At 38.7% G+C, this 71,490-nt stretch overlaps 5 protein-coding genes across 5 annotated transcripts; 4 read left to right on the forward strand and 1 right to left on the reverse strand.

The window, feature by feature from the left end:
* The first annotated feature begins 2,877 nt into the window (after nt 1–2,877).
* On the forward strand, nt 2,878–21,314 carry prkcda (protein kinase C, delta a). Its single transcript, XM_084733313.1, has 18 exons — nt 2,878–3,029; nt 7,040–7,169; nt 7,306–7,505; nt 7,589–7,655; nt 8,052–8,208; nt 8,716–8,747; nt 8,955–9,040; nt 9,630–9,759; nt 9,844–9,944; nt 12,212–12,308; nt 12,461–12,591; nt 13,701–13,874; nt 13,969–14,060; nt 17,937–17,999; nt 18,895–19,033; nt 19,148–19,336; nt 20,074–20,202; nt 20,309–21,314. The coding sequence occupies exons 2-18, from the start codon at nt 7,061–7,063 to the stop codon at nt 20,465–20,467; spliced, it is 2,055 nt and encodes a 684-aa protein (XP_084589439.1). The 5' UTR covers nt 2,878–3,029; nt 7,040–7,060; the 3' UTR covers nt 20,468–21,314.
* A 1,566-nt stretch (nt 21,315–22,880) lies between these two features.
* rft1 (RFT1 homolog) lies at nt 22,881–28,738 on the forward strand. Its single transcript, XM_084733326.1, is given in 11 exon segments — nt 22,881–23,169; nt 23,272–23,357; nt 23,523–23,645; nt 24,450–24,741; nt 24,827–24,961; nt 25,468–25,728; nt 25,812–25,956; nt 26,060–26,165; nt 26,825–27,074; nt 28,247–28,391; nt 28,394–28,738. Coding segments are annotated over 11 exon segments (1,629 nt in total). The 5' UTR covers nt 22,881–23,106; the 3' UTR covers nt 28,417–28,738.
* Nucleotides 28,739–30,045: 1,307 nt separating this feature from the next.
* On the forward strand, nt 30,046–31,053 carry mustn1a (musculoskeletal, embryonic nuclear protein 1a). Its single transcript, XM_084744824.1, has 3 exons — nt 30,046–30,374; nt 30,477–30,606; nt 30,934–31,053. Exons 1-3 carry the CDS (start codon nt 30,366–30,368, stop codon nt 31,029–31,031), a joined length of 237 nt encoding a protein of 78 aa, XP_084600950.1. The 5' UTR covers nt 30,046–30,365; the 3' UTR covers nt 31,032–31,053.
* A 1,073-nt stretch (nt 31,054–32,126) lies between these two features.
* Nucleotides 32,127–39,121, reverse strand: ruvbl1 (RuvB-like AAA ATPase 1). The gene is made up of 11 exons (XM_084733351.1): nt 38,981–39,121; nt 37,986–38,072; nt 37,758–37,890; nt 36,741–36,892; nt 36,253–36,342; nt 34,948–35,097; nt 33,908–33,971; nt 33,593–33,791; nt 33,374–33,476; nt 33,196–33,287; nt 32,127–32,538 (listed from the first exon to the last, which is right to left on the reverse strand). Exons 1-11 carry the CDS (start codon nt 39,119–39,121, stop codon nt 32,379–32,381), a joined length of 1,371 nt encoding a protein of 456 aa, XP_084589477.1. The 3' UTR covers nt 32,127–32,378.
* Nucleotides 39,122–39,925: 804 nt separating this feature from the next.
* On the forward strand, nt 39,926–57,146 carry eefsec (eukaryotic elongation factor, selenocysteine-tRNA-specific). The gene is made up of 7 exons (XM_084733339.1): nt 39,926–40,229; nt 43,282–43,489; nt 43,747–43,843; nt 45,783–45,947; nt 47,736–48,380; nt 51,988–52,144; nt 56,337–57,146. Exons 1-7 carry the CDS (start codon nt 39,926–39,928, stop codon nt 56,516–56,518), a joined length of 1,758 nt encoding a protein of 585 aa, XP_084589465.1. The 3' UTR covers nt 56,519–57,146.
* Nucleotides 57,147–71,490: the final 14,344 nt, after the last annotated feature.

Consider the following 71,490-nt stretch of genomic DNA (forward strand, 5'->3'; position numbering starts at 1 on the left):
GTTGTGAACGGAGCATTGAGAACTCAGAGATAACAAAAAATGTCCAGTTCACAAAGCTGTGAACACAATCTGAGGAAGCCCTTCAAATAGGCTTATCTTGTAAATACAGTAAACCTGACCGCATTTGAAAGCACCAAGACCTTCATATGCTGTAACTGACCAATCAGAACTGAGTATGAAAGTCTTATAATATCCAATCACAATCCTCATGCCTAAACCTACCCATAACCCACCCAAACCAACAAAGGCAACAAATTACTAGCCAATCAGTTAGAGCAGGGCAAACACCTGTGTTTACACTGCAGTGAAAAGGGGTTATTTAACCAATGACTGATTTTTCCTTCTCAGATTTTTTGTTTAAATTATTTTTAGGGCCCCTCAAGATATAAACATATCCAGTATTCATAAGAAATCATCTTAATAAATTTCTGTCAACTGAGGTTCACCTCTTGGAGGGGTACTGACCCAAATAAAATCAAAACCTATATTTATATATATTAAAACACATGACTATACCCCAGCAGAGCCATAAAAGTATATGTGTCAGTTCAACGCAAAGGGGATTTCTATATGGATTTGGCTCTCTTTCAGCTCTGTATGATAAATTTAACATCCGCCTGTTTACAGCCTATACATCCCACGGGTAGATTACAACAGTGGGTATGTGTGGATGTGTGTGCGTTTGCTTGAAGAAGAACAGAAGGAGAGGGTTCCTCTAGCTTTGAATGTGCATCTGTCAGAGTCAGATAAGAGCAGCTGAGCAATGTAGTCTTTAGTGCACACACCTTGTCTCCACCGTAGACTTCCCGAGTCTACCATGAGTCACAATCTGTCTGTTATGTAAGTACTCAGAGGAGTGAGGGGAACACTGACACACCTGTGCCCTGTCAGCCTGTTCCTGGCAGGTTTCTCTTTACATTCACATACTCTACAGCAGCAGCACTGTCAGTCTCATACTTGTAAACTGCACCTAAACATTTAATTATGACTCACTCTGCAGGAATTTATCTGCTGCATTTCCTCATTTAGGTCTTCACTTCAGCCAATACTTCATTAGTGTCATCATATGAGAATAGCTGCCCTTGCTCATTTGCGCACACATATACTTAGATATATGTGCAAGTGTATGTGTGTGTGTGTGTGTGTGTGTGTGTGTGTGTGTGTGTGTGTGTGTGTGTGTGTGTGAGGGGGTGAAGGCAGGCATGAAATAAATAAGCCTACAAGATGTGGATAATTTGGTGTGCTTGTGTTAGTTTAGGACAAGAAAAGATCCTTTGGTTGCAGGAGCCAAATCTGCCACCTCCTCACCAGCAAAACCTCGCTCAAACCTCAAAACTACCCCCGCAGCCTACAGTATACCAGCCACGTGACCCCATCCCCTGCCACACAAACACTTTAAGTAGAAAAAAACCCAAACAAAAACAACCCCTCTCTACCCCCACACTCTAGGCTATGCTACAGTAATCTAGGGTACACTCACCAGCAATGCAGATCTTTATCAACAGTTTTAGTTGCCTGGACAGGTTTTTTTTCAGCTCAGATAATCAACAGGTCTGCAGTGATGAACCCATACCATCACCCACTGGGTGGACTTAAATGGAAAATTTAAGCCCATTGCTTAAATTTTGTGGCTGATACATATTTATGTGTGTTTAGGGCAAGTCAATAGGGGAAACAGGGAGCAACTGCAACTATTTCATTCATAACTCATCGACTGCTTGAAATACATTAGTCATCTTTTGATATCAGAAACATGTATGCATGCGCTTTTTAATAATGCAACTGATATATTTCACTAATAAGGACAAGACTATATTATTACATTTAAGGCAAGGAGTTAGAGTGTTAAAATTGCCCTTGTGGTGGGGGCAGTTGTAACAGTGAAAAAATAAGTCAAATTTTCTCACTGTATCTTGTATAAAAGCACACCTCAAAGTAATCACACTACTGCTGCAGTTTAGGATTTTTTGCAGGCATTTGTGATATGTGATACAATTAGTGGAAATGAGCAGTTTTGCATTACAACTTTCATGTTCACTGAAAAAAATAAATAAAATTGTGATGATGTTATATTTATTGAGGTCTGAACCAAACAAAGATGTTTTCTTTCACCTGAAGAACAAGATTTTTAAGCCGGTTATCTACTCAGCATTGCAGTATTTCATTATAATGCTGTTTTCTCATACATTTTTCCTTTTTCAAAAAAAATTGTGATTTGGTTCTGGTTCTGCTATTTAGATACCGCATTTCCCTGTATTACAATTTTATTGCGATTGTGACTAATTGCGCAGCCCTATAAACAAGGTGCTTACATATGGTCATGTGACTTTCAGTGTTACAGCTATACCTGAATAATATATAGTTTTAGCATAGCACGGAACGGCATCGTTTTCATGCTACTTTTTAATCAATAACCTATAGATAAAACTGACATGAGTTTAAATTCACAGGCATCCAAACTTTGGACAGCAGCAGAAAAATTCTACACATTCAAAAAGTAACTTTCATACCTCAAAATAAATTTTCTGTTGTCAGTTTTGGCCAGTAAAGTGATAAATGAAATGATGAAATGAGGTGGAATGATCCTGCTCCTTTTCCAGGCAGAGAGAATCCTAATGAGCATGTGCAGCGAAAGTGTCATCAATCTAGCCTGTTTCTGATTGGAAGAATTGAGTGTGCTAGAATTGTCCCTGGTTACAATTGCCCCAGTCTCCCCTAACCCTACTCATGTGTAAAAAATGCACTATAATAACTTTCAGGATCTTTATTCAAAATAGGGCAACTGGGTGCTTTGAAACTACTGGGGCACAGACCGCTCAGTGTGTGTGTGTGTGTTTTTGTGTGTGTGAGAGAGTGCGCGCGTGTGTGTACAGCAGGTAAACGTCACAGCCTGCCGAGAAAGCCTCTGCGAGCGCGCGCCACACTTCCTCAATCGACGGAATCACAGAGCGAAAAAACCAGGGGAAGAGAAAGAACAACTTTCGTCGTGCTGCGGTGAAAAAGACACAGCAACGAGTTTGCTGGGCGAGGTGAGGCTGCTTTTTTTAAGTATTTGTTGTCGTGTTTTTTCACAGAGTTCGGGTCTAAAACGTTTGGACTTTTTAGAAAAGTTTCTCAAAGACCAAGAAAACGTACGTTACCTTCCTCTTCGTATGTCTTCTTTCATCTATGGGGAAACAAACTGTAACGTTTCAACCGTGACCGTTGGCGCTAACCTCCGATAATTCTGTACAGTTTGACTGACTGTAAACGAACAGTCCTGTTGTTACTGTCTACGCCTTTTCTACGGCCATTATAAACATCATATTCACTGCAAACTTGCGGTTCTGATTGAAATCATCCCGACCAACTTTTTCGGTTAGTGTCGCCTTGTTTTACAGGCATTTTAACTGAAATGGTGCGACGGCATCTGTGACCTGTCAGATTTTATGGCTTAACGAGGTCAAACTATGTGGAAAAAGAGTGGTTGTTTGATCAAACATTGACAGATGATGTGCCCTGCCTCCACCACTTTATGCCGTGACAGCTTTCAACTTGCATGCTCCCATCTAAATTCAATGGGGTCAGCTATTGAAGCAACATTTGTGTGGCTGTGGTGGCAATATGGAATTCCAGTTCAGGTTGCAGAATCTCACGGGTCACAGAATACGTTGTAACACCGGGCGAAAGTGAGGAGGAATGCGGACAGGTCTGGACAGAGAAGAAAGACAAGTCTTCTTTTAAATAAACCGCTACGTGCATTGCCTTAAAGACAATCTGGTTGCAAACTGAGTCACACGGAAGGTGACATCTGCGTTCAGCTAACTGACAGTCAACCACATCCTTCGGAGACAAAAATATTGCAGAAAGAAAATCAAATGCATTGACTCGGTCGATGCTGATTCTCTCCAGATGACTGCATGTTCACACAGTTGGATAGTAAATCACTGAAACAGCTGCCCTGTAATGTGGCTGTCATATTGTTTTGTTCTGCGTTTAAGTCTTTGAATATCAAGTTCAGGATTTAAAATTAGTTACAATTACATTTTCACCTCGTGCAGTATAACCAAATAATATATGGGGGGAAGTAATATCCAGTTCGCAGGCGCTGCAATTTTTTGATAAAGGAATAATGTTTGACAACAGCAACAACATTATAATTAAGTACTGTAGTGCTGCAGAGATGCCCTGCCAACAAATCTTGTTCTCCAGAAGAAAAGCGTGTTTGTTTTGTACAGAGCCAAACAAATGTCACATTATCATGTTTTAAATATTTTTTTTCAGTGAAAAAAACAGTGATACAAAAATGGTCATTCCCATTAAACCTGGATCACAATATCTGTCAAAATATTACAATATGTTTTTGTTTTTTTTTACCATATCATGCATCCCTTCTTTCACCGTGTGTGTATGTGTGTGACTCAGAGAGGTACATATGAGGACATGTTTCCATCACCAGCTCTAAGAGTGAAGTTAAATGCAGACAGGCTGCTAATTTGGTGCTTGCATTGATAGGCACTGCAGAATCTGCTTCATATTACAAATATGTGTACACATGCAAGGAATTTGACAAGGTGACCAGTCAAAAGCTTCAGAAACTAATTGTGAACAATTCAAGTAGCGCAAAGAAATAAATTCATAAATAGTAAAGTTAGCATGTGGTTCAGTGTCTAGCACTCCGACTTGACCTAGAGAAGCTACTAATGCTACAACTGACACTATTGCTCCAAACTTGTATCAGAGTTGACTATTTTATATTTTATTATATGGTGCACAAGCATGCATGCACAATTTTTTTGTTTGTGGGTAATCATGTATTCTCTAGGCCCAGATTCTAGGTATAATGATAACATAATGTAGCCTTTGTACTAGTTTCTCCTGTCGACAAACACACTTTTGCATTGGTCATTAATAGAAGTATCAGGAAGTACCCTAAATTATGAACTACACATAGAAGTTAGATGGAAGTTTACAAGTTACAGTATGCTGGTGCATGGGACATAACTCCTGAATTTAACAGATGGGGCAAATCGAAACTGCACATGAACGGTTTGCTAGGTAATCAATCACCACCGCCCTCAATCACACAGTGTGCTTGGTATTGATTAACTCCCAAAACCCTGACATCACAGCTCACAGCAGCAGTGACTGAGCAACTGAGTGAACATAATCGTTCATCACCCTCCTCTCATAGTGCATAGTTTTTCTTTCTGTGTCTTACTTTTCTGGTCTCAATGTGGGCGGTTATGAGTTTAGGATTGTGAATACCAGCTAGGCCTACTGTGGTGCACTGCATGCTTGTATTTGGATTAGTGGCATGTTGAGGCTTGCTCTGCCTTTGTAGTAAAGGCAAAAACCTCCACTGTTGCTGCAACATTTCAGGAAATGTAAAGTCAAGAAAACACAGTGACACAGGGAACCAAACAAGTGGCAGACGCACCAATGATGCTGGCACATTTGACATTGTGGTTGTATTTTATATGAACACAAAGGTGTGGAGTTGACAGATTAAAAATGTAGGACGGCATGGGTGTGACAGAAGTGCTTGTGGCCAACACATTAGATTGATGGGCGTCACCTTTTGCTTTACATATACAGAAACTGGTGGTGTATAGGCTGTTATAGAAGAAGAAGCTCCATCTGTAGAATGTATGTGCTACTAGTTTTAATCTTCTTTATTGTATTTATTTTTCAAATTATCTGATTATAAAGTCTATAAAATCCTCTATTAAATATTGACAAATACTTAACACAAGAGACAAAAATTATGCTTTTGAATGGTTTATTTTTCTAAATCTTAAATTATTCATTTTACTAGCAATGGCCTTTTCCCCACCAGATATAGAAAGGCAGATATATAAATTGTCATAATAGAAAATATGAAATATAAAATCCATTTGAAATCATGGTTTGCAAGGATTCTTACAAAGCCTCAAGGTGATCTGATCTGAATTTTAGGTCTTCAGATGTCTTAAATACAATTTTGACAATCTAAAAAATTGATTGGATGATTGGAAGTCAGAAAAATTGAAGTCATTGTTACTTCATTAAAACTGCGTTAACTTGAGTCTCACTCTTAAATGTGTTTTTGGGGAAAAAAAATCTATTGATGTCACTGAAACAACAACTAAAACATGAAAACGAAACCAACACAGCACCAGTAACCACTAAAATGCAAACAGTGCTGCCTGGTCAGAATTTATCGCAGCACTCCCAGCTAGTGTGTTGTGATGTGGTGTGTGAGCCAACGTGGCCTCTCCTCTCTCAAAAAAATATCTACCTCTAGAAGTAATATATTAGAGTTGTTCCTGTTAATGTTACATCTGATATGAGTAAGTGCAACTTTGGGATTTGCAAGTAATAGGTATTAAATTGCATTCATAATGGTCTTAAAAAGGTCTTAAAAAGACATACATTTAACTTGTTGAAACCTGCATAAACCCTGTAAACTACAAAATACCTGTCACATAATCATTGTTTTTAGTCAATGTTTTTTTTTTTTTTTTTTTTTACTTTTATCACCAATAGAAATTAGAAACAAAAAACCTGCAATAAATGGTCCTTCTCACAAAAAAGTTGTTGTGTCCCTCCTCCATGTGGGTGTGACTACACCGATATGTCTCAAAGTGAGAAGGAAGCACAGGAGTAAATGCAAAGTGGTGGTGCAGCCCGAGTCAATTTTTTTCCTGTTTCTGTGAATCTCACTGTGGTTCGACAGAAGCAGCACTGTCCTCACTGACACAAACATCTTTTGTTCTTGTGTGCGCATGCTGGTGTCTGACAAGGTGTTGGGTATATTTTTTTAAATGTATATCTCAGACGTCAATTGAAGGAGCACTATATTACTTTCGTCCTCTGACACTGTAATCTGCATTGAGATAATACAGTTTAACAGTGACCTGCAGCACTTATCTCAATGCTTAAATGTGATATGCATCTCTATGTATGTATATAATATAATAAGTGGATATAATGTTGAACTGTAGCTGTGTGTATAACGAACATGTCATTAGATAAATGTCACCACGGTAACGTTGTGTTTGCCCATCTCTGAGAGCAGGTGACCTTGGTACTCGTCACCATGGCTCCTTTCTTGAGGATTGCCTTTAATTCATACGACTTGGGTGTCCTGCCCCCTCTTCCTGACCCGCCCTTCTGTGCAATCAAGATGAAGGAGGCCTTGACGACTGGTGAGAAGCTCTTTGATGGTCTAGTCCACCCTGTCTTTTACAGAAGTTCTCACCTCTGCAAAAAGCTATGACTTCCTTCTCATTTCCTGCGCTTGAGAACACCTCTTTTTTTCTCTGTCTATCTTCCTTTTCCTAGAAAGAGGTAAGACCCTGGTTCAGCGAAAACCCACCATGTACCCGGCTTGGAAGGCCAGTTTTGATGCACACATCTATGAGGGTCGTGTGCTAGAGGTACTGCTGATGAAGACAGCGGAGGAGCCCCTTGCTGAGGTCACTGTTGGAGTGTCTGTCCTTGCTGAGCGCTGCAAGAAAGCAAATGGGCGTGCTGAGTTCTGGGTAGGACATTATAGACTGTCCCTGTAGATCTGTATCTCAGGCTGTCAGTGTGTAACGGTCTGTATGTCTTACTGTGTGTTCAGGTGGATCTTCATCCTTCTGGAAAAGTGATGATGGCAGTACAGTATTTTCTGGAGGGAGGGGATACAGGTAAAGGAAATAAAGTGAAATCATACTCAAATGTGCTCTGTTCTCAGCCCTCTCTGAATTTGTGTAATTAATTCTTTGTGAATAATAATTTATGTAATTTTGTGTAATAGTCTGGTTGCTTTGTTTTCCCTGGTATAACATTTGCCATGTTGCCACTTAAGCTCCTGTAAACTTGGTTTCAAAAATCCCCCACAGTCACATACACACAGACTGTCCAGCCACTCGTCAGTGTTTTTCCCTGCCAATTTAATCTTATCATTCGCAGGCATTCACATGAGCAATTCCGGTAGTCCCCAGTGATTATCATTAAGGCTGTCAGTTTGTCAAAATGACCAGTGTTTTTCCATCACAGTATTGTGGGATGACTGTTCTGTGTTTTTCTTTTCTATTTGGAAGAGAGTAAGCAGGCTGTGAAGGAGGAGGAGGCTCCCACCCTGAACCGTAGACGAGGGGCCATCAAGCAGGCCAAGATCCACTTCATAAAGAACCACGAGTTCATCGCCACGTTCTTCAGACAGCCCACTTTCTGCTCTGTGTGCAGAGAATTTGTCTGGTTAGTCCAGCCTACGCTTCAGACCTATAAACAAACCTTCAAGACAGCTAAAGGGGAACTCAAAAAACAGTGATGAGATATACAAACTAAAACACCAGACATCAGTAGATTAAAAACATAGCACTTGGGGACTTTCTGATATTTGGCAGCATTTAACTCTCTCTGAATTGGCTGATTTCTGTCAGAGTGAGTTACAAAACCTGTTTGCTAGTGAATTTATTGATAAAACCAAAAGGGTCCACCTTCTTTTTTAAGTTGCCAATGTTTGTCAGCCTTTGATAACTACAGATCTCCACTGATTTGCTTTGAAGCCAATTTTAGTCTCACTGGAGAGGAAGTTTGTAGAAAAAGGAAACCCTGATAAACAAATCAGCATGGTGTATGTAGCTGTGCATTATGACTAACAACTTGTTCATCAGCAGCAACTATTATCAACTATCATCAACTATTCAGATGATAAAAGGAGGATACAAACTGACTCATTTTTGTCATTTTTTTTTCCCACAGGGGACTCAACAAGCAAGGCTATAAATGCAGACGTAAGTGCACTATAAACTCTAAACTCCTGTCCTTCCTGCAACTTGAAATAGAAGCCCAGTGCACACATGGTATACTGTATATTAAAAATGCATACTCGACCATGAATAAAAAAAACTTTTGTAAGCATTACTTTGTGGCCTGTGTACAAGATATTTTCAGATACTGGGTGAAAATAAAAAATCTATTTTATCTTTGCTTTTTATCAGAATGCAATGCAGCTATCCACAAGAAATGCATAGACAAAATCATCGGCAGATGTACCGGTACTGCAGCCAACAGTCGGGATACTGTGGTACGTATCACATATTTGTGCAGTACACCATGTACTGTGAGTGTTCTCCGTATGTCTGGAAATTTCAGTTTAGTGTGGGCTTTTCTCACTCTGTCTTTCGCTGTTGTACTAAAGTGTTCCTCCTTAACAGTATGAACAATGATAGTAATGTCACTGAACTGGAAGGTGTTGTTGGGTCAGAGTTTATTGTAATACAAAGGCAGATACCAGCCAGGGTCCATCCACATCTAATAGGGTGCCCTTTTCACTGATAATCAATATTGGTGGATAATGACCAAAGACCAACTGACCTAGATAATGGTTACAAGAAAGTGATCAAGTACTCATACACAATAGATGGGGTGTGGTCTCAGAGAAGTACTATAAATCACAGTAGAGGCACACCTGGGAAGAACCTAGGAACATTTTATCCAGAGGTGCGGTCACTTGTGACAGTATAAAAGAGAAGGAGGCAGAAGTCAAAGCAAAAAGAATTAAAAAGAACTAGATGAGGCAGGTGCGCAGGCCTGTGAAGTGTCACAGGCTGCTGATTAGGATTCCTTTGCCACCAGTTATTCATGGAGATGATGAATCCCATCTGTCCCCACAGTTCCAGAAGGAGCGCTTTAAAATTGACATGCCGCACCGTTTCAAGACCAACAACTACATGAGTCCTACCTTCTGTGACCACTGTGGAAGTCTGCTGTGGGGTCTAGTCAAACAAGGCCTCAAATGTGAAGGTACAGTGCAGATATGACTGACTAGTGTTGGAGTGTTAGTGAACTTTTGTCTTTGACAGACTTTTTTTTTTGTATTGTTTGTAGATTGTGCCATGAATGTCCATCACAAGTGTCAAGATAAAGTAGCCAACCTATGTGGTATCAACCAGAAACTACTAGCAGAAGCACTGACACAAGTCAGCCAGGTGAGTTCATGGAAACGGTCACAAGTCAGTCAATGTACAGTCAAAACAAGTGTCTTTAAGTATTTAAGCTGAAGTCAACATAAGGTCTTAAGAATTTGAAGGACAAGTCTGGCTCAAGTATCATACCACCTAATTAAATCATATCAGGGCTCTTTTAGACATTATGGCTATCTGATTACATTATCTCTTGCTTATCTGTTAGTGCACCGAAAGGTGTTTAAACACTCATGAAATTTGATGGTGAGACGGGAGCCACAATTGCTGACAAGCACTTGATATGTTTTAATCCCTGCCTCACACTTATTTTTTTTTACACTTGATTTGTTTTCACAAACATTCAGACACATTTATACTTTAAAAAAAGAAAAAAAAAATTAAAACAGGTTTTCTAATCAAGAGTTGTTAGTCTGGAGGCGAGTCTGGAGTGAGCTTGCTATCACTTGGATATTGTCCAAGGGGGTGTCTGAACTATTTGTGGCAAAAATAATACAGAAATATCAGAATAATTTTACCTTCTTAAGAATAAAATTATGATAAGTGGAAAATAGTACAATATTTTAACTACCCTTCAAAACATCCCAAGAACTATATCTCTGCATCATGTAATACAGTAAAAACTACTGAAACAGTAACATTATTAGATGTATTGTTACTATCATGTTGCACGTAGCTTTTTTGAATGGAAATACAGAACAGATGTGTGATGAGTTAAAAGTATGTGAGAGGTCTCAGACGCACCTGGAGACAGCTTTTATGAAACATATAAATATCATAATTTTGAGACCAGTAAAATGTTCTGTGATCTAGCTCTGTCTTCCACAAAGTGTCACTGTTGACCCTAACCATGATCGTAGCCTGACTCCTGTCCAAACTGTGACCATGACCCCGTTTTAGTCCTAAACCCAGTCCTTACCTAGTGTCTGACAGTCATATGGAAAGAATCATGGCAGTCACAGAGTATTTTAGAGAGTTTAACCAGAAGCAGCTGTTTAATTTCTCTCACCAAATTCACCAGGGTCATTTTGTGTCATCGTCAGCTCCATTCAAACTTTACGGAAACCAAATGAAACTCATCAAAAGTGTCTTGGAAATAAATTCTTAAGTCACAGTGTAAAGGACTGCACAGTGTAGATGATCCTGGACAGCGGCTACAGCCTCGGGAGAGAAGCTTCACAAGTCTGCTGATTTTGTAACTGAACTATAGGAGGACACACACTTTCAGTTTCTCAGACTGTGTGAAAAACTGATATTTCCACATCTCAGACGATGAAGAAAGGCATTAAAATGCAAGTCTAACTGGTGAAATATATTCATGTAGGCTCATATAGGAAGTCTGTGTGGTGCACTGCACTATAAGGAAAAAAAAGGATAAATGGTCGAATATTTGTACAGGACAGCCAAAGCTGATTCGGTTAAATAAAATCTTAGTTGGGGACAGTCCTAGTGTCTAAAAACTACATTTTGAAAAAGCACCCCAGTTTTGTTATCTGCAGACTGAAGGCAGATACACCTTTTGGATTTGAAATCTTCCTTGTAGGTGAGCCAAACTGAAACAACACATATTATTTTGACTTTATTAACACTTTGTGTATTTTATGATTTATGTAAATTGTTTAATAGTGTACAGTGGAATTTCTGTTTGCCATTATTTTTCTTACATTTCTGCTTTCAGAGCTAGTTAATTATTAAATTATTACCATAACTAGTAATAATGAAATGCAGGCACTTATCTAGCTCGTAACAACTAGATACATTTATGTAGTCTTACATTTACACCCAGGCCTTTGAGGGTAACCATGATGCTGATGTGGCCCAAGATGTATTTGAGTTTGACACCCCTGCAGGAAAGCGTGACTCTATTGTCCATTGTCCATTTTGAGTCCATTGTTAATATAAAGGATTTATAAGGTGACTACAATGAAGTTTAACCATCAAACTGAGTGTTGGCTTGAATGTGAAACTCACAATCCCTGGTCACTGATGACGAATTGTTGAAAGTGTGACACCTGACCTCGATTGGAACTTGAGCTTCCTGTCCTGCTGTGTTTAAGGACTGGCTTGTTGTTGAACCCCCAGTTCTCTTGTTCTCTTTTTACAGATCTTTAAATGTATGTTTGTGTTGGACTGTCAGAGAACACAATCGTTTAGGAGAAGACAAAATGATTTCTCATTGGATACACCACAGCTAAATGGGTAATCATTGCTGGGAGACTATTTGTCTGGCTGTTTCATGCTTGTTTTTGCTATTGCATTTGCTGTTCCATCAGAAATCATCCACCCGCCGTTCAGATCCAAACCTGCCTAATCTGCCAGATATTGGAATCTACGATGAGGTTAACAAGCTGGCTGGACTGGAAGTCAATGGTCAGTGAGTAATATTCTTTGTGCATGGACTTTCATGTGAGCAGTATAGTCTCTGTACGGACAATAATACTTGCAGAATAATATTTATTCAGTGTTTAAAGTAATTATGTCTGTAAGTCATTTCTATATATGGTGCTTTGTTTGTGCATCAGATGGATCTCCCTATGGCAGACTGTGGGAGGGGTCCAGCCCACGACCTCAGTCTCGTATTACCCATATGACCCGTGTCAACGTGGACAATTTCATCTTCCACAAAGTTTTGGGAAAAGGCAGCTTTGGCAAGGTACTCAGAAACCATATCAGTGTGAATTCAACTGTGAAACTGCTGTTTTAAAAACCCAACCTGAGAGTGAGAGGATAACCATGACTGAATCAACAACACTCCAGTCAACTGTCATAAACACACTGGCAACTTTTTCATTTGCTTGAATACATTTGTCCATTCAGAATTTCAAAAACAGTTCAAACACAATCTTAACCAAAAGTTGATGGCCAAAATGATACATTTTGTTTGCAAAAAGCTCAATAATCACAAACCATTAAAAACATGCGACAAAAGCACATACTTCCATCAAACAACACAAATTGTGGTCAAATTAATATGATTTTTTTTAAAGCTATCATTACACAGTGGACAACAAAGTACAAAATACAGCTATCAGTATGAAGTGGTTTACCTTGATTTGTGTTATATGCCTCTGCCATATTTAAACTGGTTATACTGTAAAGCGATATCACTCTAGAGGGAGTATTGCTGTACAGAATATCAGCTGAAGTTAATCACAGTGGAGCTGATATTCAGTACAGCAGCACATCCTCGAGTGTGATTTTGTTGTTATACAACAAGTCTGCAAGTGTCATCTTTTAGCTAACCATAAAAAGCGACAACAGCTTATGAATTCTGTGTTTACATAATCATTTATTTGCCTCCGCCAGCACAAATACTTCTGCAACTGGTCTAGGACTGGACATGGTAGCAAATATTTCACAGTAATAAGCCCTGAATCATTGGGTTACTGTACACAACACCTCCTTTTCGCTCCATCTCTACCTGTTAAGACATTGTAACAATCATATAACGGCTATTGGAACACCTGTGGAGTGATACATGTGGTTTAACAGTCCCAGTGCTGTTAACCTCTATTCTATATCACGGATTGCCACTTGTCCAGTCAGATTGCTTGATTGGAACTGTTGCATAAATAGAAGTAATTGTAGTATTTAATCAAACTATGAGCTGTGTACAATGTGTTTGAATTTATCAACATGTATATCAAGCTTCTGCTCTTAATATGACAGAAAACAATTGTGTGTCAATATTAATCCCATTCTCTTCTTTTCTTTTTCTCTTTTTTTTTTTTTTTCTTTTTCATCGTCATCTTCTCTTCACAGGTTCTCCTGGCAGAGCTGAAGGGTCATGGAGAGTACTTTGCAGTGAAGGCTCTGAAGAAAGATGTGGTCCTGATGGATGATGATGTGGAGTGCACGATGGTAGAGAAGAGAGTCTTGGCTTTAGCCTGGGAAAACCCTTTCCTCACACACCTTTACTGCACCTTCCAGACTAAGGTAGTCCCTTTCCACCTCTGTCACTTTTTTTAACCTAATTTACATCATTGATTTCAGTTGTTTCCTCAGTACTCAAAGTAAAACTTGTCAACAGGAGCATCTGTTCTTTGTGATGGAGTATCTGAACGGAGGAGACTTGATGTTTCATATTCAGGAGAAAGGGCGCTTTGAACTCTACAGAGCCACGTGAGTCACACCTGTCACACAGGCATAAAGACAGACAGACTTAGTGTAAAGAAAAACACACTACATGCCAGCTGTAGCTGTGCAGAGACACATACAGTATCAATGAACTGATGGAAAGCAGATACTTGTAAAGAGCCTATGTTTACTTGTTCTATGCCACTGCCTTTGTCTCGCTCCCATTATGTTTTTTTTTTGTTTTTTTTTTGCGTTTACATGATATACTGAACCCTGAAGGGCTGGGGCTGCACTGGCATCCATTACTACTACTGCTCACTAACAGATTGGCCTTGTAAGGAGTAAGCAGCTCTTAGTGCCTTGTACTTAGTGCCTTGTACTGTTTGTATGAGGAGGTATCAGTTACTACCACCCACCTCTCTACTCTTCACTCTGTGGGAAACCCTCTTGGAAAAAAAACAATGGCTCACTGGTAAAAGAGAGTGTTATGAAGTCTAAAGATCAGTGGCACCTGCACAACTGCCAGCCATTTACAAACAGAGAAATGAAACCTTTCTTTACAGGTGCTCGTATACATACAATTGTGTTGTTTGGAAACACAAGCAAAATTTGTGCTTTGACACAATTAATTTTGACAAGAATTTTCAATTTAGTTTTAAAGTCTGAGTCATATACTCAGGATTATAGTAGGTAAGTCAGGTTTTAGTGTATTTATTTTGTTTAGAGGAGATTTAGTCAGTGGAACTATGTTTTAAATTGAGTCTATTTTTAGTCAATCTTTAAGTCATAATTTTAGTCAGTGTTTTAGATATAATTTTCAGAGACAGTTTCATGATACTGTAATGTGATGGAAGGGTATTTCTCCTGGCTATAAAAATTCCAATGAGAAGTAAGCAGACCTTGAACTACGTTTAGTCATCCTGGCTGAGAATGTGTTACTGACACATATCATGTAAAATTTAACACCTAAGTCATAATTGATGCATCAATATGGCTTATCACTCACTGATATTATTTATTAGTTGAAAAAACAGACTTTTTATATATTACTGGAGTCTTCTGCTAAATTTGGTGTCACGTTTCACTCAGTAGAACTCCGTCCGGCAGACACTGTGGGATGATGTGTTTTAAGGTGTATTTTCAAATTGGTTATGTTTTTTCCACACATCTTCCATATGGTGCTCCATTCTCACTGGGAACCATACACTCTGTCTTTCTTTCAGTTTGAATATGATATAAAAGCGTTCACAGGTTGTTTCTCCTCTTTCTTCTCTTTCTCTTTTTCCCAGCTGACAGGCCGCAGGTGAACTTTTTAAGCTAGGTAGATTTATTAGCACTTACAGATGGCTGGTTACCTTGAGCTAACTTAGGTTGTCCTCCCGCACAGAGCCAAACTACTTTGTGTTGTCTTTACTTGTTATGGCATAATGAAAAGCGATTTCATTGTAATTTTGTCAGTACTTTTTTCATTTCTGTCATTATAAAAATTTAGTCATGAAATACAAAAAATTTGTTAACAAAATTTACACTGCTTTGAAACTGATTTCCCAAAACTGGAAGTACCGGCCTTTATGAAATATATTTCCAGCAAATGGTGTCACCTTCCTATAGTAGCAGTTGAGAAAACAGCCTCACCACAAGGACCATCAACTGTCAGCTACCAGCTTTTCTGGAGTGTTTTTGATGTATCACACTTTCTTTGTCAGCAGATTGAATAGCTGTCAAAGTTGATTCTAAATATTAAAGGACAACAAAGATATGTGCAGCAAAAATCAGTCAATGCAGTGTTGTGCAAGCCAGTTTCTGTCTTTTTAAGATGCACTTATGGCTGAATGATGCTGAATGATACAGAATGGAAACTGCTTATAGTGATCATGGTTACAGGGATCAACCACTCATATGGATCAAAAAGCTTAGGAAAGAATTATTCGGATCTGTTGTTGAAATTGGGTTCTAATAAACAAACAAACAACATATGGAAAACAATTTAAAAGTAAGGTAATTCATTTTTTTCACTTTTCTCCAATGATACTTTGCCTCACAGCAACCCATCTGCTTCCAGCTGGCTACCTGAGGCTGGTAGTAGTTGCACTTTGAAATAATAATGGTAAAAAGAAAGTAATTTTCAGTTGGTGAAGAACAGAGTCCCCTTGAAGCTTCAGACAAACTGTCAAAAATTAGTCAATGAGACGCAGCAGCTAAACTTGGCATTTCTCAGACCTTGTGTATTCTACTCAAACAACAAGAAACAGTCATGACTGCTAGTGACAGACACAGAAAATGAATGCACACGGGATTAAGATGTCTGTTTCTTTATATTCATGTAATAAATATACTAATGTCAATTAGATGGTTATCTGCACAAGAAATAAAGAAAAACAAAATTTGAATTTTTCATGTCCAATTTTTAGTACCAGGAGAAAAAAGTTTTATTTAACCACTTTACTTTGAATTTAACCACTTTATCTGTCAAGTTACACAGGTAATAGACTTATAGACTCCATAAAAAACTGCCATATTGGCAAGCTGACCTGTCCTTTGTCATCAATAAATTTACTTGTCCTTACAGTCACACTTTTTCTGTTGTTGTGTCATGTGTCAGTGGTGCAACTGAACAGCACACCTGTTGAATGATTGGCTGTTTGTGTGTCACTCATTGTCAAGGGATATCTGTTTTTGAACAGTTCTGCTATTGATGAAGTGTTTATTGCTAATATATACAGTATAGGTTTTATTGCCTAGGCCTAAATGCATTTACCATTTTATTTCTTAAAAACTAGTATACACTAGTATCCTTTTTGAATGTACTGGTGTATATTTAAAAAAACAGGTTTGACATTATGAGAGCATGAACACTGACATTAAAATGTGGTCTGCCTGCTGTTACATTTCCTGTAGTTAAACTGGTGGCTGTGTCCTGAACCTGTGAGTTGACAGGAGTAATTCTCTACTTTGCAAACACAGACACCTGATCTAGCGTTGGCATGCACTAAAATCCTCCTCACTCAGTGACTGTATTCAGCCTGGATGGAAAATTTACCCTCAGTGAACAAGGAAAAAGAGTGGGTCGTTCATTATGTCACAATGCATTCATTTTTAACAAAACACGCATTTGCAGATTTGTTTACATGTACAGTTTGTTTAAATGTTATAACTAAGCTTGTGTGTTGCTGCACAAGTTGTCACAGCGGAATGGAAAGTATCTCCTGGATTTGGTTATGCAATATTTTTCCTTAGGCAGCAAATGAACTGCAGAGTTTCCGGTGACCTCTTTATCAGCACAAAGGCCCTGTTCTCCTAGTGGCTACTGCTAACCTGTTGACCGGGTGCCATCGAGAGTCTAGTCCAATGTCTCAGTGTTCCTCACATAACAGGGCACAACTTACTTACACCTACCTATCTTATCAAGAATTCATTTTACATTCTGTTTTGAGTTTTACAGAAGGTTTAGATGAGCATGTACACTTTCTAACTTGCTCTATGTGAGCTATATTTGTAAGGGTTTTAAGTGAGAAATAATCAACAGATGAACCCTCACAGCCTGTTCAGTCCTTGTCAGTTGGTCATTTACAGTGAACGAGGAGTTACTGGGTTAGAGTGCAGGCTACTCTATCTCCTCTCAGGACTCAATCGTTTCACCTGACACAGATGACAAGAGAAGCGGGTCAGAGATAGGCTAATCTTTCAGCTCGCAGCAGCTCTCCGGTTGCACATTATGAGAGCGTTATTCACCTGTCTCCTACTCCATACAAATGTCCTCTTCAATAATTCAGCTCTACACTGAAATGAGTCTGCAGTGACACCCGTGTTCAGCTGCCAACTCAGTAGTGAGATAGCTGCAGCAGCGCAGACCTGTAGCTTGTCCACAGAGATGAGTTGCTGATATCTGTCTGTCTGTCTCTGCCATGTTTGTCTTCCCAGGTTCTACTCTGCTGAGATCATTATTGGTCTTCAGTTCTTACATACCAAAGGGATCATCTACAGGTCAGAGCAAAAATATGTCACATCTGGATCTACAGTACATCCACCTTTTACCTATAAACTTAAATACTATTCTTTAAATACAGCTAAGCATTGAGGATTATTTTCCTTTGTTCCACAAGACTGTTATTTCAGTGCAGTTGCAAGTGTGATTTGAAAATGAACTTGAAGAGACTCTAAGCTTGCTTGGTTAGGTAATCCCACACATTTTGACACTTTTTTTTTCCTGAAAGTTCAATTATTTTTGTTTGGTAATGCAGTTGTTTGCTGGGACTGGTGCAGTAAAAAAAACTGAAATTCAAAAGAGAATCAATGAAACAGATTTTGTAAAGTGGAAAATGTGAATTTTCTTTTGGGTGAAAACATTGACTTCAGTAATAGTGTAACTGCTTGCAATTACATTACCATATATGAATTATATATTTTTTCCAAAATTATAATTGTACATTTAAATATCAAATAAATATTCACTTTGATTTATTACCTATCTCAGGCAAGTTTCAGATCTCCTCTTACATTCACAACCAGTGGCTGCCTGGAAATTAAAATTAAACTGAAATTTTAAGGTATGCTTTGAAAAAATAGTTAGTAATATGACAGCATTAAGTAAATAAAACTTATAATTATGCATAAAATATGCACAACCATTGATATGACTGTTAAAAACATTTTGGAGATTGTAAATGTTCTTTCTGGCTTGAATTTGTTAGAAGGCTGTGAGCATTCAAGATTTCACAGTCCAGCTTGCAGTTTTGTTTTGTTTTTTTAAATCACAACTTGATTTTAGTAAACACAAAATCATATTATCAAGCCTGATAATTGTAAACTTACAATCTATCATACTTTTCAAAATCATTTGTGTTTGCTTTCAATCCTGCTGTAATTGTTTTGTTTCCAGAGATCTGAAGTTAGACAATGTGATGCTGGATCACGAGGGACACATTAAGATCGCAGACTTTGGCATGTGCAAGGAGAACTTGTTTGGAGACAATCGTGCTACAACTTTCTGTGGTACTCCTGACTATATCGCTCCAGAGGTAAAGTTTTTCATACTCAGAGATCCTCTCTTTACTTATAGCATTCTGCATTCAAAACACTTGTCAGTATCTGTCTAGAGTAATCCTTGTTTATGACATCATGTTTTGACTTAGATCCTGCTGGGACAGAAATACTCCTTCTCTGTTGACTGGTGGTCATTTGGGGTTCTGCTGTATGAAATGCTGGTTGGTCAGTCGCCCTTCCATGGAGATGATGAGGATGAGTTGTTTGAGTCCATCCGCATGGATACTCCCCACTATCCTCGGTGGATCAACAAGGAGGCGAAAGACCTGCTTGAGCGGGTCAGTGACATAATATTGTATACAAAATACATCTGTAGGTAGGGATGGCATTATACAAGAAATTAACCAGTTGATACCAGTCCCAGTGAAATTTCATGATTCTCAATACACAATTGGATAACATGATAAAGAAAAACAAAAAAAACATACAAAATACTGGCACTCACTGAGAAGTGGTTTTCTTGAGAAAAAAACAAAAACAAATGCATTTCTGATTGCTTAGAACTGAAACATGTTCATTTCTAAGCTGCAATGCATTCTTTGTTTTTCTTTTCGTGGAGTCAAGGCAGAGCTGTTGCCGCAGCTGCAGTTATTGCCATCTTCAGTGTGTTGTTGGTAACAAGGCCTACCAGCAACTTGTGGTTTTTCCAGATGTTCTTCTTCTTCTTTTGTCATTTAACAGCAGACTAGAACACTTTTACGTGTATACCACTGGCCCTGTCAGGTTTGGAGGAATTTAATCCCATGCATGTAGAAAAAACAGGTACCATCAAGAATTTTAGCATCAATTTGGTACTGTTCTTGTAACATCCGTAGTCATAGGGCACTATTTGTGCCTCTGCATGTTTTCATGCTCACATGCTCCTGTACAGGATGAAGGAATTCATTGCTCATGGGTTGATGAAGTTTATTCAAATCCAATTAAATAATGTTCATTTCTGTAGCTGAAAAAGATGTGTTTCTGAGATGTAATGATGCACATTCTGTACTTACCCTTACTGACTGTTTTCCCGCAGTTGTTCGAGAGAGACCCCACTCGCAGGCTAGGAATCGTGGGTAATATCCGTTTACATCCCTTCTTCAAGGCCCTTAACTGGCAGGCCTTGGAGAGGAGAGAGGTTGAACCCCCCTTCAAACCCAAAGTGGTATGACTCACACACAAGTCACTGAGGGTTAAACTATGAGGAAGTATGGATCATGCTCATGATCTGTTTTATCATTTTGCTGAGATATATTTGTTGTCACTTACAGAAAGCGCCGAATGACTGCAGCAACTTTGACCGGGAGTTCCTCAGCGAGAAGCCTCGTCTCTCATACAGCGATAAGAACTTCATAGACTCCATGGATCAGACGGCGTTCGCTGGCTTTTCCTTCATCAACCCTAAAATGGAACACCTTTTAGAAAAGTGACTGTTGTAATGACAGTCTGACCTGGGTTACATCCCTACTGTTTCCGGACAGTTCCCTTATTCTGTCACATTGTTAAACTTGCAAATGAGTGAGCTGTTCAACAATCAGTATTTTTGTGACCTTATTTTAAGCACAAACTATTCTCCTTGGGTACGTGTAGAAACGATACATGTAGAAACAGGCCCTTGTACTGTATATATATATATGTTGATGTTATTGTGTTTGTGTGCATGCATATTATTTGTCTAGGTTGTGAAGGCCTATATGAGTAATAATATTAGGGTGGGAAGTTGAAAATCCTTACATTCCACTTGAAATCACTGCTACCATCCGCAGCCATTTTGTGTCCCTTTTTTTTGACATTCAGTTCACCTCAGCAAGGGATGAAAAATCAGGAGAAAAGGAAAGAAACTTGTAGGAATAAATTAAACTGTATACTTCAAAAGTAAATGTGTGAATGAGGAGACTGCATGTGTAGAGATCAGACCAACACAAACCATCTTTAAATATAGATTAATAATGAATGTTATCTTTCTTTGAAACATCTGAATTATTGCCTTTGACTGGATCAATCATGTCTCTCTGACAGAGAAGAATTTGTGGTTGTGTGATTAACTCAACAGTGCCATGTTAAGAACAAACTGAAAGGTCCTGTCTGTGGACGGGAGCGGATTGGATGCACTCAGTAAGGGTACGTGACTTTTAACAATGAGTGGAAATTTACTGAAATGCTGTATATAGAAGATGTATATGTATATTGTTGTAACATGTATATTGGTTCGCTAAGGATGTACTTTTTTTACTGTCTCCATCTTTTACATCTGATTAAAAAACCATCAACTCCCAAGCCTGATGTTCAGTTTTTTAAATTTCTGTAGATTGCATTGCTCTTATACTATTTTTAAAAAAATAACACAAAAAGGAGATTTTAGAGGGTTTAGTCAGATCAGGACTTATCTGTCATGTAAGGTGACAAATAATTAATGAAGGTTTATTGCATTTTAATATTCCCATATGGGCCTTCATTTTGGGATTAGTTTGTATAAGTTTTGGTTTTGAATATTTTTATTGTGTTTTTTTTTTTTTTTGCAATGTTTTTGTCTGTCTTGGTTTTTAACATCTTGGGAACATGTTGGAATAAACTGTTCTCATTTTAACACACTTGGATTCACTGTATTTTGTGAATCTTTAAATAAGTAATACTTTTTAAATGAAAAATAAAATCAATATCCTTGGACACTGAATCAGCTTTGTACCTGTTTGGGTAGGATTCACTTTGTCACTTGCTCAGGGACATTACTAATAATTATTAATGATTCAGTTCAAGTTTTATTGGCACAGCGAACAGATTTTTACATTGCCAAAAGCAAGTAGGACATTAAAACCAAAAGGAAAAACATGCATAAACAGAAGACTAAGTGATTTCCTTATTAATATATAAAAAAATACAGATGTAATTTAAAACTAGGATTTAAATGAAATGTTTTACAGTGGTGCAGAGATGTTTCTAATGGGTATAACATTTTCAGGAGATTAAAAAAACACCATTTTAGACAGGTTGTCAGGGAATAGTGGGAATATTATTTTTTGTAAGCATACATAAAGAAATAAAGGAGGGAGGGCTTTACATGAAATTAAAGAGCTTGTGACTAACAGATTTCATCAGTTTATACTGGAATAACAGTTGTAATAAGGTGGTAATATAGATAGTTTGAGATCTATCTGACAAAATAATAAATAAACTGGCCTTTTAGAATAAGAAATACTTTATTGATCATTGTGGGAAAATTGCATTTGCTGTTGAGATGCTCCAACCAAGAATACAATTATATTTAAGCATAGACAATTATAGAAAATCACACTATATACAAGCAACAAATGTTTAGAAAAAAAAAGAAATATGCAAAAAACATGTACAATATAATATTAAACATTGCACAGAAATAATAAGCTGAGGAATGTGCCCATAAATAAGTGTGCTGAAGTGCCAGAATATAATAAATAAGAGTATTAAAACAGTATAAATACAATATTGATGTGTCTGTCCTGTTCTATTCATTTCTAATGGATTTAGGTATTCACAGGAGAATACCCTGCTCACATTTGATCTGATAATCCATATCAAGTTGTAGTTTTGTATATGTGTGAACAAATGTATACGTATTGAACAGTTGAATTATTATGGCACATTACTGCACAGTTAATTATTATTGCCGAATTAATTTGTGAAAGTAGAGTTTAACCTGCATAGAGACAGAGATTCATAACACAGGTACAGAACTGTTATGGGCCAAACACTTCTTCAATCAGCCCCCATGGATTATCAGAGGGATGTCACGACCTCTAGCGGTTACCAGTAGACTTAACGTTCTTTGACGTCATCGCGTAACGTGTTTCCGTACAGTGTGTACGGAAGTGTTACTAGTGTTAGTAGTTCTACTTCTTGTAGCTTCTGCTGCTGTTCTACAAATGTTACCTTCGTTCATTAGGAATTGGGCGCCATTGTTGTTGTTTTTCGGCAGCCACAGTGACGGTTTTCACAGTATGGCAGAATGATGAGTTTCGTTTGTAAAAGGATCAGATGGTTCGTATAATTTAAAGCTTGAGAAAGATTTCCAGCGAGTCGGAGGAAGTCCAAAATGAGTTCAGAGGATGTGCTGAAGAGTGCGTCCACTCTGGCATCGTATAATGTGCTGCTACAGGTACACGAACACACACAGTTCAGCTATGACACCATACCAGACCAGCTAATACTCCTGTTTTGGTTGTTATATTATGATTGTGTTGTAATGTTTTTATGTTAGGTGATGTTCCGTGTCCTCACCTTCTTGCTGAACGCATTCACACTGCGGTTTGTGTCCAAAGAGCTGATTGGGGTCGTCAATGTCAGGTAAACATGACTGAGACAGATGCTGAGATGAGACAGTGCCACCAGCCAAGATAATACAGAGCACAATGTTAACACATTTCACTGCACCAGCCCCTGTAACGTGTGTGTGTGTGTGTGTGTGTGTGTGTGTGTGTGTGTGTGTGTGTGTGTGTGTTTATCCTGCAGGCTTACACTACTGTACTCCACATTAGTATTTTTATCCAGAGAAGCTTTCAGGAGAGCCTGTCTGAGTGGAGTATCAGGGACAAACCACAGCTGGAGACAAGTCATCAACCTGCTGTGGCTGACGTGAGTTCATTTTACAAACTGATTAAAGTATGGGCAAAAGAAATATCTTAAGGTGGCATTGGAAATCTATAAATTGTTTTATTTTCAAATCTTCAGGTATTTTTCTCTTTCTTCACTGAACATTAGCCCACTTAAGACGAGGTCAAAACCAATGAAAGTTAGGGCTACCTTTAATCACTCTCTGTAGCTTTTCCCAATAGATCCTGACATAAGATTCAAAGTGAATGCAAGCTTTCTTTAAGGGTTTAAAGAAATATTATATATATTTATTTAAAGATTATATTCACATATTCTGTGAAGCCACACATTTAGTGGTACCAACGATGTAAGGTATCCAGAGTTTATCCAGTAAAGCTGATTAAATGGCAAAAGTTCTTTTCTCTGAGATTTAATTTGAAAATGTGGTTAAAGTACAAACTCTCAGGTACTGGGCTTTCAACTGTCACTGCATCGCTCTGGCTTGGAATGAGTCATTTTAGTACTTGTTTAACTAGGTGATGTCATGACTGATCTGAAATTTGGATGTTTGTCTATATAATGAGCAGCTTCAGAGATGTTGGTACCTGCAGGTAATCTGGAGACACTTGTAAGCACTAGTGAATATTTGGATTCATACAATCAGATGAGTTACTGTTACTAAACAAAACACACTTCAACAAAACAACCCAGTCTTCTGTATTGGCATCTGCCACCTCATACCTCTAGATCTGCCCCTGAGTATGAGACATTTAATCTTTTGTATTCAGCTTGAAAGTTTGCCTGTGTTTTTTTTTATGTTTTATCTTTGCCTTTCTTTCCTCTCAGGCTGCCTCTGGGTGTGTTATGGGCTGCCCTGCTGGCCTGTGTGTGGCTGTGGCTCCTGGAGGTCCCGGACCCGCAGACTGTCCCTTACTACGGCCCTGCTGTGGTGTTGTTCGCCCTGTCAGGAGTGCAGGAGCTCCTGGCCGAGCCCCTCTGGGTCCTGGCTCAGGCTCACATGTTTGTCCAACTGAAGGTGGTCGCTGAGAGCTTAGCAATGATCGCTAAGTGCAGCATCACTGTGGTGTTGGTGGTGTTTGCCCGGGAATGGGGCCTTTACATCTTCTCTGCTGCTCATGTAAGAATAAGATGAAGACTTCATCATCATTTCTGTAATAACTTCCTCTGTCTGTAATGATTTTAAGCTGTGGTCTTTTCTTTAGTTGGTGTACACAGGATTCCTGGTGCTGTGCTATGCTGTTTACTTCATTCGTTTCTTGGGTTCTAAAGAGGCAGTCAAGAAGAATTTTCCTCTCGACCATTTTGGAGAACTCTTGCCCTGTAGAGCTGATGGAGAGGTAGAAGGACAACACAATATATTGGCATTTTTATATATTGCTTTATAGGCATGTCGCGATTATTATGTTATCGACTTATGAAGGTCAGCAAAAATTATTGAGGTCATGTCCATATATCGTATATTATTGCCAGTTTTGTTTATATGCATATTTATTAACATACTGTGGAAATGTCACCAACACTTTAGCCAACATAATGCTAGAAAAAACAGCATTATTTTCCCTGCCATTTTAAGACGTGGGCACAGCAGTAATGTTCTTCTGTACCCAAGTATACTTGCATCATCTACATAACATTTGCTATGGTGTAGAAAAGCTAGCCAAAGATCAAGATCCCAGTAGCAGTCCACTTTCTTGTTTTTGTACGGTACTCATCCAACAAAAGTAGTTACTGTGACAGGCTTAGCAATGTATTATTTATTATCTATCTTCCTAAAATCAGTCTAATTAATTGCAAGATAAACTGTCACCATACAGGATTAATGATCCTCTTCTCTTGTGTACAGCCGCTGGTTGACTTGACTCTGGCCCGACTCACGTGGAGCTTCTTCAAACAGTCCTTCCTGAAGCAGATCCTAACAGAGGGCGAGCGCTATGTCATGACCTTCCTAAACGTCCTCAGCTTTGGAGACCAGGGAGTTTATGACATTGTGAACAATCTGGGCTCCATGGTGGCTCGTTTCATCTTTTTACCTATTGAGGAAAGCTTCTACATCTTCTTTGCCAAAGTGCTGGAGCGAGGACGTGATGTCAAGAGTCAGAAACAGGTGAGAGTCTTGGGTAGGAACACAAACACGTCTTTATGAATCATTGCTGGTTTTACTTCATGTCATGGGTTTTTTGTCTACAGGAAGAAGTTGCTATTGCAGCCGAGGTCCTGGAGCGTCTGCTGAAACTGGTGCTGGTGATTGGTCTGATCATGACAGTGTTTGGTTACGCCTACTCTCACCTGGCTCTGGACATTTATGGCGGCTCTCTGCTGAGCAGTGGGGCAGGTTAATGAGCTACAACCCACTGGTTATCTTGTATATATTTCATAAATTGCGCTCTGCTCGGTGGTCTTTCTTACAACTCATTTTGTTTCTTTTTATGTTTAAGGTCCCACGTTGCTGCAGTGCTACAGCTGTTACGTTCTCCTGCTTGCTGTAAATGGCGTAACGGAGTGTTTTGTATTTGCTGCCATGAGCCAAGAAGAGGTTGACAAGTATGAATGTAGAAACATACACCAGTGCTAATTTTGTTCACTAATAATTTTCGTCATAAATTTTGTCATAGTTTTTATTGTCGATGATGACTTCACTGAGTGCTCTAAAACAAATAGGTAATGAATCATGAAAGGGGCGGGGCTACGAAAGTATAGGGGGTGCAGCATAATTCACTGATTAAAAAGGAACTCTTCTGAATTGAATGGGGGGATGGAGGGCAGGTTTAAAGTGTGGGCAAAGTAATCTGTCTAGGAGGTTTAGATTGAAGTTAGAAAATTAAAAATTTAATTATGTTTGAAAGTTTTGACATGGACATATCAAACCTGTGTTCTTATTTGGGGTTCCCCTGAATAGTCTTTTTCTTTCACTTTTTTATTCTTGATTTCCATATTCCATGTCACTATGTGGTTGTAAACTAATTTACATTTAATATGTACAGTGGATTGTTCTAATCAACTAAAACTGCACTAGAAGTAAAGCAATTCAGATGACTAATATATGATTAAAACTAAGTGGCATTTTAGTCACAAGACTATGACCAAAACTAAATCAAAATTTGCTGTCAAAATCAACACTGATATATACACAGACATATAAATTCAGTTGTTACACATCATGTAACCTGCCAGTTAACATCGTGTTTGTGTTTTGTCCTCAGGTATAACTTGGTGATGTTCGCTCTGTCTGTATCTTTCCTGTTCCTGTCCTACGTGCTGACGTGGTGGGCTGGTGCTGTGGGTTTCATACTGGCAAACTGTCTCAACATGGGCTTGCGTATCTTACACAGCCTGCTTTACATTCACCACTACTTCCAGTCCAGTCAGTGGAAACCTCTGCGAGGCCTGCTGCCCTCTCCGCTCCTGCTGCTCGGTCTTGGTGTAAGTGCTGTTGTCACGGCGCTGTCTGAGGTAAAGAATCATATCTCTTTGGTTTTTTTCCACTATAGTTTTTATTATTATTTTATTATTATTATTAAAAACCAGCAGGTGAACTCTCTAACAAACAAACTCAAAAATAAAATTAGCCTTTATTGTCTCCCATAGCAGAAATTTTGTCTTGGACATTTCAGAGAACACAGGCAACACGGCCACACACATGTACAATCACACTACGATTAACATACAGCATCAATAAAATACTACAGAAAAGAAAGATGTTTGTTTGGGAGTTACATTATTAGTGTTCCCCTGCATTTTCTTAGTGTCATCAACTAAATCACTTGCTCCTTTGCATTGTCTTTTTTGCTGTTTTGAATTCTGAATTATGTTCATGTCTCTCACTTTTCTTCCAGCTCTTTTTCATCTAATCTCAGACAATGTGTCTTTCCATTACATAAATTTCGTGTACTATCTCTATCCATTGTTCCAGGGTAGGAGGGTCCACATTGCCCCATTTCCTTGTGATAGAATTTTCACTAGCTAGTAACAGTATTTTGACCAGATATCTATCCTTTCTTCATGCATTCTCTTTAGTAAAATTAAGATTACACAGATAAAGTACTATGTAGCTTATAGCGGTATTCCCCAACCCTGGTCTTCAGGGTCCACTGCCCTGCATGTTTTAGATGTTTCCTGCTCCAACACACCTGATTCAAATGATCAGGTTGTTGTCAGGCTTCTGCAGAGGCTTGATGACGAGCTGATCATTTGAATCAGGTGTGTTGGAGCAGGGAAACATATAAAACATGCAGGACAGCGAGCTCTGAGGACCAGGGTTGGGGAACACTGGCTTATAGGGATATGTTTACTATCTTTGGCATTTTTTTGTGTAAAATTTTCCAAAACGGCCTGCATGTATTACTCAACACTCTCTCCAGCATGGCAGTTTGGTGTTTAGGTATTTACTCTGGACCTTGGGCATTATTTAAAAAAAAAAAAAACTGATGAAATTTCCCAAAATCCCTCCATTTCTGTGAATTAGTGGATGTCTGATTGGTTTTCCATGTCTTACCGATCATGTCTCTTTGTTTTATCTCTAAGCACTGTTCATTACATCACATTTTTATTCTGTATAATCTGTAGTGAGTCTTGAACAAATCAACTTGAGTTTCTTTATTTTCTGTTTTGTTTTGTTTTTTCAGCGTGTGTTCTGCTGTGACAGCGGCTGGTTGATGAGGTTGGTCCATGTCTCTGTAGGAGCAGCTTGTCTGCTGGGTGTGTTTGTGGCTGTTCTTCTCACAGAGACTCAACTCGTTCAGTTTGTGAGGACTCAGCTCTTACCTCGATACACAAAGAAACACACTTGAATTAGACTGGGAGTGGATGAACTGGACTGTTTCAATACAAACAGCTCTGACAGGAGCTGCAGATTGAAGGTTACTGACCGTTTGAAAGCAACGAGGGAACAACTTTTTAAACAGACCTCACTTGTGTATGTGTGTGTATATGAATGTGTGTGTTTTAGTGTGTGTATGATGTTGGTGTGTTTTCATTGGATAATTCATGTGTTGACACATACAGCTGTGAACAAATTGGGATCTAATTGTGGGTGATAAAAAAAAACTGAATGTATTTTTCAATAACGGTTGAATTTGTTACAGGAATAGATTGTGGTACACAAGAAAAGAAGGTAACCTAATTTATGTTTGTGGGTTATAGTTAATATAATAATAAAAAATAAATAAATAAATAAAAATCCAAGCAGCCCTAAGGATGTCTTTGGTTTGTCTAAATGTTGTCAAATTATCAGAACTGTCATTTTCATGTTTGCTTTTCATAATTTTGGAGCTGTTTTAAGGCTATTTTAAGTAACACAAAAATTGCAATGTACAGTTGTACTTAAAAATTAAAAGTACTTTTTCTAATTAAACCAGTGCAAATAATTGCCATAATTATTGGAGTGTAATTGAGTTGTGTATGTACTGTATGTTATCTTCTACATTTTGTTTTAGGAATTCATTTATCTCATAAAATGAATGTTCACATGAAGCAGGGATGATTTATATTCTATAAACCACAAACAAAGCATATTGGTACACCCCCACATGAAATGAATCAGTCATATTTTATATGTTTAAAAATGTTTGTTCATATTTTAATTGCTACAGATGTATTTGGTGAGGATGTATACACTGTAGATCAGAGTTTTTTAAAGTGGGAGGCGGACCTCAGGGCAGGGAGGCTCAGTGAATGAAAATGAAAAATACTACATTACTTATTTCATTAGTTATCAAAAGGAGGTCATGTAGAATATTCTAAATATATGTAGTATGGTTAAAGAGATAGTTAAAAGATACAGCGTTGGGATTTTTTTTTACTGTTTTCTCAGTTTCCCAGAGAGTTTCCCAGTCAGAGACTATTAAATGTCTTTGAAGAGACCTATTTCATGTGTTTGATGTAGTCTTAAGTGATGTAAAACAGAAATATTAAGATATCTTAGCTCTAATGTTGAGTGTCTATGGGAGTTTTATATAGACTGTAAGTTTTGTCTGAGGGGATCCTAACAGTCTCAGACTTTGAAAGCCCCTGTTCCAGAGCATTGGTTTGCACCAGTGATGTGTTTTCTCTCATGTCTGAGATTTGACAGGTTGCTTGGAAACACTATTTGTTTGGTCATTCCTCTGTACTAATCACCTCTGACTTTAGGATCCCTGAGGGCAGAATAATGATGTAATTATGGGAAATGAGCAGGAAGGGGTGGGACAGCATTCTTTTAAAGCAGGGCAATGCTTATACTCCTTTTATAAAACATATGTTTGTGCTGAAGTCAGACATGGTATAAAGTTGGTTGGGAAGTTTAATGTCGTAAGTAAGCGTCGTAAGCTACTTATCTTTTGAATTATATCTTTTGAACTTTGAGTCCAATTTGCTTACCTTCCTGTTAGAAAGTGGGGGATTGGCTGCAGGAAGGAGGGCAAGGATACATAGACAAATATGTGTCATATTCCTGCAGCTCTGGGATGTATTTGGAGAAATGTAATGCCTCAAGATGTAGCAGTGATCTCATCATCTTCTAATGAAGCAGCAGAGAGGACAGCAGAGCCTGAGAAAAACCAGAGGCAGAGAGACAGAAAGGAGGAGGCGCTCATACACTCATTACGTCATTTATTAGTCTCAAGAACAGATTTATTGTCCACTGGAGAATCACTGCTGGGTCGTGTATAAATGTGAGTGTTTGACTGGACTTAGAAGAGAAAAAGAGAAGACAGCTGACAGAGAGGAGAGTTTTTTGAGAAGCATATCCTCAACTGCTCAACCAACATGTCTAAAGTAAGACCACTTTTTAAAAAGACATGACATTTTCTCATGTTGTTGAGAAGACTTTCTGCCAGAAATCACAGATGTGTGTTGTTATATTTCTTTCCTCTTCAGCCCGGTCAGGAAGAAGATGAACAAATGCAGCGTCCTGAGGTGAGGGAAGAGGACCTGGCTGAAGCAAAGGACAAACTGGGGGCGGGTGGACCAGCCAAGAGCAAGACATTTGAAGTCATGGAGGAATGTGGTGAGGACACACACATGGAAATATGATTTGACATTTGTTTTACAGATGAAACTGAAAGGAAACAGTGTTTTGTTTTCTGGATCTGGTGAAGCTGAGACTAATCATGGCAGTGAGTGTGTGTGTGAGGGGTGTTTCTCATGATGCTCAAGTTTCCACTCCTTATACAGACAGAGGAGGCTGTAAGGATGATGGGAGATTCCTGTCAAACTGTCTCCTCTCTCAACCAGTGGGGTCAAAGATGAATTGCATATCCTTAATACTGCATAATAACCTGTCTTACTGCCTCATTAACAGTCACATTTTCTGTTTGTTTCTCTTTCTCCACAGAGAAAGTGGGTAAAGTTGCTCCGTCTGTGTTCAGCGGAATGAGGTCAGGAACGGAGACTGTTTTGAACACACGCTCAACTCGACCAATCAGGAAGTAGCAGTGGACCTCCTGACCAGTTCCATGTTAGGGGTTTGGGTTCAGTTGTTTTCCAGCTGTTTTTCAGTCCATGAAAAATCTTTTGTTTAAAGCCCTTTTAGAAGTTTTGTGTTTGTAAATTAAAAAAAAACAAAACAGGGTTTCTGCAGGTTTCCACAGGTTAAATTGATTAGAGATCTAATTAGATCATAATTAGATTAAATCTTCTTCTAATTAAAAGATCTTATCTTTTAAAGACCATTATGAATGTAAATTAAGGCCTATTTCAAGTTTGCTTTAGTGGTCAGTTCAGTGTCAATTCTGAGTTGTAGCTGTTACTGTGATCAGTTTAATACTAATATTTTTCCCCCAAAGCATACTGTAAAGCCTATCATTTAGATTATTGGATTTTAGACAAAAGACTTTAAGGACCTGCAGACACCCTGAAAAATCACACTTAGTTTTGCACTCAACTGTTTTGTCATTACACTTATATAAAGCTGATAATTCACTTTCTTAAACATAAAAAAGGTTCATTTTTTAAGAGAATTTTGCTCATTTATCTTTCATTACTGTTTGTAAAACTGACATTAACCCCCACTTTTGGAGGGAGGGTATAATAATAAAAAACAGAAAAGTAGCACTTGTGCAATAATTTAATTTATACATTTGAAAGTAAAAATTAGCCGAACATAACTGAAGCAAAATACTGTGCTTTTCTTTGTGATTAATAGACATATATCTTGGAAATATGCAAATGTTGCCTCATCCATCCTGATGTGCTGGTAACAGGGCTGCAACTGACGATTATTTTCAATTAGTCAATTGTTTGGTCTGTAAAATGGTGAAGAATGTCAATCAATGTTTGCTAAAGCCCAAGATAACATCCACAGATATCTTATTTTGTCCACAAGACTTTCAGTTTACTGTCATAAAAGAGTTAAGAAACCAGAATATATCCAAAGTTTAGAGGCCAGAATTGGAGAATGTTATCTATTTTTTTCTTTAAAAAAATGGAATCTATAAATTGAAGATCAGGAAAGTTTGCAGTTAATTTAATAGTTGACACTTAATCAAATGTAATACACCAGTCCAAAAACATTAAAGAAAATGAAAATTTGTGTTTTTCCTTTTTATTCACAAAATTATCTTCATCAACAAAAAGAATGAATAAAATTTATTAGAAGAAAACTACTACAGTAAATGAGGCGGGGCACTAGAATGAGCCATGGTGTGAAGAGAGTACAGATGGGAAAATGCAAAGAAAAAAAACATGGAACAAGAGTGGAGAATCAACGTGAACCATGTAACAACTGGCTGAGAACAGCAGCCCTGTGAGTTATGAAATCAAAGAGGTAGAAATCCAGTTTTATTTCATAAACTTATGATGTTGATCTTGGAGGATTTTGGCGGAAGACTTGGCGTCGTAGAACAGCTCGTTGATTTCCTCTACCTGCTCCCTCTCCACGCTTTCTTTACCCTGAACACGACCCAGCAGACTGGCTGGTGTCAGCAGCTGTACAGCGTACCTGAGAGGAAACAGGAAATAAGAGCCACTCGGTTTACTCACACATTTGCATTAGAGAGAAGAGTGAGAGCAGCTGCTCACCCTTTAAGTATTTTTCTTCACTGTACAAAGTGTGTGTTGGGACCCACAGGTGGTCACTTGAGTGGGTTCCCAATAAAATGTGTGTGTTTTGACAAATTGTAGTGTTAAACTTTTGTTTTATATTATATGGTAATAATTATGGTTATATTCATTTATGTTGAAAATGTATCCAAAAATTAAACAAATAAAATACAAAATCTGAAAACTTTATTTACAAAACAATGTTAAATCATCATACTAGTATACAAAATTCAAACAGACAACATGCCTGTAGCACCACAGTACCACTATCACATTTGAAAACATTTTCCTAATAATCATAATTATAACTGTATAATACAGTGTACCATGAAACCATTATATTTTCTGAGATAGTTATCATACCAAGAAAATCTGTTGAAAATCTACCATTGCAGTCTTGGTTATGTTACTCCTTCAAATTTGTTTTTTCTATTCAAGTTTGGCACCAAATTGCACTAAATATTGTGATACGCATGACTCCCAATGCAGCTGCTATGAAAAAGGGCTGGTCACTGCTCATTTCTTCTATTCAGTGATACACAGTACACATCCTTACCTGAGGGTGGTCTTGGTGCCTATTTCTGCCAGGTGTGTAAGAGCTTCTTCACTGATATTGATCCCCTCGGTCTGAGCGCGGATCTTAATGATCTACAAACCACACCAACATTAGTGACATGTGCACAGACACGGGTGTCAAACATCACACATGCAGATACTTTGATACTCAGACTCACCTGCTTCATCTCCTGTGTTGTGTACAACATGGTGCGGATTATCATAACTCTGTCCAGCAAGTCAAGAGGAATCCCATGTGGAGAGCTGATGTCCTCCGTCCCCCTGGTGAGACACAAATGATTGTTAACACTACAAATCTTACATCCCAGCAAGAAAAATGTTTTTTCTCTCTGCTAAATTTGGTGTTTCTCTCCATAGAACCAATTTTAGACCCCTACCTGATTAAACAGTTACCCCTGTTAGAGGCGAACACAACGATGGGGGCGATGGTGCTCTCCAGCGCCCGATGGAGGTATGTGAAGCATTCAATGTCCAGCATGTGCACCTCGTCCACAAAAAGCACGCCAGGTACGAGCTCAGCTACGCCTTGGTCGATGTAGCGGTTCACCACCTTGTTGATCTCAGCACGCAGCTTATCTATAATAGGAGAGAAAATGATCATGGATGAACAATAAAAGTCAACTGACAAAAGTCAACTCACAGCGTGAGGTCAACTCATGATGTGAGCTGAAAAGTTGTCCAGTTTTCTCTACCTGTAATTTCTGTTTTTTTGGGCTTCATCAGCTGTCCCATCATGGAGAGAATGTCCTGGCCTCCCTGAGAGTGAATAATGATTAATGATTATTTTTAAAATATAGGGAATAACACTGCAAACTGACAGTCTGTTTCGTAAAATGTAAACAGCTGCACTGATATTAAAGGACAGTTTGAGTTTTTTTGAAGAGGGGTTGTATGAAGTACTTATTCATTACCTACAGCAGATGGCGACCAGCAAACCAGTTTGGACCAGTTTGGAGAAGCAGTGGGAGTACTGGTGTAGAAAGCTTAGAAAAATACCACTGTGGATAGGGTCAGCACCAAAACTTATTTTAGCCACCTAAAAAACTCAATATCAGTTTAATTTTCTGTTATATTTAGAATATTTACTTAACTACTACTTTACCTTGCTGTCAGAAAACCTTTCCAGACAGGAAACCACCGTTATATAAACCAAATACTACTCTCTCCTAAGGTACCAGACTCCTTTGGAGTCAGTAATTTTACCTTGCAGAACACAGGAGTTGCTGGTCTACCGGTGCCTCAATCAGTTAGTCAGTTATTGTGTGACTTCGGTGACTCTGAACTACGAAACACTGGAAGTCACACAACAGCACACAGAACCTAAGGAATTGAGACAGCAGTGGACCAGCAATAGACACCTTCTAAAAACACTGTTTTTGTCAAAGGAGTCTTGTGGCTGCAGAGAGAAGGATATTTGGCTTATATAATGGTGGATTCCTACTGGCAATGGCTGCCTGATGGGAAGGTTAAGTTGTAAAAATATTCTGAATATGGCATATACTTGAAATTATATTGATTTTTTTATGTGGGCCTTTTTTATGTGGCTAAAATGCATTCTTCTGCTGACCCTGTCCACAGCAGTACTTTGCTTAGCTTCCTACATCGGTACTCCTGCTACATCTCCAAACTGGGGGCAAGGTAATACATTCACTCCGGATAACTACCTCATACAACTCTGCTTCAAAAAAGCTGAACCATCCCTTTAAATTCTGCGCCATTTGCACTGACATACCTGTGGTCTGGCATTTGCTACATCCAGGTCATGCAGTGTGACGTCTTGGACTATCTCCTTCTTTTTGTGAACGTCACCTTTGGGCAGTGGAACATATTCTTCTGCCTCCAGGTCAAACTCTGTAGCAAAAGTGTCACAGCGGCCTTGTCTCTGCAAAGAAACAGTAACACCAAATTTTAAAAATCTACCCACGGTTAAACAAAAATGAATGCCCCACATTGCTCTGGTCAACAGTGAAACAAAAGCCAGCAGAGGAAAGGAGGCAGAGCAGGTGTATGATTGAAGCCAGTGCCAGCCCATCGCGAGGAGGAGGGCATGTGTCCGAGGGATGAAAGAGTCTCAGAGGGCAGGTCGTGATACGGCTGTCAACAGTAACAAATGTGTTGTCCAGCTCTGCTTCTCTGGCCTCCGACTAGAACCTACCCGTGCCCCTGGCCCACCTGCACCGATTAAAGGAACCGTCATCGCAGCCTGTCAACACAGGCCACAAGCCCCCACTGCTGGAAAAGAGGCATTGTGGGAGATGAAGAGATAAGGGCAGCATGAAGAGCTGCAGGAATGAGAGAGGCTCATTCCAGAGTACAGTAGAAATGCAGCAGAGCTTTCATGCAGAACTGAAAGACATGAAAGAACGCTACTGTGAAGGACTTAAGAGGACATGCGAGACAGAGAACACTGAACTTTGGTCAAACAAAATGTTTCTTGGGGTTTTTATTTGAAATATTTCCTTAGTGGACTTGTGAATTGAATAATTTGGTAAATTAAAGCTAGAGTAAGTAGGATGTGTCAGTTGCTGTTTCTAAATGCACCAGAAAGATAGTTGAAAGCTCTCATGACATCAAATATAGTTATTTCAGATTGGTAAAGTGCCCTAATCACAGCAAAATAATGAGAAAATAAGAAGGAATCTCTCAAGAATTAAAATCTTACAGCTCTCAACAATGGTTGAAGGATGCCATGAACACTAAACAAGCCTCCCAGATGGTGAAAACTGTGACTGGATGTGAACTCTAACAGTGTGAAAATGCATTTTCAAGATAATCAGAGAAGGTTAGGGTTTTCTCAGCTGATAAAAGAATCCTTCACACTTCACTTTAACAGAGAAATTCAAATTTAAAATCACCAAATTTGGAGATACAGAATATTTGCCTCTGAGGTGCAGTGATTTTGAAAAATTAAGTTGCAGAGAAGAGAAATACTCAAGTAAGAGTACTGAAAATTTGTATTTAAATACAATACTTGAATAAATATACTTGGATACATTCCCCCACTGTGAGGAAGTAACACAAAGTAATATAACAATACCTTGACAGCTCCACTGTTGGCTTCAATGTAGATGACATCTCCCACTTCCACACGCTCCTTCTGAAGACTCTCATAAATACTGGGGTCCAGCTAAAGAAACAAGACAAGAGATTTTTCAAGTTTCTTAATTTGTTCATCAGTGTTATAATAGCACAATATTCTTGATAACTGAACATAAAATTAAAGTTCCTGAGGACTATTAAATCTGATAGCTAAAACATCTCCACAAATATGACAATTTAAAAACAAATCAAAAATGGTTTGCCACGATACTAATGCGGATGAGAAAAAAGAACCACAAATATTTCAGCAAATTTCAAGTACCTGGGGAAGTTGGTTCTTGATAGACTGATCCAGTTCCCGTCAACTAAGTTAATATTACATTGTTTATACATGTAACATAGATCAGAATACTTTAAATGCAGCAGTAGGTCAAGTTCAAATTAAAGAGGATGGGAAAAAAATCAGATCATAGCTCCCAGTCTGACCTTGAGCTGCTTTGTGCCTTTGCCCGTCTTTAGACCGATGATGACATGGCTGATGGTTTTTCCGTAACCACCCATGGGATTCTCCGTCTCACAGGGGGTCAGCTCAGTCACCTCCCCTTCATACACCTCCTTTGTTTCTTTGATTCGCAGTCCTGAATGTGGGTGACATTACAAACACACACACACACAGCAAAGTGAGGAGTCAATCGGGCCTTTATATTCCTGAATCAACTATGCCCTCATAACTTAACAGTGCATTTTATTAGAGACAGAATGTGTGTGCGCGTGCCCATGAAATGTCAGTGCATCATCTTGAGTAACATGATCACACTCTTGTCCCTCTTTCATGCAGCCTGTGGCACCATGTATGAACAGCACACAGGTGGCTGATCCATTGTGGTGAGGGTCAGAAAGCAATGCTTAAAGCAGGGACTGTCTGTCTGTCATGGCGCTCTTATCAACACAGTGATGACAACTTCAAAATGAAATCCCCCTCCTCTCCAATGGATCCTGTTCTAGGGGAGGAGCAAAGGTGCTGATGACCACCTCTCCCTCTACCTGAGGTCCATTTCCTTCCCTGCGACAGGTGCCATCAGCAGGCAGACAAACCCCTTCCCCCTCTGCAGCCTTCCTTCCTTCTCAACACCATTCTCATAAATACGCTGTCAAGTGTTGCCTTTCAGCTCATGAGAACAGTGTGAGCAGGACACCTTGTTCTTCCTGCCCAAGGACTCCTCACTGACGGAATGAGCTGATCATATAAGATCTTTTTACACAAGAGATGAAGAAGCAGAGTAGAAGTACACTTTTGGTTTCATGTTCTGAGTTTTTGATAAAGCTTTCTCTAACAACTATGCTGACCTAACCAAAAGCTGTTTTTAATTCACAGAACTCTCACTTGTTTCAGTCTCAGTAGTAAGTCTTGTCCATTTTTTTTTTTAAATATGCATTTTAATATTTGCTTTCTCTTTCTTTCTCACAATTTGCAAATATTATGGTAACCATATTGACACCCACCAATGGCTCTCCTGAAATTCTCCATCAGGACTTCTGTTTTTTTAATTTCTGATGAGTAGACCTCACTGCCAACCATGGGGCAGAAAGGCACCTTGTTTCCCAACTCCTGTGCTATAGCCAAGGCGAGGGCAGTCTGAAGGAAGGAGAAAAAGAAAAGAGATTTCACCATCTGCAGTGACAACAGAGGTCACAGATTTAGTCCTGTTTTGCTTGTGAATGAACACTCACCTTTCCTGTACCAGGTGGCCCTGCCAATAACACTGCCCTTCCTGCCATTTTCTTTGAACGGATCAGCTCAACAATGATGCCACAAGCCTGGAGAGTGGAAAAAAATTCAGTTATGTATATACATTGGTAAAATATCAACATGACTCAAATGCACCACAGGTTGCACAGCTGGTAGTGGGATAACCTCCTGAGTTGAGTGATATGTAGTTAGAATAGACTTCAAAGCTGCCTTCTGTGATAGTTTTAGTTATCATATTAACAAATGTGTTGGCAATGTTTTGATAAAGGAAAAATGTGTGAGAAAACAGCATTATAATAAATACTGGAGTGCTGCAAAGATGCCCTGCTCCACAAATCTTGTTGAGATGTAAGAAGTAAGAAAACATGTTTTTTGATACAGACCCCGACAAATGTCACATCATCATGGTTTTAATATTTTCTTCGGTGAAAATGAAAATTGTGATATAAAAATGATCACTCTCATTATTCGTGAATCATTTTGTAATCGCAACATCTATCAAAATAACTGATTTTGTCACCCTATCCCGCAGCCCTGTTTCTCACAGTACATTTAACTCTCGGTCAATCTGTCCATATGTATTACTACTGTATAATGACAGGGAAAAAAAATGACAATACCCTATCCCCTCTTTATACATTAAAGTATCCCTACAAACAGTCTGGTGTGTTGTGTCTGAAAATCAGAGCATCAATACCAGATGTAAAAAAAAAAAAATAATTCTCAAATCAACGTTGAGTGCCGGAAAAAGGGAATATGAATAAATGTGACTTCTATTAAGTCTGGACTGTCACTTTTTCTCACCCCTGACCTGAGTACGAAACAGCGACACCACAGTGCTAACAGTGCTAGCTTGCTGGTGCATCTGATAGCCTGCAATGAGCGAGATCTGCCTCGCAAAAAACCATTCAGCTCTCTAAGTTATCCCTCTAAATGTTACAAGAATAACGTAAGTGCAGTAAAACACGAATATTACCTCTCTTGCAGCCTCTTGACCCACAAGACCACATGCGGACTGTTTAGCGTTCCCGGCCTCATCTAGCCCGAGTCCTTTGACATGACTATGAGAGGCGATCCGCTGGGTTTTCGTGGTGCTTTTTACCTCCTCGATCTTCATAGTTACGGTTACGTTACAAATATGTGATGTAAAAACTTAAAGGCAGGCTTCCGGTGAAGAAAATGCCTCCTGTGCCTCAGATTATTTCTCCCCGCCGCAATCGGCGCCGAAACTCAAAACACAGGGAAATCGGTTTCCATGTGGGTTACCAGGGAAAATCAGCGGAAGTGATACCATGAAGTACCGCCTATCTTGACTAACTAGAAAAACTATTGGACATTGTCGACTATTTCCATACGCTCATTGGCTTAAATTTCTGTCATTTATTTCTTTGACTAAAACCCCGCCCATGGCAGTATTCACTTCCGTTTGTGTTTCAGTTGCATTGTCGTAGTAGAAACTGCTTGAAACTTGTCAAAGTGTTATTAAGAGTCTCAAATGAATGCCGAACTAAAAAGACAGAAGGTTTTCACAGCCCATCCGACGCTTTACAGTTAAGTTTTAATCACAGAGTCATTTTGGCAGCTCGGTGTTCCTCTTTGTACTTTTGTTAGCTAAAACAAACCGTTCCGCTTTAGCATGTTGTGCTGAGGATGAAGTGCATTGACACCAGGGAAGACGTTTCTCTCAACTGTTTACACGCTGAAGTAACGCCAAAGTCTTATTTATAGCATTTTAAGCCACAAACCAATTTAAAAAGATTGTTATTGAAAGGTTTTCGGGTTTTATAAGCGGATGCCAACGAACGAAAAGACTGCAGACAGCTAATTACGCCGTGTAATGTTTGCGTTGATGCTGAGTTCAAGGTCCAGCTCAGAGTAAAGAAAAACACGCTGGTCAACATTGCATCAGACTGCTGTCAAAATGTCAGAGTCTGCTGACAATCGCACCAAAACGTTGAATTTCAATGTCGGGGTGCTTGGACATGTCGACAGCGGGAAGACATCGCTCGCCAGGGCGCTGAGCAGCACCGCCTCCACGGCTGCCTTCGACAAGAACCCGCAGTCCCGGGAGAGAGGCATCACGCTGGACCTCGGCTTCTCCTCCTTCACGGTGGATCTGCCCGACCACCTGCGGGACGCCGGAGGGCAGCAGCAGTATGACAGCCTGCAGTTCACCCTGGTGGACTGTCCAGGACACGCCTCTCTTATTAGGACCATCATTGGAGGTGAGCTGTCAAAAGTTTTAGGACAAGTCTCAATCTGATGACAGTACATGAAGGGCTGACAGCAACCACACCTGACCAACCACACTCAGTTCATTATTATTAATTATTTATTTTATCGTTATTCATCAGGTAAACGCATAGAGTCCACCACATCAGCACTAAAAACTGAAATTATAACCTACAAAAGGGAAGAATAATACATTTCAAATAGTTTTAGAGAAGTGTTGATTCATCTGGTCGTTTAAGAGGCTTTAGTTTGTATCATTTCACCTCTACCTACACTGAAAATTCCAACCTTCATGAAGCTTCATGAAGGATTTGTTGCAGGACTGTTGCATTAGATTATATTATTTTTTTTATACAGAATAAACTTCCAAATGAAGGTAAGACATATCTCTTAAAATTTGTTTTCTCACAGTAGACATTCTTGTCAAAGTAGGAAGAGCAAAAGTGTTAGCCTACTAATAACATTAACAATGGCTCTGTTCCCTACAAGTGTCCCAGTAAGTCATGTGGCAGTGATCTAGGATGCACAATACCTGGACCTTGAAACCAAAGTGTATGTAATCTCTTCTCAGGCACACAACAACACCCAAATATATGACAGTGATAAAAATGAAAATGGCTTGCCTGCGAAAAAACAGAACAGTCAGTTTAACATCTGACTTTTAATCTGAATGGATTAAAATTAAAAATGCCAGTGTAATGCCTACAGTTAATACAAACACTGATACTACTTGAGTATGTCCCCAGTCCAATACTGTTTTTACCCCTTTCTTAAATCAATTGTATTATTAATAATAAATTTGTATGGTTGCACTTTGCTGAATGTAGCCCTCTAAGACACCATACTCAAAGTTTTGCAACAAATTCTCAATTCCCCCAAAATATGAAATACACAGCCCACAACATGACTTAGTTATGCAAAACTGTTCCTTTTTCTTTACATTTTTTAGGAGCATTTTAATTGGTCAGCAGTCATTTAAAATATTCAAAATGAAATTTAAAGAAATTACCCTCAGACCCCCCCCCCCCCCCACAAGCTTAAAATGACAAAATGATAGTGTTGCTGACAAGTCTCTCTCACGTTGTAGGTACTGTTTGCATGACACATGCTGCTCGTCTGTGTTACCCATGACACATCTCTCTTTACAGCATGTCACTCAAATGTGATTTTGGCCTACACTGAGTATTGTATTGGTGCATCCCTATCAATAGCAATATCCAAAAAGATATTAGCACCAGTATGTCAATAACGCATCACAGTAGATGATGAGATGATACATTATTACATGTCCCTCTAGGTCTGACTGTCTACATGTCTAATTTTATTCTATTACTGTATATTTTATCTTATTATTGTTCTGCCTTTTATTATTTTGCTACATAACTTACTATTTTTTAATGTAGCTTCCCAGCCAAAGCTTTCCACATGATTGTACTAGTATTACTACTGTGATGATAAACACATTGAATCCTCACTGTTATTGTACACAAATTTGAGCTATCCAGCAGAGGGCGTATTTTCTTTGCAAGTAGCTTGGTTGCGCACATCATATTGACTTGATGGTTGGGAGTATGAGAAAAAATAACCACAGTGGTGTGGGGGTCTAGTGCAGATAAAAGGAGGGATATTGTTTACCTGCTTTCTGTTTTAGCCCCTCTTGTTTGTCACACAAATGAACAACCAACATCACACCTTTTTAAGCTCAAAGAGGATGACATAGGTGGACTTTGGTAGAAGTAATAGTTCTGGTATTATAGCAGACTAGAGGCACTCGAACACTCAATGCTGCTGTGTGGTGTGTGTAGCCAATGTACTAAATAAAGCCTGTGAGCCAGTGGGGTGGCACATGCTGTAGATTAGGGAGGAAGGAAAGTATAGGGATTGGGGTATGTATTAAACTTCCCCTCCTGTCCCATGTGGGGAGAGCACAGGAAAGAGAGGGAGCCAAATAGAAGGAGAGAAAAGAGGGGAGCACAGGAAAGAGAGACTGCCAAAGTCAGGAAAAGAAAAGAGGGAAAGGAAAGACAACCAAGTGAGCTGCAGCTCCAGTTTCAACCCTCTAGCCTTTTTACTCTCTCTTTGCCTTTGTGCACCCTTCCTCTAATTTCTCTTCTTGTTCTACTGTTGTTTTTGGGCAAATATGTCTGTTCCTGTTTGTATTGCTGTTGTCAGTTACATAGACTCTATTTGCAGTTTTTACATCTTCTTATAGGTACACAACAGAAAAGTGGGGATATCTTTAACAGACGTTTACTGTGTTGTTATTCTGCTTCAGCTTGTTGCTGTTATTTCATGTCAGTAGTATCTGCAGAGGTTGGAAGTAAATAAGTACAAATACTTCATTACTGTAGACTTTTCAGATATCTGTACTTTATATTAGTATTTATTATTCTGACTTTCTACTCACATTTTCAAAACATGCTTGTTACATTAGTTTTAATGCATCTTAGGGGCATTATTGATTATTTTTATTTTGCACGACTGCTCACTGCCTTCCCAACATCAAGACTGACTTCAACCAAAATGGATGGGACAATAACACAGAAAAAGGATTCCGTCTTGTGTCCATCAGTGCATGACAGACGCAACAAAACGAAAATGAAGTACAAAACTCGAAAAGATGAAAAAAGCAAAAAATATGTCAAGATAACAAAAACTTAACTAGAGGTAATAAGATGGAAAAATATGTAACTAGACAACAAAAACGTATCAAGATGAAAATGGAATAAAATTTGCAACAAGATGAAAAAGAGGGAGGGAGACTTGACTACAGAGAAAAGGTTGAATAGAAACAGGCATTAGATATATCCTTCAGAGGGTGAGTTTTTACTTTTAAACTCTGAGTACATTGTGGGGCTTGTACTTTTTCACTTGGACATAAAGAAGTAAAGAAATTGAATCAGTGCTTCTACTTTTAGCACAGTCCTTCTTTTTTTTTTTAACAAGTATTTGTTCTTCTACTTGAGAATAGGCTGTGTGTAGTTTTGCCCCCTCTGAATATCTGACATCTTCTTTATTATTGTTTGCATTTTCTTAATTTTCTAGGTGCCCAGATCATTGACCTGATGATGCTGGTGGTGGATGTGGTGAAAGGGGTGCAGACTCAGACTGCAGAGTGTCTGGTGATAGGAGAGCTGACCTGCCCTCGCATGGTGGTCGTCCTGAACAAAATTGACCTGCTGCCGCCCAACAAGAGACAGAGTGCCATCGAGAAAATGACCAAGAGACTGCATAAAACGCTAGAGAGCACCAGGTCTGCATTTAGTAACAAAAGAATGAGTCTACAGTGGCTAGTGGCTGTGGGTTAGGGCATCCCATGTAGATCCCACTGGCCCAGGATCGAATCTCTTGTCAGACCTCCCCATTCATTACACATTCTGTCTCCCTGTCTGCATTCCAGTGGTCTGTCTGTCAGGCCCACTTGTTTTTTTATTTGAAGTAACTTTAATCATTACCTCAACATCAAAGCATGAAGTAATTCCAATATGACTGTTTTTTTCCGTTGGCCAGATTTAAAGAATGTCCAGTGATTGCTGTGGCAGCAAAGCCTGGGGGCCCGGAGGCTCCTGACACAGAGGAGCCACATGGAGTGCCAGAGTTAATAGAGGTGAAGTCTGGAAACACACTGGTCCCCCTCCATTGTTACTAATTTAGCTCAAAATAGCACATAAGTTCTCACTTATGAACAAGTGCTGTTAGTCAGTTGCCATTGTTTAAGTGGTGGTAAAATAGTAAATCAAGTCCTCGGCTGTGTTTACTTACTGTACAATTAGACTAACAATGGTATGATTTGTTTGTTCACTCAACAGAGTATATATTAAGTACAGCATGTAGTGTTCTGTACTTGAAAAATGTCAGTGCCCACTGACAAAAGGATTGGCAGTTGATGTTAATGGCTATAGATTACTGTTTTTTACACGCTACAAAAATTCAAAGTAGTTTATCTCATCGCTGGTTATAATTCAAATAAGGAAAGAGAAGCCTTAATTGAATTCAAACAATTTAAAATCAATGTTGTCTTGTCACTTGTCTATCGCCTGACTGATACTGGATTTTAGGGATTAAACGATTACAGGTTTCACAACAAATCGTGATAAAATCCCCAACGATTAATATTACTGTTTAAGATTTTATTGATCATTAAAACCATGTTTGATTACTGCGCTTTGAAAAATCCGCTGTAAATAGTGTCCAGCATCAACCAAAGTTAACATCTCCTAAATGTAGGCACAGCAGTAATGTTTTTTTGTTTGTTTGTTTGTTTTTTGCATTAATGAAAAGATTGGCATCATGAGCGTGATGCCATTTCAGATAGTTCAGGTTTTCAGTATAAATCCTGGTGAAATGATTTCAGTGTGGGTATCGGTACTTTATGAACATTGTCAGCACATTTTAACAATATTGCAGTAACACTGATGAGTGTGATAATATTTGTCACTATAAACGTGATACAAATATGAAAACGATGTGGAAACTTGCTGATGGCTTCACTATCAAACAGATCATAAAAATACAGTATGTAGTACATACAAGAATATATTGTCTGAGCATGTGCAATCGTAAAACGTATAACTTATATAAAATTTGCATGCCATTTCACGTTTACTGAAGTTTGAGGCCTACAGATCTTGATTTGAAAAAAAGTGAAAAATCTTGTAACATGACATCATCAGATAATCTTTTGTTTTCTTTAAACATAGACAGTTTTCTTTCACTGGTGCTTGTTTTACTTACTTAACTTACTGTTCTTTGGTAATTCATCGTAATGATCAGGATGACCGCTCTTGACGGGCCATTAAAATTGTAATGTTTAAGGAATGTGGTTTGGCTCCTCCTTGCATGACTAATGCTTAACAATCATTGCATATAGCAATTTTTCTATCTGTTTGAGATACTTCAAAAAGTCTCCACATAGACGTACTCAGGTTGCATGTTCATAATTAAGCTGTCATTTTATTAGCCTGACATATCTCCAGAAATGTTTATTTCAGCCCGATATGATGTTTGATTTTAGAACCTTTATTGACGATTCAGATGACGTGCCAATATTATTGTGCATCCCTCCAACATATCTTTGGAAATTTTGCACCGCCATTTGTCAGTCATCAGCTGACCTATACGCTGATACCAATGTTTTTGCAATGAGCTAATACTGACCTAGCTGATTTATCCTTCAGGCTGTACTGTTGTCAAGCTCTGTCAAATTCAACAATGAAACAATAAAGTAGTGGCGGTACCTTGCATGACACAATATGCTGCAGTGAAAGAGGTTATATCCTTTTTTCCTTGGGTGTGAAAAACAGCAGTATGACTCACACATTAGAGTCAGATTAGCACTTACAGCATATGAGACTGTGTGTATCATGCAGTTTTTGTGAAGCCATCACAAAGTCACACAGCACGAGCTAGATATGGATCTATTTAGTGACTGTCCCCCTCTTTGTCTCATTTTGTTTTTGTGTATGTGTGACCTTGCAATATTACCATCATCTTTTGGATGTAAATAAATGAGTCTTTCTTCTTGCCCATTTGGTTGTCTGTCTCAGCTTTTGAAGAAACAGACATACCTCCCTCAGAGAGACCCCCTGGGTGAACTTCTGATGGCTGTCGACCATTGCTTCTCCATCCGTGGTCAGGGAACCGTCATGACTGGAACCATCCTGCAGGGGTCGTTAGCTATCAATGACACTGTGGAAATCCCAGCACTAAAGGTATGCACCACAAAAATGGGCATGAATCCTGAATCTCTGATATTTACAAGCAAGTAACATACTGGAAATTCCTTTGTAGAAACCACAGGGTTTCGGAAGTTCAGAAGTTGGCTGAGTGTGGGCAGACAGACAGAGGGAGGGATGGCCGAGTAAGTTCAGAGGATGTGTCAGTTTAATGTGAGGGACGGATGAGGGGACCGTGGGGTGGACTGGCAGCACAGGAGCTGGGTAATTTAGACCAGATGCACGCTTTCAGCCAGGCTCAGCAGTTCTCTCTGCAGTTTTCATGTTTACCTCTGGGTGGCAGCAAATGGCTAAATTAGCAGTCATTTGTGGCAGAATCTTGATCTGTGCTGCTACTGTTGATTTTATCAGTTGATGTTAATACACAAAAACAAACAACAGAAACACTGTACTTTGCCAAATCGCACATAGATGAGTAGATGGGCAGGTAGTCAGATAGATTGATATCTTTTAATTGTTCATTTGTAGACCTGCGATTTGCTTGGAGATGTACAGTTTAAACAAAACAAAGCACATCATTAGTTATAATTAAGTTTTATATCAAAGCTTGATTTTATTTAAGTACATATTCAATGTGATTTTTTGCCAAAAGTGTATTTTTTCCACCGCAATTAAAACTACATACAGTACTTTACACTTTACAGAAACTCTCTCTTGGTTAAGGCTGTCACAGTATCAGATTTTCACTTCACTTATTGTGGCCAAAAGAATTTACAGTAACGATATTATTGTGATATCTATGTCAAATTCATCTTCATGTGTTAAGATTGTTTTGTTTTGTTTTTTTCTATTTTTTGACAAATGAATTACACTCAAAATACAGGTGTAAGGAGGTGGAGAGAGATTCTGTAACCCTAACTGTAACTGAGAGCATATAAAGTAGTATGTTTAGCTGCTGGATTATTTACATGATCAATATTATGAAAAATAGTTTTGTTATCTTTTAAAGAAAGAAGTGGCTTAACTGCCAGATGTGCATATTTAATGAGCTGTTTATTTCTGTATGTGCATATTTATTTGACAGAAAATCCTAATCCTCTATAGGACCTTTTCCCCTTTTCCCTTAAATATCCTCTAAAACATCCCTGTGCTGTGGAGATAAACTTACTTTGTTTTTTTATGTGATTAATCTCATGTTGTGTTTAATGTTTAATTTGTAGGGTTTAAATGTGAATTTAAGGTTAGACCTGAGGAAGTATTTGAAAATGGTAAAACAAAGCACATTTAAACACGCATGGCTGAAGGACTGTGAGCAGCAGCAATAATCTAACATATTATGGATTTAGGTACTTTTTATTTTCTTTTGTGAATTATGTTCAAAATCTGTTTTACTGATCAAGAATTATTTGGGTAGGAGCACTTCCTGATCTCAAAATGAGTTTGTTTGAGGTCCTCTTTGGATAGTGACCCTTGTGCACACTAAAATCTGAAAAAACTAAAAAATTATGACAGCGTGGTCATGGCAGACCATATAACAAACAAACTCTGACACGTTTTGGCATCAAACCTTCATCAGGGAGGCAAAAAAAAAAGCCTGATGAAGGTTTGAGGCTGAAACGTGTCAGGAGTTTGTTTGTTAAAATGTCTAAAATGACCATGCAGTGACAGTAATGGCATTTTAATTGTTTTAAAAGAGTGCCTTGATTTTTTTTTTTTTTTTTTTGGATTTTTCTGTTTTGTTTATGTTAAATTAAATCAATTAAATATTGGATTACTGCTGGAAATTGATGTTATTTATTGTATCTCTGTGCTCTCTGACATCAGGTAACCAAGAAGATAAAGTCGGTGCAGATGTTTCGGAAGCCGGTGTCCGGTGCCATGCAGGGGGATCGTGTCGGTGTGTGTGTGACACAGTTTGACCCTAAACTGTTAGAGCGGGGTGTAGTGTGCACTCCAGGGTCCCTGCACACTCTCTATGCAGCTGTCATCTCGGTGAGGAAGATTGGCTACTTCAAGGGCTCTCTTGCCACCCGTGCCAAGTTCCACATCACCATGGGTCACGAGACAGTCATGGCGAGGGTGACCTTCTTTGGCCTGCCACCTGTGGGTGCCTCAGAGCCCCCCGCAGACACTAAACCTCCTCCATCACAGCCCCACTCATTGGAGACACCCTTCACTTTCGACAGGGAGTACTTCTTCCAGGATGAATATGTTACTGGTCAGGGTGAGGCAAGTTCAGGACCTGACCCAGAGCAGTGGGCCTTGTTGGAATTTGAGCGGCCAGTCACATGTCCCTCACTCTGCCTGGTGATTGGTTCCAAGCTGGACACTGACATCCACGCCAATGCATGCAGGTTGGCCTTCCAGGGCTGTCTGCTGCAGGGGTTTGAGGATAAAGGCTATACCGAAACCGCCCTGCCTCGTCTGCGCATCTACAAGACAAAACACAAGGAGGGACAGGTGGAGAGGGTGAGTGGACACTCTGCAGTTTATTTAGACTTGTCAAAGTCAAATTAAATTTTATTTATACAACCCAGTATTGCAAATTACAATTTTCCTCAGAGGGCTTTACAAACTGGACTGTGTGTGACATCCTCCGTCCTTTGCACCCTTGATCGGGTCAGGAAAACTCCCTGCGAAAAAAACTTTTTGGAAAAAATGGCAGGGACCTCAGGAAGAGCCAATCATGACCTGGTTACTCAAGATAATCCACAGACCTTGTTGTGAGCAGTTTCATGTAGGAACTGCTCTCTTTCTAGTAGATAGTTTTGGTAGATTCCACTGCAGAAAATAGTTCTTACATGAAACTGCTTACAACAAGGTCTGTCTTGAGTGATCGGGTCATGATTTTTGGAAACAGACACACACATTTTTGTGCTAACTACAAATTTACAAAAACAGATGTAGGTCAAGAGAACATTTAACCACTTCAGGTGACACCAGTGTGGCCTGAGCCGTACACCATCTCTCCACCATGGAGACCTGGAAGAGGACAAGCCACACAAAAATGGACAGAGAGGGCTAGAAAGAGAGGGGAAGAGAAGCAGCTTGGAGTCACGTGGGATCAGAAACAAAACATGGGGTCAGATAAGTGCAGTGGGTGCTAGAAAAGTTGCAGTTGTGTTCTTGTCGTTAGGACAAATATGGCCTATAAGTGCTAGAGTTAAGAGATTCATTGAGACTGAGAGTGACCCACCAAAAGCATAATGGTGCGAAGCCTGAACTAATCTAAGAATAAGCACTAGTTGAAAATGAAGGGGTACAGATGAGTTTTAAGTTTGGATTTAAAGACCTCAACAATGTTAGATTAGCTGATGTTGGCAGGGAGGTTATTCCAGAGGAAGGGGGCACAGTAGGAGAATGTCTTTTCTGAATGCCCTCTCTGCTTAGTCTTGAGTATTACCCTTGCTCTTTTGCCCTCTCTGTCACCTTGCGCTCCTTCTTCTGGCTCTGGTTCTTCTTTGGATGTTTCTCATTGCTGGTGGCACTGGAGCGTGCCTCTCAGACAGAGCCCCTATTGTATATTCGTAAACAGACACGTACACACAAACAAGTATGCATATACAGCCCTGGTGAGTAGTGTTTGAGGCATTGGTACGCATGCCTTAGCATGTGCTGTGACACAGAAGTGTGTGTGGGTGGCCCGCCTGACGCCACTAGCCCTGTCTAGCTGTCAGAGGCTGGCACTGTTTGGACACACCTGAGTGACACAGTTAGGAATACCCACATGAGTGTGTGAGTTCACCCTCACTTCTCTGTGGCTCAGCATCTTTCTGTCTCTCACACCCTACTTCCTCCTCTCTGTCTCTCCAAGGCTTCTGCACTTCCTTAAAAAAGTTTAAAATCCAGTAATTTTAATTTTAGGCCTTTAAATGTCTTAAAGAATTTTGAATGGTCTTAAAAATTGATTGGATCATGAAGTTAATGTTACTTTTATGAAGTTGTATTAACTTTAGTCTCACATTCAAAAGTACAGTAGTCACAAACAGAGACATCTAAATATCATTTAAAGCAGGTCAATAAAAAAACAGTGAAGACGTAAAAAAGTTCTGAAAGGGAGCTTCAGTGTGCTGACCCTTTTTATGTCTTTATTGCTGTTTTTTTTAAAAGTTTGCATTAATCATGCTAATAAAACTGAAAAACAAAACCAACATGGAACCAAAAAACACTACATACTAGGTAATAGTACTGATGGCTTTGTCTATCGATTATTGATTTATAAAAATCAACAGATTTTTGGTTTTATGTCGTGACAACAGAGAAGTATGCCAGATGCTGCAAGGTGGCAGGGGGAGATACTGGGAGAATCACAAATCCTGCCTTTTATGTCCAAATATTAAAATGGAAAGGCCTTTTCAATTGAGTTTCGATTTAATATTGAAATTGTAACACCCCTAATGACCACTAATGCCAACTCTGCAGCACAGTCAGAACTAAGTTAAAATTGTTTCTATTCAGGTTGCTTTCATTTAGTATGGGTAACTGGAAGTTTAGTGTGATCTGACTTTTAGTTCTTGGTTGAAGCTTGTTGAAAATAACAAATTTGAAGCCTGCTGCACTTTATGCAATAAGACGCTCCTATGAGGAACTTTGGGTGTAAGGCCACTAGAGTTGCATGGGAAGTCAGAAAAACAAAGTCATCATAAAAAGGCTATATTGTTCTGTATCCACATTGGGAACATCATCAAACCTGCCCAATCCAGTTTTCCTTCATATCTTTTCTACTTTTTTGCCAGTATGGACATGAACTAGATCCTACTTTGCATTCAAAATGGGTTTTAAAAAGTTGTTAAAAACTCTTGGATTTAACTTGTTGAATCCTGCAGAAACCCTCTCTCTCTCTCTCTCTCTCTCTCTCTCTCTCTCTCTCTCTCTCTCTCTCTCTCTCTCTCTCTCTCTCTCTCTCTCTCTCTCTCTCTCTCTCTCTCTCTCTCTCTCTCTCTCTCTCTCTCTCTCTCTCTCTCTCTCTCTCTCTCGTATGCAGTTTTGATTGTTGTCCTTGGTGTGACTGCTCTTACGTTCTGTCCTAAATCCTGAGTTTCAGTTCATACCGATCTGTATCTCATCATATCTAATCTGTTGTTTTCTTATTCGACATCTGATATGACAATTTTTCAAATAGTCAACACCCTTCTGACTTTCACAGTTTGAATTTTCATCTGACTAAAGATGTTATGACTCTTGTCATTCTGCTACACAGTGAAATTTCTCTGTGTGCCCGCTTGCAGGGTCAGATCCAGGTCAGGGGTCAAGTGTGTGAACTAGTTTCCTGCTGTTAACACCTCAGGCTGTTGACAGCTCCAGTCACTGACTTAGGAGTAGAACAGCGTGTGCGAGAGGTCAGTCTGTGGTCATGTGACGTTACATTTGTTGCTCATCTGTCTGCCAGAAAGAGGCAGTTATGTTTCAAGACTTAAGAATTTCTTTTCTGCAAAAGAACACATTACTGGCATTGTTGAGATATGACGGCCTTGTCCAGTCACAATTCATACGGTCTGTCGGACGTGTACAGCAACTGTATTTCTTTTAATCAGCGCATCAGTCACGCTTGAGGGACGTCAGGGTCAAATGTTCAAGAATGAATGAGGGTTAAGGCAGAAAAGAGAGGAAGAGCTAGTGGTGGGGGGGGGGTTGGAGACAGAGCGGTGCCCTCCTGTTATCAGATTAGTGGCGGGTTAGTGATGGATGATAAGAAAGAAATACAAACAAATATAGCATAAAATGTGCAGGAGGATGAAAGAGAGGGAGCGAGACAGCCAGGCGGCGAGCTTCGAAGAATGCATCTGATGGCGAATGGTGCAGTTGATGAGGGCGCAGGACAGAGGATCAGCTCTTCTTCCTTGCCCTGTCATGATGATGACTAAACTCATGGCAAACCACAAGATGTAGACATCAGAGCAAGGACACGGGAGATCAAACTAAAACACGTCCTGACATTTTTACAGTCATAATTAGATCACATGCTCACACACCGTTTAACGAGTACTTCTAATCATGTTTGTTACATTTTCTGCTTTCATATCTGTCATTAGTGCTGCAGCTCATGAGGCTCTTTCCCACTCTCTCTTGTGCTCAGGTGACTGACGATTACACCGTGATTGGCCGCAACCTGTTTAAGAAGGAGACCAACCTGCAGCTCTTTGTGGGGTTGAAGGTCAAGCTGTCAACCGGTGAGAGTGGTGTTATTGAGGGTGGGTTCGGACAGAGCGGCAAGTTCAAGATTCGGGTACAAGGTAAGGATTAACTGACGTGAAGAGTTATTGCCTGAGTCACAATAGTAGACAAACTACTGATGCTGTTCAGTGAAGTTCAGTGGAGTCCAGCTGCAGCTACTGATAATTTTAGTAATGCAATATTCTATGATTATTCCATCAATTAATCAATTAACTGGATAAGAAATACTTTTGCTTAAATAAAGAGCAATATTAAGCCCCTTTTACACTGGACAAAAAACCCACTAACATGCACGACATCAGTCTTATGTTGTCAGTGGAAAAATGTACAGTTGGCATTCATTCCTGGGTCAAAATGACTCTGCAGCAGTCACCAGTATTTATCATCCTTTTCAGCGGAGGTATGTAATTATTGCCTCTGTTGGTAACTTTTGCAACTCTTTTCCCCTGATCATAACGATGGTGGAGTGTTCAGTGGTTGATGACCATCAGCCATCATGGTAGAATGATGGCCCAACCCCTAGTCAAATGCTGACATTAACACTGCCTTGTGTCTGGTCCGCTCCTTGGTTTGGATGCGCACTTGCCCCCCTCTGCAGACACTTCAGTCTGGCGTTACTTTCACTCTGCAAATAAGTTAATAACATTTGAGGATGGTCATCTGAATGAACACAGGCTAACATTAACCGTTAACGGTAGATTTGATTGCAGCTTAGGAAAACACCTTCTACATATATTTATTGTTTTTTCCCTCTCCCACTTGGCTTTGTTGTATTTGCTGAAGTTTTGAGCAGTCTTTGTTTTCTTGGCTGAAACTGATCTGCCCAATTTCTCTAGTTGGAAATCAGATGTTTAGCTTTTTAGTTTGTGCAGATCAAGTTGGTTGGAATGTTTCATCAATCATACAAAAACAACAAGCAACTATAGTTACTTTGTGGTTGTAACTACACAAACAAGCCAATAGTAAAGAACTCTTGATCACTGCTTAAAATATGTGTAGTCTTGCTGTAGTATTGTGGCTTCTAGTTTGGTTTTACAATAGACACTAACTGTACAGAGTTTTCATTTTGTTTCAGCTTGAAATTATCCCAAACTTTGGACATTTTTTTTATTGATTTCTCTGGTCTGACTCTTCTTTTCGCCCCTTTGCTGTTTTTTTCTCTCCTCCTCCATTTTGAAATCCCCCCATCAAATCACGTCATCTTGACATCATATGTGCACATCGTAAGCGTATTATGTGACAGAAGTAATTGTCTGTGTGAAACAGTGTGTCGTGGATTAAATGACATTTTTGTGCAAATAATTTGCATCTATTTTTTATTTTTTTTTTTTAGTCATTGAGTTACTCAGATTTCTTAAGAAATTGTCTCAGCCTTTGCTGAGTCACACATATCATCGTTGTTGCTCAGTTTGATATGGGACAGCATACACTATTCCTCCTCTTCATCATTACCAGAGCACTTTCTCCACCTTTACTCGGATTTTGGGGCTCTGCAGACAGTTTTCAGGATGCGGTAAGAGTGGTAGGCCCGACATCCTGAGCCACATTCCCAGGATTCCTCCGGGGATTGCCTGTGTTCCGGGGGAAGTCTGCTCCGTGTTTATTTTACCTTCTGTTGCTCCGAACCCACTGCTCCACACCGGGAGGGAAGAGAAAACAAAAACATTTAGAAAGAGAACCTCACCTACATCCTCTTCACTGCCTCACACTCACATGTACTCAAACGTCTCAGATGCACTGACACACACGTCTTCACACATGAACATAACACAGACATCCAGTGGTGTTCATGTGAGACTCCCTGCAGGCATTAGGACAAACATGACACTATACTGCTGACAAGGGTTAGGTCAGATAATTGATGCAGCAGTATATCTGAATATGAACTCTTACAATAACTTATCAATACACTAGTATCAATGTCATGATAGTTAGGTATATTCACCTTTACTGCTGATATTTTACCTCTGAAGTTCTTCACTTCACTTCATGGCAGTTTATGGCCTTTTGCAAACTTTCCATTTCCATGATGGCACAAATGTACAGTTGTTCCAGTCCAGTCACAGCAGATGAAATGATTATAGGGACCAGAATTATCACTGTTACCACTAATATTTTGATATTGTTAAAATGGCCTGTACAAGTTCAAAAAGTACTGATACACACACTGAAATAATGTTATCAAGTTTTATATTCAAAACCTCTCAACAACATGAAATGGCATCATGTCCTTTGTGATGTCAGTGTTTTTATGATGCAAAAGAAACTCTCGTTGCTGCTGCACCTGCGTCTGGAAAGCTGGTGCAGACTTTGATTGGTTGATACAGTGAGTTTTACAAAGCAGTCTGTTGCTTTGCAAATTGGTTTTAATAATTAAAATCTTAAACATTATTATGGTAATTGTTTGATCCCTAGATGGCACAAATATATGTAATGTATGTTTCAACTATGCGAAGTTGTTTTATTCCAGTTGTATATGGAACTGAAAACACTTAATAATGCAGCAAGTGTAGGAGTGTTTTTCCTCTTCATAACGATACTAATTTGAATGCATGACTTGTTAGGGCTGCAAATTCTGTGCATTTTCATGAACTGATAATTGAAAACATTAACAAGCGAGAATCAACATTAGTTGAATCAGTTAAATTCTGAACTGCAATTAATGATGATTAATCATTAACAGCTCTACTTGTTGTTGTAACATACCTATTTGTCACTTTGTAGTGTGTGTGTGTGTGTGTTTGTGTCTGTACATATGTGTATATATAAGGGCACATACATAAGATGAAGACAAATTTACGCTTTCATGCAGATGTCACTGGTCAGTGCTTGTCAGTTGTTTATACCTACCTGCATTATTTCTAGGGCTGCAACTAATGATTATTTTCATGATCTATTAATCTGGAGACTGTTTTGTCTTATCTTAATTGTTTGATTTACAGACGTTGAAAAAACATGAAAATGTCATCTTTGAATTTTTCTAATGCCTGAGGAGATGGCACCAAATCCTGTTTTGTTTGACCAACAGCCCTAACCTCCACTCAACTCAAACAAAAGTAGCAAATCTGCACAATTGAGAAGCTTAATTTCACGTGTGTTTGGACATTTTCTGTCCATCAATTCAAGGGGACAGTGAGATTATCATTCCTCCATATTCTTATCTGCACATTAAACCAGGTGTTATGTTGCTACTCCAAAAATAAATTTTCTGTCAATTTGACTACTGATTTTATTTGTTCACCAAAGGCAATTAAAACCCAAATTTGTTGCTTATTTGGGTGTTAATTTTGGATTTTGTCTGATAAACGCTGTTTGATGAATGTACCACTAGTCACATGTCCATAAAATTTCACAAGCACTTATCTTGATTCTTAAGCTCCAGTGATTAGTACCATTTGCCCGTAGGTCTGTGTAGTACATGTAGTACATTTTTTTAAATTTCTACACACAAATACATAGAAATTTATTTACAAATTTGCAAAAGACCATGTTCCTATGTGTCACTTATACAGTATGTGAACACAAATAATTTATGTTTGGGTGTGTGAGTGTGTTTTGTGGTGGTAAACGGACATTTTCAGCTGATCGTAGATAACAAGAAGAGATTTCTGGCTGCACTGCAACCATAACAACCCTCACATTGGCATAACGATAACAAGAAGAATGCTGGCGCCGTTTTGTACGTGAGGTCAGACAGCCTGCGTGTAAAGCAATGAACCAAGAACATTTCTTACCATCCGTGCGCAAAACAGCAAACAAGCAGCCAGTTTCTGGCCCTGAGAACACATATTCAGAAAGATACTGAGCTGCATAGAAGAATTTTCTAGTGCATGCATGACGAGCGTCAGCATTCACAGGAAACAGCTCGGTGTGGCTGAAAAATCGACCAGAGTGAAGGAAGAGTTATGCATGAGCAGAGAGAGGAGACTCGAGAAGCAGCTGAGACCTGGTTCTTTGCACATTTTCGTCAGTTACATCAGGAGGATGAAGGCATCAGTTGATCTCGAGGTCAGCACACAGAAGCACTGATACAGCACCTCCTGCACACATAACAGGGAAGAAAAGATCTCTATCAAGCATCAGATATACCTACACTGAGATGATTAAGTTGACCTAAGCACTCTACATAGCAGGATGGCATGATCTAGATTTATTACACAAGGGAGTTGATTTATATAATGTATCTTGATTGTTTTTTTTTAATGAAAGATAAGCAACCTTACTTGACCTGTCTGTTTGTCTTTTCTTCAGAGGGACTTTGCACAGAAACCAAGCAGCTGCTCTCCTCCACCTCTAAGAAGAAAGGGAAAGGTGGAAGCAAAGGTGGACCAGCGAATGAAGAGGAGCCCAAAACAGATTCTCAGCCTGTTAGCATTCACTTACATTTCAAGCGGTATGTCTTTGATCCCCATAAAAAGATGGCTCAGTCTTGACCGTTTCAGCCTGACGCTGTGTCACAGTGATTTAGAGGACGGTTTCTGAGGTCTTGGAGGGGTGAGAGGAAAACTGGCCTCTGCATCGGGGGTATTAAAACTTTCTTCTGTCAGCCTCTCTTTCTGGGGATGGAGTCAGACGGCTAAAATGCAATGATTGTGGAATTCTGAACACATGTGGAGCAATGATTGTTTTATCTCCCTTTATATGGAGATGGACTTAATCCAGTTTGCATCATCACAAGGGTGGAGGCTGCTCTTCTGCTCCTGATGCGTTTGAGTTGTCTTAAATAAATCCGTACTTCTGTTCTGCTGAATCAGTTCTTCTTTTAGTATTTTTCTAATTCAGCTGAGCCTTAATTGACATAAACAAATTATTAGCAATATAGACATCATAAACTCCCAGGTCTCCACAGGTTTGCTCAGATCTTTGGACTCACTGTCTGCTGGGATAAAGGTCTCATTATGTTTTAGGCTTGGATTCGTTCATGGTGGCTGTTTTATTTAAAAAAAAATTTGTTCTTTAATTTCATTTACTTTAGTAGAGGTTATATCAGAGTTGCTTGAGTTGAATTGAATACTGATCCTTTCAGAAAGAGAAATAAAGCAAACCTATGCTGAAACTCTATTTCTGTTATTTTCTGTGACCATTAGTAATAACCTTGATGCATACATTGAAAATATAAGAGAAATGATGATGATGAAAATTCGTATTGATCATGCTGAAACAACTACAAAACAAACCAACATGGACCCAGTTACTCAATAATGACCTTCGAGTGTGGAAAGAACAAGATGTCATACATTGCATATTTGGAGTGGCAGATTTACTTAAGAGATTATTTAACATACTTCTTTTGCATGTATGATTGTAAAATAGTTCTTAAATGTGTTCACAGTGGTCATAAAAAGCCCTTTAAAGTCTTAAACCACGCAGAAGCGCTGAATCGTGTACAAAAACTTAATTTCTTAAATAACACAATACAAGGCACTCTACATACTAGCTGCATTTTGCATAAGTGTAGTCAAAAGAGTCACTCTATCCACATATTGTTACGACAGTTCATACACTCTTAATATGCACCGAACCCTAAACTTAGATGCGTGTCTAACTTGTGGTTCTCTGTGGTTGGTTTGTTCTGCTGTCATCCGTACTCTACAGCATAATGGGCACATTTTACCTCATAATTTGCTACCTAAGTTTTCCTGATGTCACACTCTGTGCAGAACCAATTCGATACATACACAAGCCCAGCTGTAACTAATATCCATAACAAGTGCACCTACTACTGTAGCATGCAGTATGAAACTGCTGGCTGAATCGTATTACACTGATCTGCAAAAGCATGATCGATACGTGGTGTAAGATTTAGAGATTTAGAAACAGGATCTCAGGCTAATTTTGTACTTTTATGTACACATTTTTAAATAGTTATAATAGGTTTGAAATTTGATACTGTATTTGGATGGAAAATGCAATAAATTAGTGTTGCATAAAATTAGATTTTTGCCGATATCCAATATACTGATAATTTCGGACCCATTTTGGCTAATGCAGATACTGATACTAGCACATTTTTTTTCCCGCCTAATTGCAGAAACCATCCATCCCAAGGTTTTAAAGTTAACTACAACTGCACTAAAGACTAAAACTAGGTGTGAAAAACAATTTAAATGAACTGAAATAAAAATAAAAAATAGAACTTTGCAAACTAAAACTATTAAAATAAGATTTAAAACATGACAGAAAATGCATTTAGTTTTAGTCTATGGCAATTTGGTTAAATTTGTCAACACAACAAGCATGAGGAGGCAAAACTAATACTGCATCTAATAAAAACTAAAGTAAGACTACACAAAAAATAAACTGAATCAGCAAATCCACTCTGAAAACTAACTGAAACTGAACTGAATTGAAAAAAAAAAGAAGAAAACTAATGAAAAATCAGAAACTATAGTAAGTCTGGTCTCTCCTGGAGAGAAATTAACATTATTCTGATCATGATAGTCGACTAGCAGATGAAGACATAAAATACAATGCTTTTCACCATCTGCACACACTTGCCAAAATAAGAAACTTATTGCTGTCGTTTTTTTCCCTTCTCTTTGTTCTCCACAAATTCGTTGTCATGATCAGGATGACGACTCTTAGAATGGACAATTACATTTGTAATGTTTCAGTAAGATTTGGCTCCTTCTTGCATGACCAATGCTGAGCAATCACTGCAAATAGCTCATCTTTGCTATCTGTTTTGGACACTTAAAAAAATCTTGATCCCACAGACATATTCATGTCCTGTGCACATGATTAAAGCATTATTTTATAAGCCTGTCATATTGGCAGAAGTGTTCATTTTGGGCCAATACCTATGTTTTATTTTAAAGGATATAGTGGTTGATACTGATGTTGTTCTATATATAATTTGTCTTGTAATGTAAAATTTTACGTTTGAGTGAGCGAACAACAACAAAACAAATAGGAAATAGTTGAAAAAAATTGAACTATAATTATCAATATTGAATGTGATAGATCAACCAGACTGTACAGGATGGAAATGATCATGTCTCTGTATGTCCGTCCTGTCACACAAATGTTGCAGGGCGGGGCAGTGAGAGTGCAGGACACTCAGTATGTAGCGGATGATGTCAGCAAACTGTCCCTGTGAACAGCGACTCTATCTCAGCAGGAATCTGTGGAAATTGGAGAGAGAGGGAGGAGGGAGGGAGGAGCAGCAGGAGCAAGAGGGGACACTGGAAGGATTGTTCCTCTGAGTGACAGTCCTTTTAGTCTTATCTCCTCTCGTTCCTCTTATAGAAAACCAGACAAGAAAAAAAAAATCTCTGTGTCCCTCCAATTTCTCTTCCTCGCTCCACCCCCTCTTTCATTCTCCATCCATTCTGGTTTTTATTGAAAACCTTTTTCTCTGTCCATTAATGGTCTGATGTCTCATCATGAAACAGTAATGGGAATCATCTTTTAGGGTCCTAAATACTTCCCTTAATCTCTTAACTTCACAGGCAGACCATCATGATGTATATATTTGTGTCATTTATGCAATATAGTCACTTGGAGAGGGATGTGAATATTTTTTTAAATTCTAAAAACTAATGTTCATGTTAGTCAGATCTAGGGCTGTGTTTAGTCTTTAAAATGTCAAAAAAAAAAGTGAAGAATGCTTATCACAATTTTCATTTTCACTGAAAAAACATGATTATTGTTTGGGTGTGTACCAAACAAACATATTTTCTTACATCTTCAGGACATGATTTGTAGGCCAGGGTATCCCTGTAACACTACATTACTTAATCATAATGCTTTATTGTCACACATTTTACCAAAACTTTATCAAAAAATAGCAGCAGTTTGGATATTGCACATGGCCAGTTTCACATTGCAGTTTCAATAATATTTTGATTATTTGTGCAGCCTCACAATTTCCCAGAGCCCAAAATGACATCTTCAAATTGCTTCCTTCATCCAATCAGCAGTCCAAAACCAAAGATTAATTGACTAATCTAATCGTTTGGCAGTTCTAGTGTTATTTCAGCTTGGAGATATTTTATATACATATACATATATCACATATTTATATATCTATATCTATATCTATATCTATATCTATATCTATATCTATATATGTATAATGTTCATATATAAAAGAGCTGTCTGTCATTACAGCTTAATTGAAAAAATAAAATGCATGATGTCTTAATACAATTGTAAACAGTGAATCAATTTGCTGATGCATCTTGTTAGAAGATGATTATTTTCATCCTCCTCGTCTTGATAAAGATCCTCTTGTGTTCAGATGCTGGAGTGTGGGTGCTCCACATTTCCCCCACTATGTTTTAACATGCATGCAAATCCTGTTGTGTGTGTAGTGTGAGAGCGACACTGCCATCCCTTCCCGAGCTTAGGTGAGGAGGTTTTGGGTGGACTGTATAATCTGCTTTAGAGCCGTGGCCGATTGTGGCAGGAGGAAACAGACAGGGAGGCTATGGGACTACAGCTGGGAGTGTGTTCTCGCCTTGGCTCATCACACACACACACACACACACACACGCAGTCACCACGCCAGGACAAGTGACAGACACCTGACATGGGAAAGTGGTCACACCTTGTGTTCTTCCTACTTATCCACAATCAGTGTATGCCTCCCCAGTTTGAAGAAGTAGCAGTGTAGGGAACTAAGCAATGTACTACTGTCGACAGGGTCAACAGTAAAACATATTTTAGCCACTTAAAAAAGGCCCAACTAAATAAATCAATAAATCAATTAAGTGGTCTCTATAGTTAGAATATTTTCACCACTTTATTTTGTTATCAGGCAGTCTGCTGTGACAAGAGACCACTTTTATATAAGGGAAATATTCCTTTCTCCAAAGTCACCAGACTCCTTTAACAAAAATAGAAAATTTACCTTGCAGAACATGGGAGTTGCTGGTAAAATGCTGCCTCCATCACTTAGTGTGCTTGTGATCTCTGTATTTTAAAAGGTTAGTTCAGATTCACAGAAGTCACACAATAACACAAACTAACAGCAACTCCAGTGTTCTCTGATGTAAAATAATTCATTTCACCAGTGGAGTTTGGTTGGTTTGCAGAGAGTGATATTTGGTTTGTACAGCGACAGTTTCTTGATGGAACAGGCTGTCTGACGGCAAAGTAAAGCAAATGTGGAAATATTATTAATATAGCGTACACTTCCTGTCCCACCATTACTCCAGCTGATTCTCCAGACGTGCTGACCGCCATCTACTGTGGCTAATACACTGACTATGGATCAGTACCTCATACGACACCGCTTCAAAAAAATCCAAACTATCCCTTTAACCACATTTTTCCATAATACTCCCTATATTTCCCTCCACTTAAATCTCTCCTCTTCCTCCATAAAGATAAGACCCAGCCGTGATGTTTTTTCTGGTGACCTCCAGGTCATCCAGGAGTCGAGGGTCAGCGTCTGAGCTCCTGAATGTTTATAGATGGAAACAGTCAGTGATGAGCAGAGATAACAGGCCGCTGCGTAAGAGAAAGAAACAGAGGGAGGACTGTGTCGGCTCGATTATTGACAAGGTAGCGGAGGGGGGCAAGAAAAGAGTTTAAAATGTGGTTCAAGGCAGAGGAGATTGAAAAGACTAATTAGCAGCCATTTGACTGATGAATGGCTGCCACATTAATTAACAGTTTAACCAGTGGGGAGGTGGTTAGGCTGCTAATGTTCGCTCTTTTGCTCAAATATATTCCTAGCTTACTCCACACTATTGTCTGACGGTGTATTTTCTTTGCTTAAAAGCACTTTTTCTTCTCATTTCTCTTTGTTTGATACCCATACAGCTCCATTCAGGTGTTGGTCTTCACCAACCTGTCCTATATAATCTCTGTTTTAACAGTATCACCCTTCTCTGATAGAGATGATGTTTATTGCTGATTGTTTGATGACTGGAGCCGTATGAGACAGCTTCACGGTACTAATGAGCAGGGACACAGATAGAATCACCCTCAGCCCCCTCACTCCTCTCAACCCTCGCCTGCAAATATAATTAGCTATGATTAAAATTGGCATTGTTTAATTAATACCACCGCAGCCTCTTTCAGGCGACTTCTCCATTTCCGGTGCTGCTTATCTCCCATCCCCCACGTCAGTCGTGGAAGTCTGTCTAGTTGTTTTTGACTTATGCCTGTGTGAATGCTGAGGCCTGCCTATATCATGAAAATACATGGTTAGAATTGTTTTTTACTGCTACTAAAATTGTTTCAATTTATACTGTATCACTATCACCAAAATGCAAAAATACTATATAGCAAATCATTTTTCTACTCAGGATTGCGGCGTACAGTTATTTTCATTGTCAATTAATCAGTTGATTATTTTCTTGATTAATTGATTAATCTTTTTGGTCTTTAAATTGTCAGTGATGGTGACAAATATCAATCAGTGGTTCCTAAAGCCCAAGATGACATTTTCAAATGTCTTGTTTTGTCCACAATCCAAATATGTACAGTTTATAGTAATAGAGGAGCAAAGAGGCCAGAAAACATTCACATTTAAGAAGCTGAAATCAGAGAATTGTAGCTTTTTTCTTTAAAAATTATAGATTAATTGAGAAACAAAATAGTTGGTGATTATTTTAATAGCTGACATCTAATTAGTCAATTGTTGCAGCTCTCATCCTACTGAATTAAAAGGTACAGAAGTAGTTGCAGCAAAATATACTTCATGATAGCTGTCATTATTATGAATGTCCCCTTCTTAGAGTTGCACTAATATTAGACCACTATTTTAAAGAATTATTTCAGGTTCATGGTTATGAAATACCTCAATCAAAATAATATATTCAGTGGATCAGCTTAATGTAATTGCAGGAAGACAAGATTAGATAGTTAAGAGGTTTTTTTCTTAGCTTTTGTGTTGCGGCTTACAGTGTATCATTAGGAGATAAAAGGTCAGGTCACATAACCCTGAACAAGTAATTAAACAAGTAGCAATATGATATATTTTTTCTGTTTAGATTGCAAGTTGCATAAGACTAAAAAAAGAAAACTAAATTAACCTAATTCTTATGTTGTATAAAGACAACAATAAAGATCCCAGAGAATCAGCCACTTTGTTTTATATCACTTGTTCCTCGTTGTCCATCCCATGGTTTGTGTGCACGTTTCACTCTCACGCTCTTTCAGTATAAACAGTATGTTAAAGTGTTAGGAAATGATAATAATAAAAGAAAAGACCAGTAAGCATTTTTATGATCGTGGTCCATTCAGGATCACCTCTTCATGTCTCAGATAGTCATGAGCTGTTGTGATAATGTATTTTGAATGAGTTTGAATAAGAGCATTTTATTTACAAATGAACTTATCTTCTGCATGGCCAAAGTAAACATTTCTTAATCAAACATATTTAGAAGTGTAGTGCAGAAAAACTTTGAGATCAGTTCTTAAAAACAAAATTCTCTCACTTATTAGCTGATACCAAATTGTTGCAAGGGCTAGGCAGAACATCCACCATTGTTCTCCCATCACCACTGAGTTATTTGCATATCTGTTCCTGTCTCATTTACGCAGACAGAAAAAAAGCATGCAAATTAGTGCTGGCACCTCAATAAAGCAATGTATTGATATACCGCTTCCATACCCTGACACACACTCAAACAACTGTCTGGTTTTTACTGCTGCTGTCATCCTCTCGTCACCTCAGGACGACAGGTCAGTCAGTAAAAGTCAGAGGCTGATGGCCGAAGAATAACATCAATCATTACAGCTGAGCTCAGCAGAGTTCAATCATCAGGGTCAGAGGTCACCTGCAGCGTCACCTTGAAAAGTGCCTGCCAACGATGCGTTCCGATATCACATTGTCTGTCACGTGGAGGAGATGGGGAGACAGAGAGTTACATAAACACAATCTCAACTCGCTGTGACTCAGAGATTGAAGTGACGAGCAAAAGCAGTGAGTAAGCTGAGAGGAGTCAGAGAAAAAGATGAACAAGATAGATACAGTCTACCTTTATGATTCACCTGTTAATCACATTTTAACTTTCTATACAGCAGCATGAGCAAGTGCTACTGCTGCACTCCAGCAAAGAAAGATGAGCTGGTTGCTTGAATTGTGCTGTAAACTGTTATTTTGTGTCCTCATGCTATAAAAATTATTTAAAAATATTTAAAAAAAAATATCAAGGTCCTCAGTACAGTTCAGTTTTTATTACAGTGTTCAGTGACTTATTCTGTACCAGCTCTGTGTGCAGGTTGTTAATTTAAAAAAGAAAGTTTTTTTTGTCTTTTCTTGCTGTGATACAGAAACAATAATTTTTAATGCTAGTATTGCATCAAAGACAGCTCTATAACAACTCGCTATCTCTTATACAAACTAAATTCAGAATTAGTGCTCCTCCAATAAATTAGCCAGTATAAGATTATTACAGATATACTTGTATTGGCTGTTAAGTAAGAAGAAAGTCTATCTCTGAAGCAATGTCCATTACATGCAAATGTATTTATGTTAGAAAAAAAACACACTATCTGTTGATATATCATTCTCAGATTTTTATTAAAATTCTCAATATCATTTTATCAGTATATATTATATAAATTCAGGGCCAGTCAGGCTGTATTCAGTTTGTTGATTTAGTGAAGTTGATGGGATTGTAGTTTTAGTAGTTATGAACTACTTAATAAAAACAACACCTATAAGGACTAAAATCATTTAAAGGTGTTGAGTTTAATTTCCAGCTCGTCTGAAGCCACCAGGCCAAAGTTTCAGTATTTGTCAACCTGGAAATGAGACTCAGCATTCAGTTATCATTCTTCAGAATTGCTGACTGCACTTTTAAAAAGAAAAATAAGCAAAAAAGGCCATCCCTGACAAAATATTAAGAGGCTTCTGTTTAGCATCTGCTTTCTGGTTTTTCCCCCAAACAACAGACCTTTTTCACAGCAGCCATATTGATGTGAAATATTACGGTTGAAACAGGTTTTTATCAATGATTCTGTTCCATTCAGATCAAACAGAGTGAAGGTGCTGCTGTTGCACATCCTGACTCATGGTGAAGACTCTGCTACACTAAATGGAATGGGACTTTAATTTGTATTTAGTAATTACTATTTCATATCATGTTGGCTGCAGTGAAAAAAATCTATTTTACATTCTCTATGGGGTGTGCCTGTGTGTGCCTGTGTAGACACAAAATGTTCCCAATAATTGTGTTAAACCAACATAGTAATGAATTTGAAGGAAAGGCCTGAAGCTGTTCCCTTTCGAGCATTGTGTTACTGCAGAGGGGACTGCAGGCGGCAGGGAGGAGCATTTAAAACTCAGGGTCCAGTTCAAATAAAATTGCTGCTAAAATTGGTGGGGTCATGTGATGTGTAGGGTCATGTGAAAAGTCACTTCCACACAGGATAACCTTGTAAAAGATGTCAAAGAGATGTCAACTATTCTTGGATTTTCATGCTTGTTTTACAATCTAATAAAATGTCTTCAGGGAGCCTTGGGGCAACTTTTTGGTCTGCTGCAACCCAGAGGTAGATGTTATGTTTAGATTAGTCAGCAAACATGATCGTCCTAAACAAAGAAACCAGTCCTAACTCATCCCTTATGAGTCACGCAGTCTGTGTTATTAGGTTTCTCAAACCACTGAGCCTAAACTATATTTGTCACTTTGTTTAGTTTATTAGTCGTGCAGAAAGTCATTCAAAAAAAAAAGAAAAGAGTAATTAACAGCACCACAACGTATCGTTTTTATTGGTGTTGTGACACATACAGGCTTAAATCTCTTTACTGTTGTTATTCAATACCAGCCTGAGTAAACTGGTAAATACAGCCATGATTTCTAAGTTATTACAATGCATTATATTTTGTAAACATATGTTTTGTTACCTAAAATCTTAATTATAAGGTTTCTAGTAACCTTAGTAGTAGTGAAATAAATGCAGAAGTATGAAGTACAGTGTTTCCCATTGAAATGTAGTGGAGTAGAAGTATACAGTGGCATAAAATTGAAATACTCAAATACTCAAATTTGTATTCATGTACAGTGCCTGAGTAAATGTACCTAGTTACTTTCTACCACAGTGGTTGTTAATTCTAATGGCTAGAAATGTTGGTAACCCATCAGAGGCAGCACACGTCCTGTCCTGTCCTGCTGCATATATTTAAGCCACCCTGAAAGTGATTTTAAAAAAATAGCTTAAAAAAACAATTTCATCCTGCTGTAAGTATTTTTTGTCCACTTGGGGGCAGCATAATTTTCACCTTTTTAGTTGAGATGGTGACCTTAGCAAAAAGTTACATTATTTGCACAAAGCACAAAGCAACATTATCATTCATTTGGAGTCTTTTAGCTCTGTTTTGGTCTCTATCAATTCTTAAGGGAAAAATGTGTGACTTTTAAGCTGCTAAACACCCCACTATATTCACCAGCTATTCTTTGTCTGCTGTTTGGTGCCGAGCCGGAAGTGCACAGTAGATTTTTAAGAGCTTTTTTGTTACAAAAAAAAATCAGCTGCTGTTGTGAGAACAACACTGATGAGAGCAGTAAGACTGAACTAAAACAGTGAAGTCCGGGCTGGAAAATCAAAACAATGAGCTGAAAGATACTAAAATGCTTTGTAGAGCCCATTGGAAACTCAGGGTTTGGTCATAATTATCTGTGGATTCATCATTATGAGCAATCCTTTCAGATACATGTAGTCATTTGACCCTTTGTGACTATAAAAATATTGATCACAGCAGCTTTACTTTTTGTTTTATTTTTATTTCTATGACTTATCTATTCAACCAGTCAGCTGTATTTTTGTATATAATGTTGTTTTTGTGAGTAGCAGAAAAGGGGAACTACAACTTAATTCCAGTGTTTAACCAGGAGAAACCCTCACTGATGCACAACTGACAACAGTTATATCCTCAGGGACTAGGTTGCTGGGATACTATTGTTATGACTGTGGATAGATTTCTTGAAATGTATTCTATGGGACAGCTGCTGCTCTGCCATGCAGGGGTTTTGGTGCCACAGAAAACCAAAAGCACACTTAAGAACCTCAGGATCTCAGCTTTAGGAAACCACAAATGGTTCTTTAATTTTCAGGAAAAAAAAACTGTTTACAGATTTAGAGGTTCTTCATGGAGTAATATGCTAACATACTATTTTAAACCCACAAAAACCTCTAAATAACTTTCTTTTTTTAAGCAAACACAAGGTTATCAGATTAAAGGATATTTATTGTGCCCTGAGGTCTACGCTGTGTGTTCTGTAATGGCCCAGTGTGTATACAGAGTTAATCCCGGACTGACAGGCAGGGACAGTGGGGTTCTGACGGGCCGGGGGGGCTCAGTGGCTGCGGGGGGACCCAAACATGGCTCTGGTTCTGTCTGGGACCCGTCTAAAAGCCCGGCACTGTCAGGCTGGCCCAAACACTGCCTGATGGGGCTTTTAGAGGAGCAGAGTGAGTGACGGAGGTTTAGAGGAGATCTGACACTGCAGCCTGTGGTGCTGCTGTTTATGTATGTATGCTGGCCCTCCAAAAACTGTGTTTATGAAAACAGTGGCAAGCTGCCCATCAGATATGAGCTCCAGGGCTGGGACAGGGACAGCTCCTCTGAGAGAACTAAAAGGAGACAGAAAGACAGTCAAAGACAGAGAGAAAACGACAAGAAAAAGACAACAGTAAGACAAACGGAACATATAAAAACAGGGTACACTGAAAAAATAAACCATTTGTTTTAACTTAAAAACATAGTGTACAGGTTGCCTTAAATTTTTAAATTGACTTAATCTGAAATAAGAAGTTGAGGTAATTTTAAAATGATTCAAACATGAGAAAACATGTTCAATAAGCTGAAGTTGAACCAAAAACTCTTCAGTCACAGTGACAAACATTGCGAACAAATTTGATTTCCTTTTACATGTTCTCTGTTTGAAGAGTCAGTTTTTCATTTTACATGAAGAACTGACAGCTTTAGCTGTGCAGTTCCAACATTGACATAAAGATAATCTGTGAACCGACTCACAGTGATTTTTCTTCATTTTTTATGAAAACAAAGAACCAAGACTTACCTTAAAGCATATTAGAGGCAAACAGCAAGTTGTCATCATTTTTTTCAAACTATAAAAAAGGGTCAGTGCATGCTAGGAGGTCTGCTAATGTGCTGATCACATTTCTTTAGCAACATAATTTTAAAGAGCTGATTTCACTCTGTGCAGTGCATTCATTTAACTCATCATTTCAAGTTAAAAGATTCGACAAGTTCTGAAAATAAATACTAGAAAATTTAAGTTTAGTTAATTTTGAAAAAAAGGTTGTATATTTAAGTTAAGTTAACAAATTAATTCCACTAAATTCCTGTATGTTTTTTAAGTGCAGGGAGAGGCTTCATTTTTTGCAAATATGATCTGAAATAACTTCCAGTTTTTATAAAAGCCCTCTTCATCTGTGTCTCTAACTCTTTATTCCCTGCTTACTGCTCCACTTCGTCTTGTCCTCTCTTTCCAAAATATTTCAGCTAAACTCTAGAAAAAGTAGAAAGTACTTTGTCTCCCTCACTAATCCCCCTGCTTTTAATTTGATTTCTTCCCTCTGTTTTGCCCCTTCGGTTGTCTTCCTCCTTAATTAGCTCATATCCCTCTGGTTTGCCAGATTGAGGGTGTTGACATGCACACGGCACAGCCCCAAATCAAATATATATATATATGTGTGTGTGTGTGTGTGTATATACTATATACTATATATGTATATATATATATATATATATATATATACATATATATATACTGCCCTTCCAAAACATCTCACACACTTCCTTACTTCTTCTACTTATTTCAACGAGCCTAAAGCACTTTTTTTTGCCTTTTTGTTGCTCACCCACTGGTTAGTTGTTTTCTGTTTGAAATGGCAGACGCAGTCTAAAGAAACTAGGACCTAATATGATTGTTGTGTTGCCATTTTCTATATTTGAAACCAGGTTTACTGTACATTTACTGTATTTTACAGAGTTATTTGTGCGGGTTCCTTATGTAAACCCACTCAAGACACTTTGTTTTAAAAGAATAGTTTGGATTATTTGATTTGAGGTTGTATAAGGTACCTGTCTATGATCAGTGAATTACCTACAGCAGATGGTGGTTGGTAGGAGTACTGGTGTAGGAAGTTAAGCAATGTACTGCTGTGGACAGAGTCAGCAGCAACATGTATTTTTAGCCACTTAAAAAAGTCCACCTAAAACAATCAGTAGTATACACTGTATTTGTAAGATTTACAACACTTCGCCTATCAGACTCCACAGGCGAAATCAGTAATTTTACTTTGCAGAACACAGGAGTTGATTCACTGAAGTCACACAATAACACACAAGCTATTAAGGCAGCATTATACCAGCAATTTCTGTGTTCTGAAAGGTAAAGATGACTGATTTAACCTATGGATTTTGGTTGGTTTGGAGAGTGCAATATATTGCTTATATAACAGAGGTTTCCTGTCAGAAAAGGCTGTCTGACAGCAAGGTAAAGTTGTGAAAATATTCCAAATATAGCTCACGTTAAAAATGTTTAAAAAAAATGTAGGGTTTTTTTTTGTTTTTTTTTCTGCTTCTCCAAACTGGTGGGTGTGCTGACCAGCTTTTACTTTATACTATCTGACTGACTATCAATAAATACATCATACAACCATAGATCAAATAATTTGGATTATCCCTTTAATACTCTATACATTGTTCAGTTGGTACAGTATTAATGCACTGCGTGACAACATCCACAGTACAGCATTATGCTCACACACTTTTGCTCTAAGTTTAGTTCACTTGTCCTTGATCATTTTAGTGTTATCAAAGGAAAGCGGAGGGAAAACTGCTCCTCAAAGTTCACATTTCAAATATTTTAATTGTTTTATGCAGCTTTAATTTATTTTTCTAATAATCCCCTGAGGCGGCTGGAAGACTGTTTACTGTCTTTGATTTGCAGTCCTGTAGCTTTTACTTCAAGCGTTAATTAACCTTCAAATGGAGAAATTATAGCAGGCACACAAGTGTGCGTGTACGCTCGACAACCACACACACGAACACACAGACTCCAACAATGGAAGAGAGTTTTTTTTTCCTTTGCTTTTCATCTGAGATCTCCCTTCCTGCTTCTTCTCTCTCTCGCACACACACGCACACGCACGCACACAAACACACGTAGCAGACTTACAACATGCAAGTCGACATTTTATTCTCTCTCGTTCCTTTTGTGCACCAAAGTCTGACTCAATCTCGGCCTCCGGATTCTTTGAACTTCTGTCAGCGCAGAAATAACATTACAGGTTCAAAGACAACGGATATCTGTTTTCTGCTCAGAACCGGCTAATCTCCCTGCCTTTCACTCCATTTTGTTTCTCTCTTCAGCTCCTTTTCGTCCTATATGTCATCATCTGCCTTTTTTTGTTCACTTCACTTCTTACATAGCTGGTAAAACATTCTATTATTTTGATATAGGCTCTCATTAGCTGTTCAGTCTAATTAAAAGAGCTCATTCATATGAAAATGGAACGCTGATAGTGATTTTCCTTCCCTGGCAACAATCGCTAACCTTGCACAGCAACTCTTAATTAGAAACTGTCTTGATTGACATTGAGTACGCACTACACACACTTATACACACATGCATACATAAGCATTCTGTAAAACAATATACCTTGGACTTGTGTAATATCTGTAAGACTAGCAATGTATCTGGTAATATACACACTATCAAAAGCTCTATTGTCCCTGATCCTGATTTTATGGACACTATATTATTGCTATATATATACTGTATTGTCTTTCCTCTCCCTCTCCTTATTTGTTTCCTGGTCACGCTTCATGTTGTCAGCGCTCTGATAGGTTAATTCATGCAGTGTTTACTGTCCCGAAAAGATTCCCATCAGGCCTTTCTCCCCTCTGTTTTTCTTCTGCCCCTCGCTTCTCTTTTCCCTGTTTTCATTGCTGCATATTAATCATCAGGTGTGTGTACATAACATCATTGCGAGATGGAGGCACACAGCGGCGTGGAGGCAACAAGGGGAGCAGAGACCATTCGAGGGTGACACTGACTGGCAGATACAGTGACTGATAGCACAGAACAAAATATCCACTTCTCTTATTTCTTCATCTGATTGCACATCTGCGTCTAGAAGCATCAGATGTGCCCATTTATTATATTACAACAGCTCTCTATAGGACGGATCAGTGCACACAAGTCATATGGCACACTGGGTGAAATGAGATGGACCTATCCAATTTTCTGATGATAATTATTCACTTTATCCCTCATATTTACTATTTATAAGCAGTGTATTAACTAGTGTTCCAACAATTAGTTGAATAACCTATCAAAAAATGATAATCAATTAATCAGTTTCAGTTTCAGTCATTTTTCAAGCAAAGATGTCAAACATTTGCTGGTTCCAGCTTCTTAAATGAGGATTTGCTGTTTCTCCTTGTCATTTATGACAGTAAATGAAG

Source organism: Lutjanus erythropterus, chromosome 2, assembly GCF_056507025.1.
Source record: "Lutjanus erythropterus isolate fLutEry1 chromosome 2, fLutEry1.hap2, whole genome shotgun sequence".
NCBI classification, from domain to species: domain Eukaryota; kingdom Metazoa; phylum Chordata; class Actinopteri; order Lutjaniformes; family Lutjanidae; genus Lutjanus; species Lutjanus erythropterus.

Excerpts from the sequence above, each read along its gene's own strand:
- eefsec (XM_084733339.1), top strand. The coding sequence starts at position 39,926 with ATGTCAGAGTCTGCTGACAATCGCACCAAAACGTTGAATTTCAATGTC. Across the intron at positions 45,948-47,735 it reads TGGAAATCCCAGCACTAAAG|GTAACCAAGAAGATAAAGTC; the intron begins GTATGCACCACA and ends CTCTGACATCAG. Across the intron at positions 52,145-56,336 it reads GTTCAAGATTCGGGTACAAG|AGGGACTTTGCACAGAAACC; the intron begins GTAAGGATTAAC and ends TCTTTTCTTCAG.
- mustn1a (XM_084744824.1), top strand. Across the intron at positions 30,607-30,933 it reads TGAAGTCATGGAGGAATGTG|AGAAAGTGGGTAAAGTTGCT; the intron begins GTGAGGACACAC and ends CTTTCTCCACAG.
- prkcda (XM_084733313.1), top strand. The coding sequence starts at position 7,061 with ATGGCTCCTTTCTTGAGGATTGCCTTTAATTCATACGACTTGGGTGTC. Across the intron at positions 9,041-9,629 it reads CCAACAGTCGGGATACTGTG|TTCCAGAAGGAGCGCTTTAA; the intron begins GTACGTATCACA and ends CTGTCCCCACAG. Across the intron at positions 12,309-12,460 it reads GGCTGGACTGGAAGTCAATG|ATGGATCTCCCTATGGCAGA; the intron begins GTCAGTGAGTAA and ends TTTGTGCATCAG.
- ruvbl1 (XM_084733351.1), bottom strand. The coding sequence starts at position 39,121 with ATGAAGATCGAGGAGGTAAAAAGCACCACGAAAACCCAGCGGATCGCC. Across the intron at positions 37,891-37,985 it reads GGCCACCTGGTACAGGAAAG|ACTGCCCTCGCCTTGGCTAT; the intron begins GTGAGTGTTCAT and ends TCCTTCCTTCAG. Across the intron at positions 33,792-33,907 it reads CAAAAAAACAGAAATTACAG|ATAAGCTGCGTGCTGAGATC; the intron begins GTAGAGAAAACT and ends CTCCTATTATAG.